The sequence below is a fragment of the Nycticebus coucang genome, chromosome 17 (assembly GCF_027406575.1).
Source record: "Nycticebus coucang isolate mNycCou1 chromosome 17, mNycCou1.pri, whole genome shotgun sequence".
In the NCBI taxonomy this organism is placed as follows: Eukaryota; Metazoa; Chordata; class Mammalia; order Primates; family Lorisidae; genus Nycticebus; species Nycticebus coucang.
This window is the reverse complement of record NC_069796.1, coordinates 81,749,727-81,814,315: the sequence shown is the minus strand read 5'-3', so window position 1 is coordinate 81,814,315 and position 64,589 is coordinate 81,749,727. Positions and strand designations below refer to the sequence as shown.

General features: G+C 48.7%; 1 protein-coding gene and 2 pseudogenes across 5 annotated transcripts; all 3 read right to left on the bottom strand.

The window, feature by feature from the left end:
• Positions 1-6,056: 6,056 nt before the first annotated feature.
• On the bottom strand, positions 6,057-14,914 carry N4BP3 (NEDD4 binding protein 3). 4 transcript variants are annotated; one of them, XM_053566329.1, is made up of 6 exons: positions 13,970-13,981; positions 13,632-13,845; positions 8,479-8,829; positions 7,758-8,282; positions 7,094-7,348; positions 6,057-6,986 (listed from the first exon to the last, which is right to left on the bottom strand). In XM_053566329.1, exons 3-6 carry the CDS (start codon positions 8,797-8,799, stop codon positions 6,459-6,461), a joined length of 1,629 nt encoding a protein of 542 aa, XP_053422304.1. In that variant the 5' UTR covers positions 8,800-8,829; positions 13,632-13,845; positions 13,970-13,981; the 3' UTR covers positions 6,057-6,458. The 4 variants fall into 4 exon arrangements, with proteins under 4 accessions (XP_053422304.1, XP_053422306.1, XP_053422305.1 ...); XM_053566331.1 differs by having other exon boundaries at positions 7,758-8,279; positions 13,632-14,914; XM_053566330.1 differs by having other exon boundaries at positions 8,479-8,826; positions 13,632-14,914.
• Positions 14,915-33,912: 18,998 nt separating this feature from the next.
• LOC128568633 (40S ribosomal protein S6-like) lies at positions 33,913-34,713 on the bottom strand (annotated as a pseudogene). The gene has a single exon (XR_008375185.1). The product of XR_008375185.1 is annotated as a 40S ribosomal protein S6-like (transcript).
• Positions 34,714-35,187: 474 nt separating this feature from the next.
• On the bottom strand, positions 35,188-41,842 carry LOC128568580 (rho-associated protein kinase 1-like; annotated as a pseudogene).
• Between the last annotated feature and the right edge of the window lie 22,747 nt (positions 41,843-64,589).

Below are 64,589 nucleotides of genomic sequence, written 5' to 3'. Positions count from 1 at the left end.
GGAGATAATTGCATTCCTTTTGCTGGAACCTCCCCTAGTTAACTAAAGGAACTTTAGAGAACAGCTTCTCCCTGTCCTTCAGAGGGCATCAGAGGTGAGAAATGGTCAGAAACCTTCAAAGTGCCATATTGTAGGGTGTCATTCTCTGAGCCCCAACACCAATTTCCTAGGATTTGTTTTTTCAGAGGTTTTTTTTTTTTTTTTTTTTTTGAGACAGAGTCTAACTTTGTTGCCCTGGGGTAGAGTGCTATGGCATCACAGCTCACAGCAACCTCAAACTCTTGGATTTAAGCGATTCTCTTGCCTCAGCCTCCCAAGTAGCTGGGACTACAGACGCCTGACACAACGCCCAGGTATTTTTTAGAGATGGGGGTCTTGCTGTTGCTCAGGCTGGCCTCGAACCTGTGAACTCAGGCAATCCACCCACCTTGGCCTCCCAAGTGCTGGGATTATAGGCACGAGCCACGGTGCCCGGCCTAGGATTTGGTTTTTAAAATGATGGGGGTGGTGCAAAATATGACCTATTTTTTCCCATAGTTTTGTCCAGTTGTCCTAGCAGCTCATGTACTCTTTTCTTACTCTCTTGTTTTGAGACCCTTTATTGTATAAGCTCTTCGACAGAGTAGAATCTATTGCTGGTTCTTGACTCTTTCCATGGAGGTGTAGATTTATTTTTATATCACTGTCATACTGTTTTTCTTGCTACCTTGTAATATGTTCTAATATTACATATTAGAGCAAAGGGATTAAACATCACTCGCAAAAAAGGAAAAGAAAAAAACACCACAGGATTGTTAAGATAATGGTTGCCAGGGACTGGGGAGAGGGCTTGACAATAGAGGAGCACAGGGGGCTTTGGAACTATTCTCTATCTTGATTCGTAGAGTTATACAACTCTACATTTGTCAAAATTTTATTTTATTTTTTATTTTATTTTTTTTGTAGAGACAGAGTCTCACCTGATCCCCCTCGGTAGAGTGCCGTGGCGTCACACAGCTCACAGCAACCTCCAAATCCTTGGGCTTAGGCGATTCTCTTGACTCAGCCTCCCAAGTAGCTGGGACTACAGGCGCCAGCCACAACGCCCGGCTATTTTTTTGTTGCAGTTTGGCCGGGGCTGGGTTTGAACCTGCCACCCTCGGCATATGGGGCTGACGCCCTACCCGCTGAGCCACAGGCGCCGCCCCATTTGTCAAAATTTTAAAAACTGTACCCTAAAACGGGTGAATTTTCCCTGTATGTAAATTATACCTTTAAAAATTGGGGCGGGGCAGAACAGGTACACCTAGCATACTGCATAAATCTTTTTTTCTTTGAGACAGAGTCTCACTATGTTGCCCTTGGTAGAGTGCTGTAGCATCACAGCTCACAGCAACCTCAAACTCTTGGGCTTAAGCAATTCTCTTGATCAGCCTCCCAAGTAGCTGACTATAGGTGCCTGCCACAATACCCAGCTATTTTTTGGTTGTAGTTGTTGTTTAGTAGGCCCAGGCCAGGTTCATACCCACCACCCTCAGTGTATGTGGTTGGTACCCTAACCACTGGCTACCGGTGCTGAGCCAGTACATAAATCTTTTTGTTTTTTTGCAGTTTTTTGGCCCGGGCCGGGTTTTAACCCACCACCTCCAGTATATGGGGCCAGCGCCCTACTCCTTGAGCCACAGGTGCCACCCTACTACATAAATCTTTAAACCAAATAAACAAAACCCCAAAAGTAAAAATAGCAGTTCTTGCACAGAGAGGACAAGCCTTCTAGGGTCAAGTGTTCTGAAAATATAAGCTCCTGGCCTCCCAGAGCCAGTCTGGAATGCTGAGCTAGAAGACGGACCATCCCTGCTAGCTCTATTGGGGGAGGGGCAGCAGTGGGAAATGCAGCCTCTGCAGAATGTAGGGACACCAGAGCTCAGCCAGCCACAGCTGCCCTCTCTGCTTCCCTGGCCAAGCCTAGGACCTGCTCAGACCCTGACATCTTTCTCTCACCTTCCAGGCACCTCTGAAAGTCTCCTGCCTCATCTCCCTGTTCTGTCCCTTCTTGTAAATCTTTGATCCAGGCCAGGACCACCTATGTAATTTGCAGGGTCCAGGGCAAAATGAAAATGAGAGGACCTTTGTTCAAAGTCTTAAGAATCTCAGGATGGCGAGAGCCTGGCATGACTGTACAGGTCACACACACAAAAAGCTGGTCTAAGGCTGGGCGCAGTGGCTCATGCCTGTAATCCTCTGGGAGGCTGAGGCAGGTGGATTGCCTGAGCTCACTGGTTCGAGACCAGCTTGAGCAAGAGTGAGTGAGACCCCATCTCTAAAAATAGCTGGGCGTTGCAGTGGGCACCTGTAATCCCAGCTACTCAGGAGGCTGAGGCAACAGGATCACTTGAGCCCATGAGTTTGAGGTTGCTGTGTGCTATGATGCCACAGCCCTCTATCAAGGGTGACAAAGTGAGACTCTGTCTCAAAAATAAATAAATAGGGGCAGCGCCTGTGGTTCAGTGGGTAGGGCACTGGCCCTATATACTGAGAGTGGCAGGTTCAAACCCAGCCCCAAGCAGCTAAAACAGCAATGACAACTGCAACAAAAAAAGAGCCGGGCATTGTGGCGGTTGCCTGTAGTCCCAGCTACTCAGGAGGCTGAGGCAAGAGAATCACTTAAGCCAAAGAATTTGAGGTTGCTGTGAGCTGTGAAGCCACAACACTCTGCCAAGGGTGACAGAGTGAGACTATCTCAAATAAATAAAGTTGGTCCAGCCTTCCCCTCAGCTGCCTCATAGGCTCCTGTACCTAAAGTTTCAGGCTGCCCAGGAACTGCCTTACCTCCCTCACCTTCTTCCAGGCAGAACCCCTTTCTCGGATCTGCCCCACACTTCCTGTGTCTCAGCCCAAGCCCCGGCCCACCTTGGGATGGCTTCATCTCATGCTGCTCCTAGGGAAATCCTTCCAACCTCTGTGAAAGCCATCCTAGCCTTCCTCTCCTCAGGGAAGTTCACCTCACACCCCACCACCTGGGCCAAAGAGCCAGCTCTCCTCTGAACTCCAATGACCCTCAACTTCACCTCCCTTGTGACATATATCACTTTTGGTTTTACTCCAAGAAACATCACACTCTTTTTTGAGCCCCACATGTAGGTCTAAGCCCCCAACTCCTAGGGTGATGGGTTATCTGAATTGTCACTGGGGTCTACTCCCTTTGGAGAAAGGCCCATCTCAGAGAAACTTACTTTTCGGCTCCCAGATAAGCCCCTGTGCCCTCCTTGTGCTCTGCTGATGTGCTCAGCACCACGGAGGCCCCTCTGTCGTCTGCAGGTCTGTATGTCTGAGCTGTCTGGATTCTTCCCTATTCCCTTCATCTTCTGCCTTGCCCTGGTCACTATCTGGTTCACTACCATGGATGTGGGTTATCTCCCTCCCCCACCCACAGATAAGTCCCACAAAGGCAAAAGCCCAAAGGCCTTGGCCACCCTGGCTTCCTCACTGGAGAATTTGAGGAAGGCCCTCAGTATGGTGACTGTGGAACGAATAGCACTTGGCCCTGGGGGGCCTGTGCTTGGCACAGACCTGTCACGACCAGGTGCCCATGAATTGTGAACAAACATTCAGAGTTGGAGCCTCTTACCCCAACCCCTACCAAACCGGTTCTAGCCAAGACAGAGGGTCTGTTACTCTTGACTCCACATCCCCATAGTGCCTTTGGGGGTTATAGCCACAGGATTGGGGATGAGAACAGATTCTCATTCAGTCCAAAGGAGATGATGCAAACCAACAATTATGGCAGCATGGAAAGCTCTGACAGGGCGGGGAGATGGGGGGTGGGGGCGGGTGGGGGAGAGCTGTGGGCACAGTGGGAATGATTTCAGGAAAAGCTTCCCCAAGCAGGCAAGATGTGAGCACCCTGAGGGGCTCTGCCTAGAGGGTTAGGAGGGGTACCCAGGATGGAAGGGGCTACGACTATCAGTGACCCTGGAGGCCAGTGTTGGAATCCTTAAGTGATAAGCAAAGGGGCCCAGAGAATCGCAGGAAGGTATGACACTATCTGAGCAGAGAAAGGAGGTATCAGGCAGAAAAGGTGCCACATTTCAGGACAGAACTGGCTGCTGGGGCCTAGTCTGCTGGAGGAGGGGGCTGAAGGGGATGGCTGAGTGAGTCTGAGGGCAGGAGGGAGGGGCTGCCCTGAAGCAGTAGCCACTACAGTGACACCTGTGATCAGCTGGCCTCAGAGCCACCCAGCCGGCTTGGGGACCAAAGAACTGGTTTGCCCAGCACGGATGAGCTAACAGGGATCCGGTTCCCTCTGAGACGCCCCAGGTTCGGCTCTGGTGCCCTCCCCCTCCATCTGGGCCTGGCTTTGGTTTCTGGCACAGCTGCCAAGTTTTGGTACCGCCCACCCTTTCCTTGCTGGCTGTACTGGCCAGCACAGCTCCCTAATTGCTGGGTGGGGAACTATTCTGCAGAGCTGGTATACTGAGGTGGACCCCAGCCACTTGGGGGCACATGGACATAGTCTGACCAGCACCTAGTTATGGGAAGGGCATGATCCAGACTTCAGGCCAGCACCCAGCTCTGGGGGTCCTCTGGAGCCCCTGGCCTAGAGACCTGACTCTGAAGGGGCCTGTGAAGTGCGAATGGGTACCAAGGCCTGTGCGGGACTGACCTGCTTACCCTGGGTGCTCCCCTTCCCTTGTCAGGCAGAGGACAGCTAGTGTTCTAAACACACCCCTAGGACACACCCACTACCCGCAAGCACATCTCTACACACACCTGCCATAAACAAACCATCCCCACAGCAGACAGCTCACACACACTGCTCTCTGCCCTAAGAAGGTAGGCTCCCTCAGCTCACAACTGGCCATCCACATCCCAGCACAATGGCTCCACTCTATAGCCAGGACCCACTGCTGGGCCTGAGGAGCTGTCAGGCATGGCCCTGGAGGACCAAATGCAGTGAACGGGAGTGACCAGGGTTCTCTGAAGTCAACTCAGAGTTTCCCTCAGCTGCCCTATTAGGAAAGGGACTAGGTGGCAGACAGCTGTGTGTTGACTCCCCCAGGGTAGGAAGCACATCTAACTCAACCTGCACCCCCATGCCCACAAGGTCCCAACACAGCACCTGGCAGACAGTAAATACTCGATGCACAGCAGTTGGTCCAATAACATATCTATAGGGAAGATGAACTTCCCCCCAGAGCAGGGATACACCACTTGCATAGCCATTCTGGGGCTGTGCTGCAAGCCCCCCAATCTTGGAGTGAAGCAAAGGCGTAGACACATAACCAGACCTCTGAGAGGCCAGAGGTGAGTGTGGTTTTTAGAGAAGATGCAACTAGCCTCAGCTGAGGGCAGGGATCAGAAATGACTGATAGTCCTGGAACCTGTTAAGGATAAAGCAGAGTGCTTCCTCCTGGGAGAGAGCTTTCCAGAATACAAATCAATCATATTTCATCTCTGGTTAAAAATATCTCCCAGCCCCACTGCCTATGGGGAAATGTTCCCATTCCCTGTTGTGGTAAAGGCTCCTTACCAAGTGCCCACAAGCTTCCCCACTTCTTCTCTTGCACCTTCCTAGGGCCCCCTACCCCTCTGGAGGGAGGAGCACAGCACAGCCAAACAGAAAGATGGAGGTGGGTTCTGGGAAAGGAGGGCTAGATCTTTTGGATGCTCTGGCCGAGGCTGTCTTAGGCTGGCCCCCAAACCAGTAGGGACCTAGGCACCCAGGGCCCAGACTTCCCACCAAAACATTTCACGTTCTCAAAGCGCCTTGGTTGACTTGCCCTTTTATTTTTCTGGAGCTCCCTGGTATTGTTCCTTCTGAAAAATCCACTGGTGCTAAAGAAAGGAATTTCAGCCCACACAGAAGCTAAGGAACTGTGTGGTGCTGAGGCAAAGAGCAAGATCCCTCCACCCAACACACATGCCCAGCAGATGCCCAGCCAGGTACAGGGAACACTCTGCCACTGACCATGACCATAGGACGAGCCACAGCCTCAGTCAGTCCCCCAACTCCATCCATAATCCACTGGAATCAGGCCAGGGACAGGCTCAACATATTCCCTGGGGCCTCTTGGTAAAAATCATGGTTTTATTCTGAAGGAGGCCAATGTTCCCATCGTAGCCTCCTTCTGTGGAGACAGCCTTAGCCTGGATCTGCAGCCTCCCTCCCTCACGCCTTCATGCCTGCCCTTCTGCACCACCAGGCTCAACTCCCCAGCCTCCTGCCCTGGACCACACCCATACCAGGGAGCAGGGCTGGGTCCTGCCTGGGTGCTCTTCTACCAGGAGAGACTTGCCCTTGCTCTTGTTGCAGGCACCCTGCCCAGCCCACAGCCCCCCTAGATCCCTTCTCTCTGTGGGCCTGCCTGGCCCTGGGCTGGCCTCTGCAGATTCCACCCCAGACCAGTGTCAGGGAGAGCTGAGCCAACTCTCAGGGTGCCTTTTGACAGTGTGTCTGCTGTCAGCTCACTCTGCTGGCCTCAGATCTTAGAGGACTCCAGCCGAGGACTCCAGGGCGTGGGGGGCTCCCTCAGTGCCCGCAGTTCCTGCTCCAGTGCCTGGTTGCGGTGGTACATGTCCATGTAGCCCCCCTGGATCTCCCGCTGGTAGCGCAGCACACGCTCCTTTTCCTCCTGCCAAGTCCTCCGTTCCTGCTCAAAGCGCAGAGCCTGCTCCTGGCCCCGGAGCCGTTCTTGTAGCAGCTCAGCTCGCAGCTGCTCAGCACTATCTCTGGCCTCACTTCCTCCTGCCTGCCCCAGCAGCCCCCTGCTCTTACAGTCATCAGTCTCACAGCTGCCTGGGGCCTCCTCCCGAGGGGCCTGCTCCTGAAGGCTGCGCACAGCCTCACGCAGCTGGGCCAGTTCTGCACTCTGAGCCTGGGCTTGTGCCCGGCAGCCCCGAAGTTGCGTCTTCAGACTGAAGATCTCAGCCAGCTTCTGGGTCAGTTCCGCTTGGGCTTCCCGCAGCTGCTGCTTCAAGAGGCTAATCTCCGCTGTCTTCTGGCACACCTGGAGTGGAGACACAAGCAAACCAGGGTGAGGGGAGCTGGTCGTGGGGTCGGACAGAGGATGGGACCACAGCAACAGAGGTTTCTGAGCCCCCGGTTGTCTCTCACCTCCCATCGTGCTTCCTCCTCTGGTCGTGCACTGGGGTCAGCCTCTGGGAGAGTGCCAGGGGGCCGAGGCTCCAGGGCCAGGCCCTGCTGAGCCTGCAGCTCCTTGCGTAGGCGCCGCTGCTCCTGCTGGGCCATGAACAGCTGCAGCTGGAGGTTGCGCTCGCTACGCTCAGCCTTCTGGGCCACCTCATGCAGCCGCTCCACATACAGGCGCTTCAGCTCAGACAGCCACAGGTGCTGGCGCTCCTCCAGCACCTGCCAAGGGGAAGAGGCACCCAATAGGACCAGCACAGCCACGCCCAGGTGTACATGTGGCCCTGCCCCCACTCCCATAGCTAAGGTCCTGTTTCCCTACACCACAGGGCCAGGACCCAGCACCCAGCCACACAGATGTCCTAACCCAGATGCCCTCCAGAGGTGAAGTGTCCCCAACACAAGGCCCTCCATGGGAGCCTCTGTCTCCCCTTCCCACGCAACTCCCAGGCAAGAACCACAAGGACATGACATCCTCTCCACATGGGATATGGGGGAAAGGAACAGAGACATCTTCAACTTTCTTACTCTCGTGTCCAGAGCCGTGTGGATGAGCTAGTTGGGGCCTCTGTCTTGACTGTACCCCGATGCCAAGGCACAGAATAGGACTCCAGGGCAGGGGCTCGCTCACCTGTGTGAAGGGGTTGGAGCCATCCTCATCGCCGAGGACTCGCTTCAGGTCCTCACAGGTGTCAGGCGGAATGGCCACCATCTCTTCAGTGGTGGGGCAGGAGAACTCGTAGGGGGGTGGTGGCTCTGGCAGGCAGCTCATCATAGCCAGTGGCCCAGCCTCCTTGGGGCTTCTCGAGGCCCGGTCCAGGGAGCCACCAAGGTGGTTAATGTGGCCCAGAGAGGAGCTGAAGGGGCTAGGGCCAGTGCCGGGGCTACGGCCAAAACTACCCCCACTGGAGGAGTCAGACAGGCTGGGCTCGGGCTCTGGGCCACCCTCATCTAGGCTGAGGGCATGCAGCAGTTGTGCCCGGGCCTGGGTGGCCCAGGGCCCTGGGCTCAGGGGCGGGTGGCAGGCCAGTGTGTGCAGGCTGCCATTGCTGCGCCACAGCTTCTGACCCTTATGGGCTGCCAGGCTCTGCATGGACAGGACACCCTTCCCATTGCCTGCTGCAGACTTGAACACTGATGGGCGAATGCGGCACTGCTAGGAAGAAAGGGCAGGTGTGAGGCCCCTGGGGGAATCCTCTCTGAGAACATGGGTGCAGGCCACTGGAGGCAGTGACCAAGCCCTAGCAGGACTTTCACATTTCAGCCCGCCCCATCCCCACCCCCACCCCCATCAGGGTCTCCAAGGGAGGCCCATCTCCCATTGCAGGTAAAGGGCATGGGCAGAGGCACACCTTGTCAAAGCGACCCCGCTCAGGCAGAGAAGTCTTGCTGAAGTCTCCGGCTCGAGGATGTTCCCGGTAGTAGAGGGTGGCATAGTCAGCAGGGTCATTCCGAGGGGCCCGCTTGGTGGTCTTGCCATCCTTCTTGGGGAGGTGCAGGTAGCTGAGGAGTTCACGCTGGCCCAAGCCCTTCCGGAGGAGCCCATCAGGCTGGCGGGTGCTCCGGGACCCAGCAAGTGCTGCACGTAGCTCTTCAGGGGAGAAGTCCTGACGTTCCAACAGGCTGCCCACGCTGCCCATGGCAATGTCAGCAGGGTCGGGGGCTGTGGCCATGAAGTTTCAACAGGGCACAGGCAGCTGCTTCTGGGAATTGGGAGGCTCCATTGGGGGCAGGCAGGCACTTGCTGTCTAGCTCCCCTCGCACCCTACAGCCAGGTGCTTGCTCTCTGTAGCTCCCACACTTGGCCCAGAGGAATCCCAGGACAGGATTCCTAGGCTGCCAAGAGAAAGGGGTATAGGCTCCGAAGCCCCCGTCCCTCTATCACTCTTATTGGTCTGAGTAAGTCTAAGGAAAAGCAGTGGTGCTCCAGCTGGGGGCCTGTGTGTGATTGAGAGGTATGGGGGAGTCCCCTCAGCTACAGGACTAGGCTAGTAAAGGGCTAGTGAAGATGGACTCAGGCTGTCTGACCCTGACTTTGCCTACTCTCCTGCCACGTTCCCCACATTTGGAGGGTGGGGATAATCCATTCAGCCCCTCTTCCTGCAAACAAACAGAGCTCTTCCAGGGAAACATCTGGGGTGGGGTTGTGGTGGGAGTGGAGGTGGGGTGGCAGCTACAGGAGGAGGGACACAAACAGGAAGGGCCAAGGGGAGGAAGGATGGTGTCAACAATGGCCAGTTTCCGGAACAGGTGTTCTAGTCTGGGAAAGGAGGTGGGGAGGGAGGGAGTAGGTGGGCCCCTGCCAGCCCTCATATACACCATTACTTTAAAGCCCACCACCAGGCAGGGTGGGCCCCAAATCCTGACTCTGGCAGAGCCAATTGGTATTTGACCTCAGCAAAGCCACTAACATCAGCAAGCCTTGGCTTTCTCACGGGTACAATGGCAATGATAACACTTATCACTCCAGGATGCTGTAAGGACCGATGACATAACATGACAAAGCTCCCAGTCCAGGCCTGGCCCAATGCCAGGGTTAAGACAGGCTGGCCAAAGCTGAACTCAATCAGACACACAACCACCACCGAAAGACCAGGTTGATGCATCAGCTCCCACCTGGGCTGGGCCCCACTCTGGAAGGTGGGGCTGGCATCCAGTCCCCAGGGATCCCGTGCACAGCCTCATGGTCAGCACAATATAGGCGCTCAGAAAGGTTCTGCTGAGTGAATGAATGTCACGGGTTCTGTCTCCCACCCACAAACATTCTGGAGCAGAAGCCCAACAGACAGATTGCAGCTGTGATCCCTACCGCCTACTCAATATGCTTTAGGGACACCCACTCCCACCCCAAACAATGGTCGTTAGGAGGTTCCATCTTCCTCCACCATTTCCAGGTTTTGTGTTTGTAGAAAACTAAGCTCTCCAGGAAGGGGGAGGAAGAGCAGGTCTTGCTCCACACTGTGGCCCACAGTCTCATCCTGGGCAAAAATAAGCTTTCCAGCCTCCCCTCCCAGCCCTGCCATGGGAGGGGAGTTTGTATACCCCTGTCCCCCAGCCCAATGTGAATAGGCATCACAGGCTACACAGGCTTGGGGGATTCATCCAGGTAGGGAATCACAGGAGCTGGGCCCCTCTGGCTATGCAGCCCTGCACAGCAGTCTCATACTGTGATATCATAACTATCCCTTTTTAAAGATAAGGTCACAGAGCTGGTCAGGAATCCCAGCCCATGGCTGCTCAATGTTACCGGGGCAAGGGGACAGGATGTCATCACCCATAGCCAAAAGAATTGGAATTGAATCATCCTGCCTCTCCACCAGACACCTTCTCACCAAGAAGACCACACTCCAAGAGACCTTGCTCTGTCCAAGAGTGCACTCAACTCCTATCGGTACTTCTGGTGCAGAAGACTGCAGAGACCTGGTCTCCAGCCCACCCTCACACTCTCTCTGCTGGACTCCCCTTCGCCAAGCCTCGGCTTCCACATCTCAGAGATGAGAAAAGCTCTGCCTGCCCTGCCTTCCTCATGGGATTAGCTAGAGCAGTCATTCTCAACCTTCCTAATGCCGCAACCCTTTAATACAGTTCCTGTGGGTTGAGAACCGCTGAGCTAGATCATCAGAGACCATGCCAGCAAAAGGGCTTGTGAACTGTTAAGTGCTGTATGACCAAGGAGGGGACGATATCAGCAGTGGTGCTAAAAAGCACCCACATCATCTCCAACACACACCACCCCACTCCGCCCCCACATTCCCCTTGGCAAATTCTCATTTTCCCATCTCAGGATTCCACCAGGCATCTCAGGTCCAGGGGAGAGTTCCTGAACTAGAGGTGGCATGGGCCACAACAATGTGTTACCTGTCAGTCCCACCCAGCAGCACAGAAACACTGACGATTATGTCCAACAGCAGACACAGTCATGCACAAGGTCACACACACAGCACTGAGCACCTTCCAGGATACACAGACAAAACACAGGAGTTCCCCACCATGAAGACCCAAGGGTCCTCCCCAGTCCCAGGCTAGATGCAGACCTGTGCAAGTGTGCCTGTGGCTAGTGGTGAATGCAGTGTGGCATTGACCATCACAAACAGCTAGGAGGCTTAAGGAAGGGGGAGCCGTCAGCCCCTTCCCTTTGTCTTTCCTGAGGCCCCTTCCTGCTCCCTCTGTCCCTCCCAGTAACTTCTCTGACTGTATTGTCAGCAGAGCCAAGGGAGTTAGCTTTCAGAAGGTTCCTTCCTGCCCAGGTCTGAGTCTGGGGATAGTCCCCTTTATTAAAGGGGTCCCTACCCCTCTTCCCCAACATACACATTCCTTCCCGTTGCTTGGAAGCCCAGGGACTGCTTGTTCAGGCCAGGGCAGCTGTGCAGGGTGGGATGAAGAGAATTTGGGGGAGGGGGAAGCAAGTGCCTTACAGCCTCACTAGTAGGTCAGAGCAAGAAGCCAAGGTCTTCTCTGAGTGCCTGGGCTTCCCTGTCCATAGCTGAAAGCACCATCACCACCCAATTGGCTAGGTCTGGGATGGGCCACATGAGCTACATTCTCCACAGGTTCCAACTGGCCTTAATACGGTCCCTTCACTCCTGCTGTCCCCTCATGCCCACGACTAGCAGCAGACTGAAAACACGGGAGGTCCATCTCTTTTGGACCAACCCTTGGGTCCAGAGGGAGAATAGGTTGCTCTCACCATGAAGCAAAGAAAAAGAGAACATGCAGAGGCATCTCCATTGCTGTTAGTGGGGCTCTACTAGTAGTGTGCCTGCCTCACACAACGCACACACGTGAGTTTTGTTATTCCCCACTTCAGAAGAGGAAACTGAGGTCCAGGAAGCGAAGGTCATGTTCAGCTGGGTGGGAAAACACAGGCTCTCCAAGCTTAGAAGTCTCCTCTGACCCCACTCTGCATCTCCTCTGGAGTGGGATACCCCAGCCCCCACATGGACGGGATTCTCAACTGCCCCAGGCTGGCCCCAGGGGAGGGTCCTGCCACTTGCTGGAGATCAGCTTTGCTGAGGGGTGTGTCTGCAGCTGCCCCTGAGGAATGAGACTGGAATGTCCCAGCTCTAGAAAAAGGGGTAGTGGGCTAGAGGGCCCAGAGGGGGCTGGCATACCTGACTCCCACAGTGACTTGAGGAGTGGTTCTTAGTATCACTATACAGTCATTCACAATCACACAGAATTCTATAGTTTTTTCTCAGCCTTTCCTTTTCATTACCTCATTTCATCTCCACAATAGCTTTATAAGGGGCTAACAGGACAGTTATCCTCAACACATTTACAAACAGGGAAACTGAGGCCTGGACTCCACAATGAGGAGCAATCTCAACTCCCTGGGCATGGTCCTCCCTGCTGCACCAGGCTGTTCCAGCCAAAGGTCACAGGTTCCCCTCCAGGGGCACACATTGCTGTGTATGAATGTCTGCCCAGCCCTTGACACATTTCTCCCAAGGGCATCTGCAACCAGGCTGGCTTGGACTGCAGTCCTCTGAGCCTAGAATCCCTCCTGCCTGTCCCCCAGGTCAGGAAGAAAGAGAGGAAGGGCCCCATGCCAGCTCCAGCTCTAGAGGCGGTGTCAGGAGCAGGCTGGCCGCATGCATTCACAGTCTCGCACATACACACCCACACAACCAGTTGGTAGAGGAGCCCTGCCTGGGAGGGCCCTGGGAGGAGGCTGATCACTGGGCCCAGGACAGCTGGCTGCCTCTGCTCCCAGGCAGATCTGTTCCTATGTGTTTGGGGTGGGGGTAGGTGCCTAGTGGGAGACAAATCCCAGTCCCCTTTCTGGACAACACCAGGGCCCTGATTTCGGCCTGGCCCCAAGCCCCTTGGTTAAAGGCTGTGGCCAAGATCTGGGAATGTCTCCTGTCCTCAGGTCCTCAGCTGCAGTTCAGACTGAGCAGGGGGTTGGGGGAGGAAAGGAGTGGAGTGGGGCGAGAAAGGACAGGCGGGAGGTCTAGTAGGAAGAGGAGGCGGCAGGGCAGATGAGATCGGCATCCCTACAGAATTGCCCCCAGGTAGGCAGAAGTCGGGGCGAGGATTCCCCAGAACTGCGAGAGGTCCGTGAGCTATCTGGGGGACTGGGTAGGGGAGCGTTTCCTCCAGATCCCTCCCCAGGGAGCACTGAGCAGGGGGGCGGAGGCCGAGGTCAGACTGTCGCGCCAAGGACGCCTGCCCCACCCAGCCGTGGCGCTGGAGTCCCGCGCGCTGCTCCTAGGAAAGCGCATCTGCAGGGGTTGCGGGGAGGAAGGTAACCTGCGGACTGCCACACTAGCGGAGAGTCGGGGTCAGTTCCCGATCCGTCGCCTTGGTGCCTCGGTGTCCAGGAGCAGGAGCACCTGGGCGCACACCGCACCATGCCACCCCCGCCCATTTCTCACTCAGACCTGAGCCTAGGTCAGCAGGGGCTGTGGCTTGGCCAAGGACGCCGGAAAGACAGACCTCAGCAACCTTCTCCATCTCCCAAGTCCAGTCCCCGACCCCTGGACCCCAGCGGCGCCCCACTTACCATGCTGGCGTTGCGCTTGCCGGCCTGCGGAGCCGCACCCCTCGCGCGCTGCAGTTCCCTCGTGCGGATTTGAACCCTCCTTCGAGACGCCAACTCCGGCCGAGACTGCGAGCCGGATCGGAGCTGCCGTGCGGCAGGCGCCGGGAAAACGCGGGCGGGCGGGCGCCGGAGCCGGATTAGCGAGGGAGAGACGCACTCGGTGGCGCTCGCTCGCCTGCCCCAGAGGCGGAGGGAAAACCCGGCCTGACTCACTGGCGCGCGGCGAGCCCAGAGCCCGGCCCCGGCCCCCGGATGTAGGGGGCGGGGCCGGGGGTGCGGCCCGGGGCGCCCCCACCCACCGGCAAGTCAACCTGAGCTCCTCCAGAGCGCGGGGCGCGCCGCCAAGTCCGGACTCGAGGTCCCTGAGCCCGAGCCCCCTGCTGGTTGCGCCCAGCCGGGCGGCCAACCTGTGCGCGCCGGCTCAGACCCGGGGGTCTGCAGCCCAGAGCGCGGCCGAACCTCCAGAGGGCTGACAGATCACCGCCGCCGCCGCCTCCTTTGCTTCCTCTTCCTCCTCCTCCTCCTCCGACCTCGCCCGCCTCTGTTTCCAGAATTGAACAGCGTCCAAAGGGGCTTGTTGGGTTCATCTGCCCCACCCCACCCCCCGATCGTCGCTGCCTCCTCTCAGGTACGCATTATTTCCCTTTTGAGACTGAGCCAAAGTAGTGAGAAGTGAAGAGTTTACCTGAAGTCTCTGGCTAGTTAGCAGCGGAATTGGGCGCTAAGGTTGTTTTTTTGTTTGTGTTTTTTGCCAAAGGAGCCTTCTAGGGATTCAGGTGCCTTCAGGGGCCAGAAAAATAATGTAAATGAACCAAACAGAAAAGTTGGAAACTGAGAGAGGAGACAGAGAGACACCTAAAGGTATTCACATTCAAAAAATTAAAGCATCCTTTCTTCCTTGAAAAGTTAAACGTAGAGTTACCATATGACCCAGCAGTTCTATTCCTCGGTATATACCCAAAAGGATTTAAAACAAGTATCAAACAAGCAAACAAATGTTCGTAGGAGTACTGGTCACAGCAGTCAACCAACCAAATGGTGCAGACAGCCCAAACTAACAATGAATGGATAAACAAAATGTGGTCTGTCCGCACAGTGAAATATTATTCAGCCATAAAAGGGGTGAAATGTTGACACATAGTACAAGTAAGAACCTCCAAAACATGCCAAATAAATCAGACACAACGGCCACATGTTATAATTCCACTTGTAGGAAATAAATAAATTCATATAGACAGAAAGCAGATTAGTGCTGGAGACTGTGGGGAGGGAGAAATGAGGAGTAATTGCTTAATGGATGTGGGATTTCCTTTTGGGATGGGGAAAATGTTTTGGAACCAGGTAAAGGTGGTGGTTGTACACCGTTGTGAATGTACCAAATACCATTAAATTGTATGCTTTAAAATAACTAATTTTGTCATGCAATTTTTTTTGAGACAGTTTCAGTATGTCACCCTCAGTAGAGTGCCACGGTATCACAGCTCACAGCAGGGTGACAAAATGAGACTCTATCTCTAAAAAAAAAAAAAGTATCTTGATGGTGGATGGTGGAGACACTTTCCAGGTGTGTTTTTGATTCTGCCCTCAAGAGATCATTTTGGCCAGGGTCTGAGGTTATTGTTCATTCAGGAACACCAAGCCCGTGAAACAGGTTCTAGTGAATGTAAAAACAAACAAACAAAAATAAAAAAAAAAAAAATCACAGCTCACAGCAATCTCAAACTCTTGGGCTTAAGCGATTCTCTTGCCTCAGCCTCCCAAGTAGCTGGGACTACAGGTGCCCGCCACAATGCCTGGCTATTTCTTTTTCTTTCTTTCTTTCTTTCTTTTTTTTTATTGCAGTTGTCATTGTTGCTTAAGCTAGCCGGGTTTGAAGCCACCAGCCTCTGTGTATGTGGCTGGCACCGTAACCACTGTGCTACAGGCACCAAGCCATGTTATGCAAATTTTACCTCAAAAAAATCATGCCACTTGTGGACCAGGGGCCACCAGTTTGCAACCCTTTGTCTTTTGTGCTATCCTTACCAATTTCCTAACAACCCAAGTGGCAGACTTCAGAGGATGTGTCTATAAAAACTCATTAATAGTTACCCCACGTCTCAGCCCCTTAGGAGCCCTGAGTCTAGTTGGGATACCCACTGAGATAGCATTTGACCATTTTGGAGACCTAAGGAAGGGCCTCACTGGAGAAGTAGCTTTTGAGATGGTCCTTGAAACATTTCCACAGAGGCCAGTGCTGCCTGGGGAGCAGTTGCAGGGCTTGAGAAGGCAACACACATCCAGATGAAGATCAGCTTACTATGGGGTGGCAAAGGGCAGTGAGGGAGTAGGTGTGAAGGTGGCACATGAGAGAAAACCATTTCAAGAGAAATAAGCACTGGGGCCCGCTGAGGTGTCAAGAGAGGGGAGCTTGAATGCCCAGCTAGGTGTGGAGGCCTCTGAAGTGGTGCAGGCTGGGTGGCCAGGTTGCAGGAGTCTCCTGAAAGAAACGAGGCCAAGGAGGGCAAGGACAGCAGGGAGAGGAAGAGATGGAGATGTTCATGGGATGGCTTGTGAGAAGAAGGTACTCGTAAGAATTGACTTGCAAGAAATTGCAGGAAAAGACAAAGGAGTGGGTGGTAGCTAAATTCTGATGCAAACTCAGATTCAGGGGCCACAGCCCTAGTTCCTTCCACTTCCTGGGAGGGTTGCTGTGACTGAACCAAACACCTAGAAGGTGGCTGAGGCTGGGCAGTGTGGCTCACGCCTATAATCCTAGCACTCTGGGAGGCTGACAGGAGGATTGCTTGAGCTCCGGAGTTCTAGACCAGCTTGAGCAAGAGTAAGACTGTCTCTACTAAAAATAGAAATAATTAGCTGGGTGTGGCAATGGGGGCCTGTAGTCCCAGCTACTTGGGAGACAGAGGCAAGAGGATCACCTGAACCCAGGAGTTCGAGGTTGCTATGAGCTAGGCTGAGGCTATGGCACTCTAGCAAGGATCCTCTCAAAGAAAAAAAAAAAAAAAGAAAAGAGAGAGAGAAAGTGGCTGTGGCACTCAGGGGGCTCGGGCAGGGTGAGAACAGCCTGGCTCCATCCTAGCAATAATGTGAAGTATAAGTTTAGTCTTCATCCCACTTTCCTGGCACACAAACTCCTAAAATCCTTTATAATCTCCATAGCAGTGTCTTTTGTATGTTAATTAGTTGATTGGTAGCTGGCAGCCACAAGGCAGCTTCAGGATAGGGACTGGTCACCCAAAAGACCAATGCTAGTGTAGAAGGTTAGGACTTCCAGCCCCACTCCCCAGTCTCACCAAGGGCAGGGGCTAAAAGTTAAGTTGATGGCCAGTGGCCAGTGGCTTAATCCGTCATGCCCATGTCATGAAGCCCTCATAAAAACCCAGAAGGGCAGGGTTTGGAGAGCCTCTGCACAGCTGGACATGTGGATGTTCCTGGAGGTGCCAGCTTCCAGGGAGGGCTTGGAAGCTCTGCCCATCTACCAAATCTCACCCTATGGATCTCTTCACCCATATTCTTTGGAATATCCTTCATAAAAAATCCGTGAGCATAAGTGAGTGTTTCCCTTAGTTCTAGGAGCTGCTCTAGCAAAGTAATCAAACTGGAGGAGCAGGGCTTGGGAACTCCAATTTCATTTTTTTTTTTTTAGAGACAGAGTCTCACTTTGTCACCCTCAGTAGAGTGCCATGGCATTACAGCTCACAGCAACCTCCAGCTCTTTTTTTTTTTTTTAAGGCAGAGCCTCAAGCTGAGGCTCTGGGTAGAGTGCTGTGGCATTACAACTCACAGCAACCTCCAACTCCTGGACTCAAGCGATTCTCCTGCCTCCACCTCCAAAGTAGCTGGGACTACAGACGCCTGCCACAACGCCCAGCTATTTTTTGGTTGCAACTGTTATTGTTGTTTGGCGGGCCCGGGCTGGATTTGAACCTGCCAGCTCAGGTGTATGTGGCTGGCGCCTTAGCCACTTGAGCCACAGGCGCCGAGCCAACCTCCAGCTCTTGGTCTTAGGTTATTCTCTTGCTTCAGCCTCCCTAGTAGCTGGGACTACAGGCACCTACCACAATGCCCAGCTATTTTTTTGTTGCAGTTTGGCTGGGGCGAGTTTGAACCCACTACCCTTGGTATATGGGGCCGGTGCCCTACTCACTGAGCCACAGGCATCGCCCAGGAACTCCATTTCAGAAGCACAGGTGAAATACTCTGGGGCTTGTAATGGTCATCAGAAGTGGGGGCCCTCACCCTGTGAAATCTGACACCATATCTGTGTAGATAATTGGAATTGAAAGAGAGGACACTCAGCTGGTGTGTAAGGAAAACTCCCCACACGCAAGGTCACAGAAGTCTTCCATGTTGATCGTGGGGTAAGAGCAGTGTTTTTTCCACTCAATCCTTCTAACAGAAATGTCATTCAGCAAAACAAAACCCAGGTGCCCAGCCCCTTTGGCCTTGGGCAGGCTGCCTGTCTCCCTGGGGCACTGCCCTGGCAGATACCCTTCCTGTTTGGCTTCTCTGAGCCCTTTGAGGTTGCTCTGGTTGCCTGGATGGGGAGTGGCAAGGCTCGGGGGACCAGCTGCCCCAGGGAGGGCGGCTTCAGCCCTAATCCAGAGAGTGCCACCTCCTGCCTTCCTCTGCTCATTGTCTTGCATGAACCATGGAGCTGTACACTGGACCCTTGGGTGCCCTTGGTGCAGCCTCCTCTGATGGAGTAACAGGTACAGACACAGCTCAGAGCTGGTTCCTGGCGAGGTGGGCTTGGAAGCTAGGTCTCTTGCTGCCTAGTCCAGTGCTCAGTCTGTCAGCTGCACTCCTTGACCCTGCCCTTGCATCCGCCTCCCTGAGGCTGTTGATAGAAGAAGATGGGCTGGACAGAGGCTGCGAGTCAGAAGCTAGGAGGAGGCCAGGCCTCTTTCTTCCTTCCCCATGTTTGCCAGGACAGCATGAGAGAGGCCAGACTCCTGGGGCATTGGGTGGGGTTAGGGGCATTAGGAGGGTGCATGACTTGTATTCAGTGAACTTTATGCGCATGGCTGGGCTTGCAGGGGCAGACACCACTGCCTGGGGCTGCTTGCCCCCGGACTTGACATTCTTGTGGAGTTGGCATGAGAGCCACACCACCCAGATGCCAAGGGGTGAGGCACTTAGGGCACCAGGCCAGGGGAAGTGAAACCAAGCTCCCTGGATGCACCTACTTCCTGAATTGGCTGACTTTGGACAATTTAATTTCTCTCTCCTGACCTCAGTTTCCTCATCTCTAAAAGGGGAGGATTAAATAATCTAGCATCTATAAAGTAAAGCACACGGCACAGTGCCTGGCAAGTGGTAGGCGTCTGTAAATATTAATTGGCCCTTCTTTTCCTGGTGGGGAAAGTTTATCAGAAGGACAGAATTCTTGCTGAGGAACCTGCTTCAGGTGGCTGGGGAGAGCTTGTGCTGCCTGCACCAGCTCCTCCATCATTGTTGCAGGTGTATCTCTCTGGTCTGTGGTGCCTGTGAGTGGCCCAGACTGTAAAATCCTGCAGCCACCCACTTGAATAGGAAGTTCCCCCACCTCTTGGGCCATCACCTCTCGCCTCATGACCTTTCTTCCTGACTATATAACAGCCTGCCTGGACTCCCTACTGCTCAGCTGCCCCCACTCTGCCCTAGAGGGAGCCTTGAAGCCTACAAACTGGCCCCATAGTCCTCTGCCTGAGAGGTTGAGTCCCAGCTTCAAGATTGGTCCTGTGACTCCTTCGGGCTCAGGCACTGTAGTTTCTTCCCTGCACCTTTGCTCCTATGTCCTCGTCTGTAAGTGGCTGGTCGTTGGCTGGTCGTCCATTAAGAGCACCCAGCGCTCTCAGGACCTTCCTTCCACCCTCAAGGCAAAATTAATCACCCCGTCCACTGTCACTGCTGCTCCAGGCTTTTTCCATTTCCTCACTGTGGTGGCACTTGTCTAGGGCATTGTTGTCTGTGGGTCACCTGTCTGTCACCCCCAGGAGACAGTAAGACCTGAGTATACAGGTAGTGGCCAACCCATGTCCAGACTCTCCCCACTGTGCCTCTTCCAGAGCCTAGCAGTTGGCTATACTCAATCCAAGCTCAAAAAGCAGTTCTATGGCCATTATCTAATTAATTAAGGAAAGAGGGAATGAAGAAAGATGGAAGTTGGTCCAGCTCTAAGTCCATTCAGTAACTTCCTGGTGACCTTTCTGAGCCTGGAATCCTTTTTTCTTTTCTTGAGACAAAGTCTCACCCTACACTAGAGTGCTATGGTGTCAGCCTTGCTCCTGGCAACCTCAAATTCCTGGGCTCAAGCAATCCTCCTGCTTCAGCCTGTCTAGTAGCTGGGACTACAGGTGCCAGCTATAACCCCTGGCTGTTTTTTTCTATTTTTCTCTCTCTTGCTCAGGCTGATCTTGAACTCCTGAACTCAAAGGATCCTCCCACCTCAGCTTCCCAGACTGCTAGGATTACAGGCATGAGCCACCATGCCTGGCTTTCAAGCCTTGGATTCTTCATTTGTGAAATGGAAAGATCCCTTGGGCATGTCTAGGGACTTGACAGCTGAGTGTCCCCCAGGGCCCTTTACTCCTTGTCCTCTCTCGTCTGGAGCTGGGCATTCATAGATAGGCAGTATCTGAGGATTTCAGACCTTGCAAAGAGCAGGCCAACAGGTAACTACCCTAGCTCCAGCCAATTCCTCCAAGATTTTTCTAACCTGTGTCTCAGAAGGGACATTATGGGTACAGTTGGAGCTGTAGGACCCTGCACCAACCTGGCATCCCCTGACCTCATAACTGGGGTGAAAGTGGACTCAGGACCTGGATTGCCCTCCCTGAATCAGCAGAGCTTGGGGGAGCCCTTGTTTACCCCTTCCGCCCCTCTCTTCTCTGTTCTGTCTCCTGGGGTGACCAAGGCAGCCCCAGGCAGGCGGTGGGGGTGGAACCATAAAGCAGCCAGGACTTGCTCAGGCCCCAGAAGTCTGAACAGCCCCAGTGGCCCAATCATGGGTCACTAGAAACCTGGACCAGCCACATAGCCAAGTCTAGGCCGAGCCACTCCAGTTGGTAACAGGATACTTGGCTGTAGACTTCCTGGGCTCTAATCCCTTAGTTGTAGTGATTAATGGCAGGGTGGCAGAAGGGACAAGCCTGGGGAAGTCACTGCAAACTATAGGGATGAGATAAAAAGAGCTCGCTCAAAAGACTGGTTGCACGACAATGTGAGTGTGCTTAAAACTACTGAACTGTACACCTAAAAATGGTGGAGGTAGTAAGTTTTGGATTTGTATATTACCACAATTGAAAATGTTTTAAAGACAGGCTGGGTGTGGTGGCTCATGCTTGTAATCCTAGCACTCTGGGAGGCTGAGGTGGGAGAATCACTTGAGCTCAGTAGATCCAGACCATCCTGAGCAAGAGCCAGACCCTGTCTCTACTAAAAATAGAAAAATTAGCCAGACATGGAGGCATGAGCCTGTATTCCCAACTACTTGGGAGGCTGAGGCAGGAGGATCACTTGCATCCAGGAGTTTGAGGTTGCTGTGAGCTAGGCTTGACACCACAGCACTCTAGCCTGGGCAATAAAGTAATTCTATCTCGAAAAGAAATGAAGTGAAGTAAAGTGAAGTGAAATGATGATGAAATGAAATGAAATCAAAAAATAAAACAATAAAATATAAAATAATTTACAAAGAGAAAGAAATTCTGTAAAATAAAGTGAGCCCATGGTGGTCCCTGTAGCTCAGTGGGTCGGGTGCCAGCCACATACACTGAGGCTGGTGGGTTTGAACCCAGACTGCGCCTGCTAAAACAATGACAACTGCAACAAAAAACATAGCTGGGCATTGTGGCGGGCACCTATACTCCCAGCTACTTGGGAGGCTGAGGCAAGAGAATCACTTAAGCCTAAGAGTTTGAGGTTGCTATGAGCTGTGATGCCACGGCACTCTACCGAGGGCAACATAGTGAGATTCTGTCTCAAAAAAAAATGTGAGCCTGGCTTGTCATATTCCAGAGATATTCAAAAGGCACTGATAATGGGGATATTCATTTTATTAAACAAAGGAATATTTCAAATGTACAAAAAGATAGAATTTTAAAAAGCTTCCCATGTACCCATCATGTGCCTTTATTTTTTGTTTGTTTTTTTTGTTTGTTTTTAATTTTTAATTTTTTTTTATTTTTTGTTTTTAGTTTTTAAAATATTTATTTATTTATGGGTGGCGCCTGTGGCTCAGTGGGTAGGTGGCCAGCCCCATATACCAAGGGTGGTGGGTTCAAACCCAGCCTTGGCCAAACTGCAACAAAAAATAGCCGGGTGTTGTGGCGGGCGCCTGTAGTCCCGGCTACTTGGGAGGCTGAAGCAAGAGAATCGCCTAAGCCCAAGAACTGGAGGTTGTTGTGAGCTGTGTGACGCCACAGCACTCTACCTAGGATGATAAAGTGAGACTCTGTCTCTATAAAAAGAAAAATTAGGGTGGCGTCTGTGGCTCAAAGGGGTAGGGCACTGGCCCCATGTGCCGGAGGTGGCAGGTTCAAACCCAGCCAAAAACTGCAAAAACAAAAACAAAAACAGGAAAAGAAAAAGAAAAAAAAATATATATATATATTTATTTATAGACATAGTCTCTTGCCCCAGGTTAGAGTGCCATGGTGTCATCATAGCTCACAGCAACCTGAAATTCCTGGGTTTAAGCAATCCTCTCTCAGTCTCCTGAGTAGCTGGGACTGCAGGTGCTCACCACAATGTCTGGGTAATTTTTCTATTTTTAGTAAAGACAGCGTTTTGCTCAGTCTGGTCTTGAACTCCTAAGCACAATCAATTCTTCTACCTTAGCCTCCAGAGTGTTAGGATTATAGGCATGAGCCGTGTTGCCTGGCCCATTGCCTGTCATTAATAGTTACCCCTGGAGGCAGCGCCTGTAGCTCAGTTGGCAGTGTGCCAGCCACATACACCTAGGGTGGCGGGTTCGAACCAGTCCTGGGCCTGCTAAACAACAATGACAATTGCAACCAAAAAAATATTTGGGCATTGTGGCAGGTACCTGTAGTCCCAGCTACTTGGGAGGCTGAGGCAAGAGAATCACTTAAGCCCACGAGTTTGAGGTTGCTGTGAGCTGTGAGGCCATGACACTCTACCCAGGGTGACAGCTTGAGACTCTGTCTAAAAAAAAAAAGAAAAAAAAAGTTACCCACTGGAGACTGGTTTTATTCACCTCCACATAAACCCTCCCCCTCCAGGGTTATTTTAAAGCAAATTCCAGACATTGAGATATTTCATTCATAGATATTTCAGTATAGCATATATTTAAAATTGTATTAACTATACATTTATCTTGCAGGGGATGGTTTCACAGATCCTATTGGCTGCAACAAGGCTGACTGCTCAAGACTGGACAGGGTCCGCTTGGGGCTTCCCTATGCAGGCAGTGTCTCTTCTGTGCCCTCCACCAGCGCCTGGAGGCCACCTTCCCACTGGTACTCCTTGCCTTGCCCCTCCAAGGAAGGCCAGGAGAAGTGACCCTTGAGGTTACTTAGGAACTCCTGCCTGTTTGGAAAAGATGGCTGTGATACAGCTGATGATCTTAGCACCCAAAGGGGACACTTCCCACTGGCATATGGGAGTGACAGGCTTGGTCTTGGGGTCTCAGCCACCTGGCTACCCATTCCCACCCTCCCTTAGGTGACTATCCAGTGGCTTTCTCACCTCCCCTTCCATCTCTCCGTGTCCAGCCAGTCAGCCAAACCAGGGCCATAGCCTCTCTACCCTGGGCCCTGGCTCCATGAAGTACCGGAAGACTTCCAACTATCAGACCCGTCTTCGCAGTATTCTCTGCCAAGACAGGGGTTTCCCTGGGCTGCTGCTCCACTTCCTTGGCCCAGTGGGTAGATAGATGTGCCTGACATAGCCTGCCTACCTGGCTTCCATCCCAAACCCGCAGCCAGGCCACATGACAGTCACTGCCTGTACCCAAACATTCATTCATCCCCACCCTTTACACCAGATACCCTCATTTCCACTGTCACGCTCTCCTCACCCCCTGCAACCTTCAGGGTGGTAGCTCCACCTCCTCCTTCAAGAATCAGGCCACACACGGATTCTCATGCAGTCCTCGTGGTCCTTGAAGCCTGCGTTTGTCATGCTAGGACCAATGGGAGGCTGGGCACAGGACCGTGTGCACAGTATAGAAAGGTCTAGGAACATCCCGGAGCAGCCTTCTGCCCTGCACCAGCTACCAGCCCCTGAGCAGGAGCTTACCAAGCTAATGGGGACAAAAAGGCACCAGAGGGGACAGAGACATTATCCCTGGATTAGTCACCCATAACTGGTGACCAATTCATGCAGACTTAGTGAATACCTTGCTGTGTGGGTCCTCTGGGGAGCAGATACTGAGATGGAGTTAGGAGGGCAAGGGAGGTGGGTGGGATTGGACAGAGGGCACCATCAGCAGAGCTCTGGGTCCAACTGCCTGTCAGAAGAGAACCTTGTTGGACAGAATAGTCCTAATCCTACTGTCTTGTTCAGCCACTGGCCACCAGAGAGGACGGTGACCTTGTTCTGAAAGCTGCTGAGGGAACCTTGAAGGTATTACTAACAGATGGGCACTGTCCTGTAAGTCCTTTGTTTTTTTTCTTTTTTTAAGAGACAGTCTCACTTTGTTGCCCTCCATAGAGTGCTGTGGCGTCACAGCAACCTCCAGCTCTTGGGCTTAGGTGATTCTCTTGCCTCAGCCTCCCAAGTAGCTGGGGACTATAGGCATCCACCACAACGCATGGCTATTTTTTTTGGTTGCAGTTTGGCTGGAGCCGGGTTTGAACCTGCCACCCTCAGTATATGGGACTGGCGCCCTACTCACTCAGGTACCTCCCTGTTTTTTTCTTTTTTGAGACAGAATCTCACTCTGTTGTCCAGGCTAGAATGTGGTGGCATCATCCTAGCTCATAGTAACCTCAGACTCCTGGGTTCAAGTGATTCTCTTGCCTCAACCTCCTAAGTAGCTGGGACTGCAAGCACCTGCCACAACTTTCAAGGACCCTGGCAAGAATGAGTCCCTTTTTTTGTTTAGTTTTGAGACAGACTCTCACTATATTGCCCTTGGTAATGCCATGGCATCACAGCTCATAGCAACCTCCAATTCTTGGGCTTAAGTGATTCTCTTGTCTCAGCCTCCCAAGTAGCTGGGATACAGCCTACCACAATGCCCGGCTATTTTTTGTTGCCGTTGTCATTGTTGTTTAGCTGGCCTGGGCCAGGTTCGAACCACCTTTAGTGTATGTGGCTGGCACCATAACCACTGCGTTATGGGTGCTAAGCCGAATGAGTCCTTTTTTGAAGGGTCATGTAACCTTGCCCCAACCAGTCATGCTGGGCCAGGCTGTATGTCAGGTGCCTTGGGCTGCAGAGGTAAAACCTTTAGCATGGGTCCTCTTTGGCCCCTCCTTAAGTGGAGCATAAAATGTCACCCTGTGCAAGAAAAGGGACCAGAAAATATGCCAGGAATGTTAACAATGTCTCTGGGTGGATTTTTTGTTTTAAATTTTATGTAGACATAGCTTTAGTGAAAAGTTGCCCTTCACTCGGCCTCATCCAGTGTTAACATCTTACGTAATGATAGCACAATGATCAAAACAAAGAAATTAACATTAGTACAAGACTGTAAATTCCAGGCTTTATTTGGATTTGACCAGTTTTTCCACTAAGGTCCATTTTCTGGCCCAGGATGCAACCGGGCATCCCACATTGCATTTGGTTCTCACGGCTCTTCAGTCTTCTTGTCTTTCATAACTCACTTTTTTTTTTTTTTTTTTGAGACAGTCTCACTATGTCACTTTTGGTAGAGTGCTGTGGTGTCCCAGCTCAAACTCTTGGGCTTGAGCAATTCTCTTGCTTCAGCCTCTCTAGTAGCTGGGACTACAAGCGCCCATCACAACTCGTGACTCATTTTTTGAGGAGTACTGGTCGGGTAGTTTGTAGGGCACCCCTCAGCTGAGAGGCCATGCAGTAAGGGGAAGGACACTGCAGCCATGTACCCTTCATGCATATCTGGGCTACATAGTACAAATGGATTTCATATGCTCTTAGGTATCATATTTTCTTCTGGTCCCATTTCTTACATAGGGTGAACACATGATTTCATATCACTATACTTAAATATCATGACAGGCCTCGCTCTCCTTTCACCAATTAAGGAAAATTAATGTCTAAAGGAGATCGAAGATCACACTGATAAGGGCCAGGAGTAAATGTGAATGTAGGTCCCCTGATGCCAAATTCCAGAATCTCACAACACCCAGCTCTTCGGGGTTAATTTCATCCACTTGTTTGTGCGTGCATGCCTTCATTAGGACTGGTGATGGGCACCTCAGTCCTTTGGTTAAGGTGGTGTCTGCCAGGTTTCTCCACTATAAAATTGCTACTTTCTTCTTTTATTTATTTATTTTTTTGAGACAGAGCCTCAAGCTGTGGCCCTGGTTAGAGTGCAGTAGCACCACAGCTCACAGCAACTTCCAACTCCTGGGCTTAAGCAATTCTCTTGCCTCAGCCTCCCAAGTAACTGGGACTACAGGTGTCTGCCACAACGCCTGGCTAGTTTTCTTTTTGTTTGTTTGTTTGTTTTTAGAGACGGAGTCTCATTTTGTCACCCTCAGTAGAGTGCCCTGGCGTCACAGTTCACAGCAACCTCCAGCTCTTGGGCTTAGGTAATTCTCTTGCCTCAGTCTCCCGAGTAGCTGGGACTACAGGCACCCGCCACAACGCCCGGCTATTTTTGTTGTTGTTATTGCAGTTTGGCTGGGGCTGGGTTTGAACCCACCACCCTCAGTATATGGGGCTGGCGCCCTACTCACTGAGCCACAGGCACCGCCCGCCTGGCTATTTTTTGGTTGTAGTTGTCATTGTTGTTTGGCAGGCCCGGGCTGCCAGCTCTGGTGTATGTGGCTGGTGCCTTAGCCACTTGAGCTACAGACACTGAGCCTACTTTATTCTTTTAAATTAATAAATACCTTGGTGAGGGAAGAGGAGAGATGCTTTGAGACTATTATCTTTTCTCAGCTCAAACTTTTACCCAGTCCACTCTTTGGCATCCATTGGTGCAACAGTTATTATTCTGCTGTTGTGATGGTGACTTTTCTATTTCTGTCATTCCTTTTTGTTTGGGGTTTTTTTTTTTTTTTGCAGTTTTTGGCTGGGGCTGGGCTTGAACCCGCCACCTCCAGCATATGGGGCCTGCGTCCTACTCCTTTGAGCCATAGGCACCGCCCCTTTCTCTCATTCCTTTTACATTTAATATAGTAATTAGAATTCTGTGTAGAAAGGCTGTCCCTTTTTCCTCATTTATTTCGTTATTTAGTCATTTGCTTTTATTAGTGTGGACTCGTGTATTTCTTCTATGGGTCATAATCCAATATGAACATTATTTTAAAATTTCACAAATAATAAAGTACATTCTTCGTGGTATACAGTTCTGATGGTTTCCACAAATGAAGAGAATTGTGTATCCATCACTCTAGTCCCAATAAAGAGCTCTGGGTGATTTTTATTTAATTAATTAACTTATTTATTTATTGGAGACAGAGTCTCACTTTGTCATCCTCAGTAGAGTGCTATGATGTCACAGTTCGCAGCAACCTCCAACTCCTGGGCTCAAATGATTCTCCTGCCTCAGCCTCCCAAGTAGCTGGGACTACAGGTGCCTGCCACAACACCTGGCTATTTTTTGGTTGCAGCTGTTGTTGTTTGGTGGGCCCGGGCTGGATTTGAACCCACCAGCTCAGGTGTATGTGTCTGGTGCCTTAGCCGCTTGAGGCGCCAAACCTATAAATTTTTATTTGAGGACTGGGCATTGCACTTTGGGAGGCTGTGGTGGGTGGATTGCCTGAGCCTACAGGTTCGAGACCAGCCTGAGCAAGAGCGAGACCCTGTCTCTAAAAATAGCCAGGCGTTGTGGTGGGTACCTATAGTCCCAGCTACACGGGAGGCTGAGAGAAGAGAATCACTTGAACCCAGGAGTTTGAGGTTGCTGTGAGCTGTGATGCCACAGCATTCTATTGAGGGTGATAAAGTAAGATTCTCTCAAAAAAAAAATTTTTTTTAATTTGTTTATTTATTGATAGAGTCTCACTCTCTTGCCCAGGCTAGAGCCATGGCATCAGCCTAGCTCATAGCAACCTCAAACTCCCAGGCTGAAGTGATCCTCTTGCCTTAGCCTCCTGAGTAGCTGGGACAACAGGCATGCATCACCATGCCCAGCTAGTTTTTCTATTTTTAGTAGAGATGGGATCTCATTCTTGCTCAGGCTGGTCTTGAACTCCTGAACTGAAGGAATCATTGTGCCCCAGCCTCCCAGAGTACATGAGCCACCGTGTCCAGCCCCAACTTTTTTCTTTAATGAACATGTACTATTTTTGTTTCCTAAAACCTAATTTTTGTGTTAACTTCTGCATTAGAATATATTTGTACTGTTTACAATGGAAAAGGTGCTGAAGGGCATATGGTGAAATGTCATTCCCCAGTCCCTTGTTCCTCTCTCTGGAGGAACAAATGTTACTGGTTTCTTCTGTGTCCTTCCTGAGATATTTTTCATGGTTGTAGCAAACAGATATATCTGCTCTCCACTCACTTACCTTGTAGACAGAGAGAAGTATACCATAGGCCGGGTTTGTGTACCTTTTTTTTTTTCAGTTTTTGGCCGGGGCTGGGTTTGAACCCACCACCTCTGGCATACAGGGCCGGTGCCCTACTCCTTTGAGCCACAGGCGCCATCCTCTGTACCTTTTTTTTTTTTTTTTTGAGACAGAGCCTCAAGCTGTTGCCCTGGGTAGAGTGCCATGGCGTCACAGCTCACAGCAATCTCCAACTCTTGGGCTTAAGCAATTCTCTTGCCTCAGTCTCCCAAGTAGCTGGGACTACAGGTGCCCACCACAATGCCCGGCTATTTTTTTATTGTTGTAGTTGTCATTGTTGGTTAGCTGGCCCAGGCCGGGCTCAAACCCACCGGTCTTAGTGCATGTGGCTGGCGTAACCACTGTGCTACTGGCATCAAGCCTGTTTTGGGTTTTTTTTTTTTTTTTTGAGACAGAGTCTCACTATGTCACCCTCGGTAGAGTGCTATGGCATCACAGCTGACAGCAACCTCAAAGTCCTGGGCTTAAATGATTCTTTTGCCTCAGCCTAGCAAGTAGTTGGGACTACAGGCACTTGCCACAACACCTGGCTATTTTTTTGGTTGCAGCTGTCATTGTTGTTTGGTGGGCCAGGCCTGGATTCCCACCCACCAGCTCAGGTGTATGTGGCTGGCGCCTTAGCCACTTGAGCCACAGGCGCCAAGCCAAAAGTGTCCTTTTTCTAAGGGCTGCTACATTGTATCCCAGTATGTGGACACACAATAATTTACCTATTCCCCTACTGATAGAATTACACTTTAATAAATATTGCTACAGGGTGGCGCCTGTGGCTCAGTGAGTAGGGCGCCGGCCCCATGTACCGAGGGTGGCGGGTTCAAACCCAGCCCCGGCTGAACTGCAACCAAAAAATAGCTGGGCGTTGTGGCGGGCGCCTGTAATCCCAGCTGCTGGGGAGGCTGAGGCAGAAGAATCGTGGAAGCCCAAGAGCTAGGGGTTGCTGTGAGTCCTGTGACATCATGGCACTCTACTGAAGGCGGTAAAGTGAGACTCTGTCTCTACAAAAAAAAAAAAATAAATAAATAAATATTGCTGCAAAGAAAACTTTGTACATATGCCATTTCACACATGAGGATCTAACTGAGTTAGAAGCTATGTGGATTTATAATTTGGGTAGCAATTGCTATCAAACCTCCACAAAGGTGACCCAAATTTACATTCCTAGCAGCCATGGGTGACAACAGTTTAAGTGGGAGTTTGTTCTGAAGACTGACTACAGGGGAGTGTTCAGTGTGTGGTAACTCCTTGAGCCATACACTTACGTATAAGTGTGTTTTGGGCACTTTTCTGTGTGTATGTTGTACTTCCATAAAAAGTTTTTTAAAACTCAATAAAAATTCAAGTTAAAACAACATCAAAATCATGCCCTTTAGTTGGGGTGGGGAGGAGAAGCACGGGGAGAAAGGCTGGTTACCCTCCAGTCCACTCTGGGCCGTCCCTTAGGCCTGAAGCTCCCACAAGGCTGAGTATCTGATGATCGGAGCAGGAGCCTAGGGCAGAGAGGCCCTCACTGGTGACAGCCCTCCTGTGGCATTGCTTCCTCCTGTTCGTGGTCCTACCTCCTTATGTGTTGACAAGCATCATGTAGCAACATACCACTTTGACAAGCCCTTGTGAAGGGCACCCTGCCACAGCAAGACAATGTGCTTGGAGAGATCAGTGGTTCTGCTGCATATGGACCTATTAAGTCCACCTGCTGTCCTGCCAGAGAACCAAGAGAGACCATCTGTGGAAACGTGGGCCCGAGGTTCAGCCTGTTCCATCTCTGGTTCTGTCCCCATGCTGCCTCTGAAATTGCACAGGTCTGGCCCACTCCTCAACATGGGCAACAACAGCTCTTTCCAGTTATAGCTTATGTTTCCTACCCTGTCCTTCTGGAAACTTGATCAGGGGTCACATGTAGCTGGACAACTTTGCAAGACTTCCTTGCATCCGATGGGAAGATTCCTCAGGTTTGAGATCCTGAAAGAACGCACAGGTAAATGTTAGAACCAAAGGGATGGAGCATGAATATGGAGTGGGACAGAGTGAGAAGCTCAGGAGCTCTTTAGGTTTGTTTGCTCTGCGTGCAGATCCCAGCTGTGAAATTTATATGTCGCTTATGAACCTCAGCCTCAGTTTACTCACCTCTGAATGGAGATGGTAAGTTTTAACTCATAAGGTGATGAGGTGTCGGTGAAATGGGTATGCATAGTGCCGGAACTCAGCCTGGTATGGGATGGTGGTTATTGGGGGTGATGAAATGGTGGGAAGGTGAGAAAAGAGGTCAACACACTTATACATGCTGGTTCAGTTAAATGAGAATCCCTTCTGTGTTCTGGGTAGACCCAGATAGATGTCTTCCAACTATAAAAGGCTCAGAAAATAAGGATCAGAATAAGATAGTGAGGGGCCTAGACATGTCCAGCGAGAAAAGGGGAAAGGGATTCACTGCTGCTTAGGCAGCCAGAGTGTGGGTTGGAGGTAAGACACCTTTGCCTCCGGTGTCCAGAGAGCAGCCACAGAGGAGCAAGGAGTAGTTTTGCTCTTCATTCCTTACTGCATCCATGATCTTCCATCTCTGGTGATTTTCCTTCACTCTATTTATTTCTTGAGACAGAGTCACACTCAGTCTCCTTGGGTACAGCGCCATGGCATCATCATAGCTCACAGCAACCTTAAACTTTTGGACTCAAGTGATCCACTTGCCTCAGTCTTCTGAGTAGCTGGGACTATAGTTGTCCGCCACCATGCCCAGCTAGTTTTTCTATTTTAGTAAAGACTGGGTCTCTCTGGTGCTTAGATTGGTCTGGAACTCCTGAGCTCAAGCAATCTACCTGCCTTGGCCAGAGTGCACATTCAGGCATGAGCCACCTCACCCAGCCCCTTCACTCTGTCTTTAGAATTTCCTTTACAGTGTAAGGGTCTGCTGATGGCATACTCTCTCAATTTTGGTTTGAAAAATGTCTTTTGCTTTTCATCCTGAAAGATATGTTCTCTGAGTATAGAATTCCTGAATGGCAGTAATTTTTGTTTAATGCATTGAAGCTTTTTGTTCAGCTGTCGGCTGGTCCCTGTTTTTTGCTAAGGAGTCAGATGAAGTCTAATTTTGTGAATCAGTCAGATTCATTATATTATGGTTCTCAACAAACATCCCCTAAATCACTTTGGCTTGAAGCAAGAAAGGTTTATTTTTAGCTCACTTTCCACCTCCTGTGTGGGTCAGTTGCAGCTCCTACTGGGGACATGAGTCCCTTGGCAAAAGAAAAGAGCAACAGCAAAATCATGTGACAATTCTTTTTTTTTTTTTTTGAGACAGAGCCTCAAGCTGTCGCCCTGGTTAGAGTGCTATGGCATCATAGCTCACAGCAACCTCAGACTCCTGGGCTCAAGCGAGTCTCCTGTCTCTGCCTCCCAAGTAGCTGGGACTACAGGCGCCCGCCACAACGCCCGGCTATTTTTAGTTGTAGCCATCGTTGTTTGGCGGGCCCGGGCTGGATTCGAACCTGCCAGCTCAGGTGTATGTGGCTGGCTCCTTAGCCGCTTGAGCCACAGGCACTGAGCCCATGTGACAATTCTTAAAGCTTTTTCTGAGAAGCAGCAGACATTACTTACCCATGAAATGCTTTGGCTAAAGCCTGATGTCAGCGGGGTGGGAAAGAACCAACCTCTCACAGGCATTGGCAACAAATGATTATAAATAATAAAGCAGCTGACAGCACTGTGGCTCCCTTGAAGAGCTCTATATCACTTAGGGTCCACTCAAGGAAAGATGAACTATGCTAGCTTTTTCAAATAGAGGGGATATAATTCACAAGGTGGATTGTTCGGATAGATTTGGGAAGCTGAAAGTGCCAAAGAGGATGCTGAAGTAACCTAGATAATAGTAATTACCTTAGTAATTACAGGAAGTGACTACCAACCCTAGGCTAGAGGATAAAAGGCAAGAGAGTTAACAGGGCCTAGGATCTTGGAAAAGAACCCCCAGCTGGGGTTCCACCACCAGGGCGGTCCCCCTCAACCTCTTAGGTTATTCATTATGGCTGGCACTGGAGTGTTGAAAGGAGCTGGAGACTCCTGAAGTGAAGCTAACCGAAAGGGGGACAGGAAAAAATCCCATCCTCCTGCAATAAAGAGCAGTGGCTTAGAACTTAGACAAGAGGCAAATAACCAGCATTATCATCGTTGTTTTCCTTTGGCTGCTTTTATGAGTTTTCTCTTTGTTTTTGATTTTCCGCATTTTCACCATGATGGGTCAAGATACAGATTTCTTTTTATTCGTTCTTCTTGACACTTTTTTTTTTTTTGAGGCAGAGTCTCAAGCTGTCGCCCTAGGTTGAGTGCTATGGTGTCATAGCTCACAGCAACCTCCAACTCTTGGGCTCAAGTGACCCTCTTGCTTCAGTTTTTCTATTTTTTAGCAGAGATGAGGTCTCGCTTTTGCTCAGGCTCATCTTGAAGTCATGAGCTCAAGCTATCCACCCACCTCGGCCTCCCAGAGTGCTAGGATTACAGGCATGAGCCACTGTGCCTGGCCTAATCATTTGAGTCTTAAATCTATAGATTGATATCTTCCATCTATTCTGGAAAATTCTCAATTGTAAATTAAAATATATTCCCTGGTCTAGTCTCTCTTTCTCCTCTTCGGAGATTGCAACTAAACATATGTAAGATCTTCCCATTGTAACTTCCATATCTGTAACCTTTTCTTCTGCATTTCCCGTCCTTTTGTTTCTCTGTACTTTCTGAATCATTTCTTTTCTTTTTTTGGAAACAGGGCCTCACTGTGTCACCCTGGCTAGAGTGCTGTGGTGTTATAATAGCTCACACCAGGTTGGCGCAGTAGCTCATGCCTGTAATCCCAGCACTCTGGGAGGCCAAGGCAGGTGGATTGCCTGAGCTCACAGGTTCGAGACCAGCCTGAGCCAGAGCGAGACCCCCTGTCTCCAAAAATAATAGCCAGGTTTTGAGGCGGGCGCCTGTAGTCCCAGCTACTTGGGAAGCTGAGGCAAGAGAATCACTTAAGCCCAAGAGTTTGAGGTTGCTGTGAGCTATGACGCTAGGGCACTCTACCGAGGGCGACAAAATGAGACTATGTCTCAAAAAAAAAAAAAAAACAGATCACACCAACCTCAGACTCCTGGCCTCAAGACATTCTCTTGCCTCAGCCTCGCAAGTAGCAAGGACTATAGGCATGCATCACCATGCCTGGCTAATATATTTTTTTCTTTCTGGATCATTTCTTCCAGTTTTCCAGTTCTCTGGTACATTTTTCAGCCATGTCAAATCTGCTGTTAAACCTATCCATTGAGTTTATAATTTTGGTTTGAAATTTTTTTTTTTTTGAGACAAAGCCTCAAGCTGTCACCCTGGGTAGAGTGATGTGGCATCACAGCTCACAGCAACCTCAACTCCTGAGCTCAAGTGATTCTCTGCCTCCACCTCCTAAGTGGCTGGGACTACAGGTGCCCGCCACAACACTCAACTATTTTTTTTTTTTTAGTTGCAGCCATCGTTGTTGTTTAGCGGGCCCTGGCTGGATTTGAACCCACCAGCTCAGGTGTGTTGAGCTGCTTAAGCCACAGGCGCTGAGCCTTGAATTTTTTTTTTTTTTTTGAGATATGATCCCATTTATTCATTACTCAAAAAATCTTATTTTTGACTGGATTCAGACTTAGAAGTGTAAGCTCTCAGAGAGGACAGCCTGCATCTCTTGGCAATCTGTTCCTGGCACTTTTCTTTGGCCTCCTTCATTCTCTTGGCCAAAAGTTTAGCATATTTGGCAGCCTCTTTCTTATTTTTCTTAGTGCACTGTTTCTTCAGAGCAATATGTCGGCATTTATGTTGCAAGACACGTGGAGTTACAAGACTCTGAATCTTGGGTGCTTTGGTCCTAGGTTTCTTCTCTTCTTAGTTTCTTACAACATATTGGCGAACATCATCTTCTTTAGACAGATTGAAAAGTTTGCAGATTCTGCTTGCTTGTTTGGGCCCCAGATGCTGAGGTACTGTAGTATCAGTCAGTCCAGGGACATCCTCTTCTCCTTTTTTTTTTTTTTTACAATACCCAAGTTGAGAACGCTCAGATTGGCATCCACAATGCAACCCTGAACAGAAATGTACTTCCTTTCTCCAGTTCTCCTTGGACTATAAAAGCAATGCTCCTTACTCAGTAGCAGGCAGACCCGGCCATCGGTCAAGATATCCCACTTCATGGGGAAATCTTGTTTGTCATTTCCAACACTGATTCAGACCACATAACCTTTCCGTTCTTCACCCAGTGTGTCAGTAGCAACTTTTGTGGCCATATAATTCTCATAGAAAATATGAAGTTTGCATTCATCGTCCATTTCAATGAATTTCCAGAAGCCAGTAGCTGGAAAGGAGATGTTCAGCTTCATCCTGAAGTATCTGAATACCTCTGAGGTGCCATGGAATAGAGCTAGTTTGAATTTTGAGTCACAGAATTTCTACTTATTCCTTTTTGACATATACTATATAATTTATGGAGTTTCTAGTTCCCTAGAAAAAATTGAAATGTGAAATTTTCAATTTTGGCATTTAACCTTACATAGCAGATATAACTTACAGTCTGGAGTTCCTTTGGCTTTATTTCTGTTGACTGTTACTTCTGATGGTTTTAGCTGAAGGAATCTTTTCTTCCTCATCTGTCTGGTTGTTTTTGTATGTTAATTACTGTGTTTCTGAAATTATCTGTGGAAATAATTTGAAGTGGGGTGATTTTCTCATTTGCCAAAGGGAATTTTCTATTGTTTCTGCCAGGTGCCTAGAGGGATAAGCAGACTGAGATCATCTTAGATCATACTTAGGGCATAATGTTTTCTGAGGCCCCTAGATGACTCAAAGCTGAACTATCATTCTGGTATGAACTGGTTGACTTTCAGTTCATCTTTCCTTCTGAAGTGCAGGCTTGGGGGCTGAGCCCAGTGTGGGAGGGGTTTATCCATCCTGGGTAGGCCCTGGACTCTGATTTTTGTCTCCAGCTATGCAAAGCCACCAAAAGTGAGCTTGGTTTCTCAGCTGTGTTCCAATTTGCAAAAGCTTCCAGGGCAACCGCAGTCTAGTATCTGGGTCATCTCCTTAAAATCATGTCCATGCTGGGCGGCACCTGTGGCTCAACGGAGTAAGGCGCCAGCCCCATATGCTGGAGGTGGTGGGTTCAAACCCAGCCCTGGCCAAAAAAAAAAAAAAAAAAAATCATGTCCATGCTTAAACCTCACCACAGCAATTCCTCATTATTTTGTTAGCTCTTGATGTTTTTAAGAGAGAGACAGAGAGAGTGTGTGTGTGTGTGTGTGTGTGTACCTGCAATAAAAAAAAAACCCTCAGTGTTGTACCAAGTAAAAACACAGTAACAGCAATTCTAACCCTGAAGCCTGTGATATTTGTGTCAGAGAAATAGCCTGACTGCTCTGCATGGTTAAAGAAGCCTGCTTTTTCAGGTAGCTTTCCACATGATTCCATAAGCACTAAGTTGCCTGGTTCACTGCTAGTTTTTCCAGATGTAGTTTTGACCACATTCTGGAAAGACCGATTTACAGTGGATCTTGGAGAAAGAGTTCAAGGGGAGGCACGAACAAAACCAGATGGTGGATTCTTAGGGATTTTCTTTACTAAATGAGTTAGCCATTTTTTTTTTTTTTTGGTTCATCCAAGAACATGCTTACAGCAGCATATCTCTTGCTGATGTTATGACATAACTTACTTTACATGAAGAAATTAAGTCTTCTTTTTTATCTAAGTGATCTCCGTGGCACTTAACATGGCATCTTTGATACTCTAGGGCTAGAGGTGGCTTAAAAACATGCCAGAGAGCTTTGGCACAGGCCTCCAATTGGAAGTAAAGTAATAGAGGGTAGGAATGAACTCATGGCCTTTGTAATTTTGGAAATTAGTTTTCTCTGCTTGTTGTACTGGTTCCATCTCTACATCTTTTCTACACTTACTTTCATCTGCATATAGTATCTGGAATATTTTACAAATTTCTTCAGTTTCAGGTCTATACACATCTCCTTGGGTTACAGGTCGAACATGAGACAATTTATCTATGTCCAATATCATAGATGGATGGGATTGTTCCTTATCTTGTTCATCATTGTAGAACAAATTTTTTTTTGCTGCTAACTACAACATACTGTTTTTCCAGCCATATCATTTGATATTTCCTCTATTTGGTCAGGAAAACCAACCTTCAATTCTTGATTCTGGAAGGTTTCCATCAGTTTCATCAGCACTAGGAAAACTAGCAACACTTGTAGAATCTGGAAGGTCCAGAAGTTGAGCTCGTAATTGCTCGCTATCAGTCCCTTGGCTAGCCAACTGCATCTGAAGCTCATTACTATGTGTACATTCTTTCACCAATTGGGCTTGCCTATCATTTGGTTCCTTCTGATATTCCACTACCATCTGGTTGAATTTTTCTCTTTCTTTGTTGAGTTCCAGTTGTAGCTTTCGACTTTCCTTTTTATCTTTCTCAAATCTTGTGTATTAGCTTTCTTTCTATCAATTTGAAAATCTTTTTGGTTCATTATTTCTTCCAGCTTATTAACAACCTGGGTTTTAAGGGTTTGTTCAGTATTGATATTCTTTTCAAAGGCAGCTTTAAGATTACTGATCTCTTCCTCCTTCTTCAACTTATACTCTTCCTCTGCCCTCTTCATTTTCTCAGTTAGCTTTTCATTTTCTCTTCTTTCTTTCTTTATTTTTTGTGAGACAGAGTCTCAAGCTGTTGCCCTGGGTAGAGTGCCATGGTGTCACAGCTCACAGCAACCTCAAACTCTTGGGCTTAGCGATTCTCTTGCCTCATCCTCCCAAGTAGCTGGGACTACAAGTACCCACCACAATGCCCAGCTATTATTTTGCTGCAGTTGTCGTTGTTTTGGCTGGTGTGGGTCAGGTTTGAACCTGCCACACTCAGTGCACATGGCTGGCGCCATAACCACTGTGCTACGGGAGCTGAGCTTCATTTTCTTTTCTTAATAATTCAATATCTTTGGTTAGCATGCTGTTCGTTTCTTCAAGCCAATTAACAGTGTGGTCTTTATCTGTAATCTCTTGCCTATTTCTTAAAGCAGTTTTCTTGCTCTCTTGGGTCAATTCAAAATACTGCTCTTCTAGAAGCTCTTGAGCCAACTGCTCAGACTTGGCTTTTGTTTCTGCCAGATCCAACTGAGTTGCAAGAGTTTCTTTTTCATTTTGCAGTTCCTGTATTTTATTTTATTTTATTTTTGAGACAGAGTCTCACTATGTCGCCCTCAGTAAAGTGCCGTGGTGTCACAGCTCACAGCAACCTCAAACTCTTCGGCTTAAGCAATTCTCTTGCCTCAGTCTCCCAAGTAGCTGGGACTACAGGTGCCTGCCACAATGCTCGGCTATTTTTTGGTTGTAGTTGGCCCGGGCTGGATTCAAAATTGCCAGTTCCAGTGTACGTGGCTGGCACCCTAGCCACTGAACTATAGGCGCTAAGCCAGTTCCTGTATTTTCTTTAAGTTTTCTCTGTTTTTTTCTTCGATTTCTTCTTTAAGTTCTTTTACCTGGGTTTTATAAAGTGTTGAGAAATACTGCTGTGCTTCAAGCTGATCCTGTAGTTCTCACATTTGTCTTTCTTTTCCTCTATATTGTTTTTAAGCTGAGCTAACTCAAATTCTAACAACCTCTTTGCTTCCAATAAAGTATTTATTTCCTGTTTCATCTCCTTTTCTAAAACCTTTAAACTGTCTGCCTCAAATGCTTGAGTCTTCAACTCATTTTATAACAACAGTTGCTTATTTGATTCCTGCTCCAGTTGCAGGGTTAGATTCTTAACTCCATCCTCCATCCTTTATTTTCAGTTATATGCTATAGCTTCTGCTGAGATTGTTTCAGATCAACATCTAACATGGAATATTGTTTCTCAATCTGAACAAACCTATCTTCAGCCTTCTCTCCAGCTTCTCTCTCCTTCCACTTTTCTTCCATCTCACACATTGCAACAGACTTTCCCTTTTCAATAGATTGATGTTTGTCAGTTAAAAAAGATTTGGTTACTTTGTGTTCATTTACCTCTTGTTCTAACCCCTATTGTAATGATTTAAGTTTATAGTTTAAATCTATCTCTAAATTATTCTTTTGTTTTCTTTCTTTTTCTTTTTTTTTGAGACAGAGCCTCAAGCTGTCGCCCTGGGTGGAGTGCTGTGGCATCACAGCTCACAGCAACCTCCAACTCCTGGGCTCAAGCATTTCTCCTGCCTCTGCCTCCCAAGTAGCTGGGATTACAGGCACCCGCCACAATACCGGCTATTTTTTTGGTTGCAGCTGTCATTGTTGTTTGGCAGGCCTGGGCTGGATTTGAACCCGCCAGCTCAGGTGAATGTGGCTGGCGCCTTAGCCGCTTGAGCCACAGGCACTGAGCCTCTAAATTATTCTTTTCCTTTTCTGAATGATTAAGCATGTCTTGCATATCTTTTCTTTCTCTCTCCACTCTTTCAAGATTATGTTTGAGATGCTTCACCTCCTCTTGCAAAGATGTAATTTGAACTTGAAGGTCTCCAATCGTCTCAGAATCATGACCCCTGTCTTTTTGTTCAGCTTCTAATACAGCTTGTAGCTGGTAATAATCCTTGTCCATTTGTGATTTTGAATTCTCTAAAATTCTATTTCTGTCTTGCAATTCTCTGTTCAGGGACTCTAGATGAATAATTGACTTGCTCTTCTCTGTGTGATTTTTCCTTAATCTTACTACTGTGTCTTGTTGGGACTTATAGTAAGTTGTGTCTGATTCTGTTCTATGTAAGTCATTGGCTTCTTCTAGCTGTTTTCGTAATTGTGCCAGGCTGTGAATTCGGACTTACTTTCTTTAAGTCTTCCAATTGATCCTTTAAAGTAGAAACTTCATTTTCTACATTTCTTCTCTTTTCATTTTCCTGCTCAGCTTTTCTTTCTTTTTCATTTTTTTGTAGAGACAGAGTCTCACGTACCACCCTTGGGTAGAGTGCCGTGGCGTCACACGGCTCACAGCAACCTCTAACTCTTGGGCTTACGCTATTCTCTTGCCTCAGCCTCCCAAGCAGCTGGGACTACAGGCGCCCGCCACAATGCCTGGCTATTTTTTTGTTGCAGTTTGGCCAGGGCTGGGTTTGAACCGGCCACCCTCAGCATATGGGGCCAGCGCCCTACTCACTGAGCCTCAGGCGCCACCCTCAGCTTTTCTTTTGTATTCATTAAATCTATGTTGTAGCAACATTTTTTTCCATCTCTATTTGGGACACTATAGATTCTGGATTTCTTCTTTGACTTCCCTCTTCATCCAATTCTTTCATTATCTTGTCTACTTTTATGCTTGATGTTCTGCACTTCTGCTCCATTTCGGTTTTTTTTTTTTTTTTTTGAGACAGAGTCTCACTATGTCACCCTCTGTAGAGTGCAGTGGTGTCACGGCTCACAGCAACCTCAAACTCTTGGGCTTAAGCGATTCTCTTGCCTCACCCTCCCAAGTAGCTGGGACTATAGGTGCCCACCACAACACCTAGCTATTTTTTGTTGCAGTTGTCTTTGTTGTTTAGCTGGCCCTGGCCAATTTCAAATATGCCAGCCTTGGTGTATGTGGCTGGCACCGTAGCCACTGTGGTACTGGCACCAAGCCTTCATTTCATCTTTTAATTGCATTTCATTATGCAATGATGTTCTTCCAGCTTATAGATTGTTTTTGCAAACTTTCCTATAAGCTTTTATCCATGTTGGAGCTAGTTCTGTTATAATTAGGGTTTGCTGAAGATAAATATCTATGATTGCTATAATATGTAAATCCTACAAAAGGAATGATTGCCAACAAAATCTTTAGAAATAGAGAATGTTTCTTTATCTCCTTTATCTTCTTCTAACTCATCAAAATTACTGTTATCAATATCACTACTTAAATCAGGTACAACTGGTGCTACAGTGTCTCAAAGTGTTTCCCAAACCCACTGAGCATTTTTGAAGAACAGATGTTGATTTCTTCTACACCATTTCACCCTAATTTCACTTCTCTGTCAGTAAGGAAGGCACGAATAAGATTTTTTTTCTTCTTCTGATATGTTATTGTCACCAGAGAAGGTAAGTGATTTTTTTCTTTTTTTTTTTGAGACAGAGCCTCAAGCTGTCACCCTGGGTAGAGTGCTGTGGCATCACAGCTCACAGCAACCTCCAACTCCTGGACTCAAGCGATTCTCCTGCCTCCACCTCCCAAGTAGCTAGGACTACAGGCACCCACCACAATGCCCGGCTATTTTTTGGTTGCAGCATCATTGTTGTTTGGTGGCTGGGCTAGATTTGAACCCGCCAGCTCAGGTGTGTGTGGCTGGCTCCTTAGCCGCTTGAGCCACAGGCACCAAGCCAGTGAATTTTTATGGTTTATCATCTTACTGTAAGTCCCAACCAGAGAATCTGCATAAAAAGGTGTATCACCTACAAGCATTTCATATAAAAATACCCCCCAAAGACCACCAGTCACATTCTCATCCATAATAACCATCACCACCTTGGAATTTTAATACTTCTGGAGAAATATAATCAAGTGTTCCAACTGCTGTATCCATTGTACCATACCTTCCTTATTCATCTTTTTTTTTTGTTTGAGACAGAGTCTTACTATGTCACCCTTGGTAGAGCGTGTGGCATCACAGCTCACAGCACTCTTGGGCTTAAGTAATTCTCTTGCCTCAGCCTCCCAAATAGCTGGGACTATAGACGCCCATCACAACACCCTGCTTTTTTGTTGCAGTTGTCAGTGTTGTTTGGTAGGTTGGGCTGGTTTGAACCCGCCAGCGCCAGTGTATGTGGCTGGAGCTACAGGTGCCAAGCCTTCCTTATTCATCTTCATACAAGTACTAAAATCTGCTGACTTCAAATATCCAGATTTATCCAGCAGCATGTTATCAGGCTTCAAATCTCTATGGAATTGCATCCAATGCAAAAACTACTGCAGTATAGAAACGTGTCCATTTTTCAGGTACATCATAGTTGTTCACTAAGTTTACAAGATCTTCACCAGGCATGTATTCCATCACCACGTAGAGGTAACAATCATCTTGGAATGCATAGAAAAGCTGAACAACCCAGGAACTATTAGCAAAAGTCATGATGTCTCTTTCTTCCCAGAAAAAAACAGAATCAGATCTCTTAATCATTTCAAATTTGCTGAGAAGCTTCATAGCATATACCTTCCTGGTGGATTTATGCCTTACCAATTGAACTTCTCCAAATGCACCTCTACCAATCACCTTCAGTACTTCATAATCTTCAACTTTCATTCATAAATCTCTTAATTTTATTTATTGTGTCTTTATATTTGCTTAAAAAGTTGTCAATATTTTTGTTTTTTCTTAAGGCAGGAAAATCCAAATCATATACCAAAGCATCCAATCCATCCTGATCAGGCCCCCAACGAATTTTTTCTTCACCAGCAAACCGAATTCACTTCCCACCTGGCATCTCGCAGCAGGTTAGTGATTTTTTTTCAAATCGGGTCTCAAAACCGTCCCCAGCCGACATGTTGCTGCTAGAGTGACAATACCCTTGTACCAGCACCAGCCGGGAAAGCAATTTCAACCAACTTCCTCCGCGGTGGGTTCGGAGCCGCGGGACTGAGGAGCCGGAACTTCAGGGTCACGAGGTGCTCCCAGCTCCCCTTCTCCCTGTCACTGAGGGGACCTCGGCTTTCCGGACCCCCGGCTGGGGGCAACAGCGACCCACAGCGGCTCGGATGCCCAAAGTCGCTTCCCACCTGGCAGCCCTTCCCGACAGCCGACAGCGCCATGGCTGCTAGCCTGGTCGCTCCCGAGAGTGCTTCAGCCCAGCGGGCCCCCGCCGCCGTCCCGACGTGGGCAGGAGAGGGCAGAGAAAGAGAAGCAGGATGGAGACTCCTCCGGGCACCAGGGGATGGCGAAGGGCGGAGGAGGAGCCGAGCCAGCTGCAGCCGCCGGCCGGGCCGCCCCGCTCGGAGGCGCTGTAGGCGGTCCAGCCCCGCATCCCGGCTCTAATTGGCCCGGCCCGACGCACCGATCCGTCTTGGCCAAAAGCTGGTCCCCGCGAGGAAGCCTCACTCTCTCATTTTGTCCCGTCGCTGCTGGGGTTGCTGCTACGGTGTCCGTGCCCGATGGAGAGTTAGGAGAGCACAGGCTGAAGAGCAGGCAGTGAGGAAGACGACAGTCGGGTCCCGGCGGCTGCTGATGGGGAGCTTCAGGGAGGGGCTGCGTCCTGGCCGCTTAGGCTGGTCTTGAACCTGTGAGCTCAGGCAATCCACCCGCCTCGGCCTCCCAGAGTGCTGGGATTACAGGCGGGAGCCGCTGCGCCGGCCATTAGAAATATTTTAATTAGAATTTTTCCCTAGCACTCTGGGAGTCCAAGATGGGCAGATTGCTGAACTCAAGAATTCGAGACCAGCCTGAGCAAGAGCGGGTCCAAGTCTCTACTAAACATAGAAAAAAAAAAAAAATTAGCGCCTGTAGCCCCAGCTCCTCAGGTAGCTGAGACAAGGGAATCTCTTGAGCCCAATAGATTGAGGTTGGCTGTGAGCTATGATGACACCACAGCACTCTACCTAGAGTGACACAGTGAGATTCTGTCACACAAAACAAGACAAAACAAAAACTCAGCAATTGATTGAAACATATCACATATATAAAACTGTGTGAGTTCTACTCTGATAGAAAAAGAGAGGGCGATAACCAGAAAAGGCACCAAATCTTTTTTGAAAAATTGGCAAGTACAGGGAAGGAATTAAGCATTTATTCTATTTATCCACTGTGACTTATACAATACAGTAATCAAATAACCTTACCTGATGAGGGAAATATTTTCCTTACAAAAGAATTATAGAACTTGGTTCGGCACCTTTAGCTCAATGAGTAGGGTGCTGGCCACATACACCAAAGCTGGCAGGTTCGAGTCTGCCCTGGGCCTGCCAAACAACAATGACAACTGCAACCAAAAAATAGCTGGGTGTTGTGGTGGGCACCTGTAGTCCCAGCCACTCAGGAGGCTGAGGCAAGAGAATCACTTGAGTCCAAGAGTTTGAGGTTTCTGTGAGCTATGATGCCATAGCACTCAACCCCAAGGCAACTGAGTGAGACTCTGTCTCCAAAACATCCAAACAAACAAATAAACAACAACAAAAACAAAAACATAAGAAAATACAAATTTTTAAAGATGAGAACTTTAAATAAATAAATACTTAAAATTTAAAATGTAAAAGGGCAATCAGTGTAACTGGCTTATTGTACCCTCAATGAATCCCCAACAATAAAAAAAAAAAAAAAGAAAAAAAATGTAAAAGGGAGACTTCTTTCACCTGAAAAGGAATGTGTAAATGTATATAGGCCTGGCATTCACATCTGTAATCCCAGAACTTAAGGAGGCTGAGGCAGGAGGATCACTTGAGGCCGGAAGTTCAAAACCAGACTGGGCAACGTAACAAGACCTCATCTTTACAAAAAATAATTTTTATTTATTTATTTATTGCAGTTTTTGGCTGGGGCTGGGTTTGAACCCACCACCTCCAGCATATGGGGCCGGCGGCCTACTCCTTTGAGCCACAGGCGCCGCCCTACAAAAAATAATTTTACACACTAGCCAGGTATGGTGGCTTATGCCTATAGTCTTAGCCACTTAAGAGGCTAAGGTGGGAGGATTTCTAGAGCGCAGGAGTTGGAGGCTGCAGTGAGCTATGATTGATTGCACCACTGCACTCCAGCCTAGGTGACAAAGTGAAATTCTGTTTCTAAAATACACACATACATACAACTAAAAGAAGCCATGGAGAAAGTCAAGAAAATGAATGAGCCGGGCATGGTGTCTCATGCCTGTAATCCTGGCCCTCTGGGAAGCCAAGGCAGGATGATCACTTGAATTCAGGAGTTCAAGACTAGCCTGAACAAAAGCAAAACCCTCTCTCTACTAAAAATAGAAAAACTAGGTGGGCATTGTCCAGGCTACTCAGGAAGCTGAAAGCAGGAGGATCACTTGAACCCAGGAGTTTGAGGTTGCTATGAGCTAGGCTGAGGCCGTTGACACTCTAGCCTGGGAAACAGAGCGAGACTCTGTCTAGAAAAAAAAAAAAAAAGAACAAAGAAAAGGTCTTAATGAAACAGAAATATCAACAAAGAGAAAACCAGAAAGAAATAGTGGAGCCAAAAAGTACAATAACTGTAATGAAAAACTCCTAGAGAGATTCAAAGGAGATTTGAGTAGGCAGAAGAACTGGCATTCTTGAAGAATGCACAGTGGAAACTATTGAATCTGAGGAACAGAGGGGAAAAGATTGAAGAAAGGTGAACAGAGCCTAAGGGCCCTGTGAGACAACATCAAGTAGAGCAACCTCTGCAGGTTTTGGTGGTCCAGAAGAAGCAGGTTTTGGTGGTCCCAGAAGAAGCAGACTGGTGGTCAGTGTTTTCCCAGCATGATCTGGAGGAGGCCTTGCCTTTCTGACCTTGGCTTTGCCACAACCATCTCTGCGAGAAAAGCCCAGAGAGATTAATACCCCTGGGAGAGGCACTCGGGCTGGGAGCTGGAGAGCTCCAGATTCAAGCTCCAGCTCTGAAAATAATCACAGGTCCTTGGGAAACGGACATTCCTCACGTTGGAAAGACAAAGAATACCACAGCCATATCAGGTAGCATGCGGGTTTTTTTTTTTTTTTTTTCCTGTTTTTTGAAAAAGAATCTCACTCTGTTGCTCTGGATAAAGTGCTGTGGAGCCATAGCTCACAGCAACCTCAAACTCCTGGACTTAAACAATCCTCTTGCCTCAGCCTTCTGAGTAGCTGGTACTATAGGTGCTTAGCCAGTTTTTCTATTTTTAGTAGAGACAGTGTCTCGCTCTTGCTCCAACTTCTGAGTTCAAGCAGTCCACCCGCCTTGGCCTCCCTGAGTGCTAGGATGGTGGGGACTTGCTGGCAACATTACTTATATGTGCAAAGGAAATGTGACAAAGTGAATCTTCTTCATACATCATATGGTGAGGGGTGAGTACCAAAACTTTAATTAGCACCTCATTCTCTTCTGAGTTCCTTTCAAAGTATTAACTAACCTGCAAAAGGAGATTTTCCCTAGGTTCAGTTGCTCCCTGCACAGAAAGCCAATTACTGAGACAATGGAGATTGTCAAGGAAGAAAGGAAATTTACTGTGGAGGACATCAACCAGGAGGTAGGAGGCCTGCCTCAAATCTGCCTCTTGACCAGCTGAGCGGTTTCGCTAGAGGTCAAATGAATAATGCATAAAGTGAGTGAGCATCATTACATGTTGGGATGGAACGTGGGACACGCAAGTGTAGTGAGAAATTGAAATGGCACACGCATCCAAGGATCAAAACACGGCAGCTAGAGCCCCCCCCACCCCCAGTGCAGATTTTAGTAGTATAACGTGCTGGGGGGCAGTACTGGTCATCTTTTCTGTCTTGTGCACATGCGGGTGGTGGGAGTAGTGCTCAGATGCTCCTTGGGCAAGTTGTGGAATGCCACTGACCTTGACGTCTCTGAGCAATGGGGTAATAAAGCCTTGTGACTACCTCATTACTACAGGAAGCGTCCACCACTTCTGAAAAACAACTCAAAGGTGAGGGAATCAGTGAAACAGAAAATTACAAAGTCCTGGGCAGCAAATCTTACTGGCCTGGGAAGTTGAAACCTAGAGAACCGCAAAAAGGCATTTTTGTTCAAGGAGCCGGCTACAAAAGTTCAACTCTGAAAACAGAAATGGTATAAATAGTCTCTTTTGAAGGACAGCGTCTTTCAGATGAGTGTTCTATCATTCAGATGGAAGTGACATTGGACCTCCCCCCTGTGTCCCTGTCTGAAATGGTACCTGGGTACATGAATATGTGTGTGTGTGTGAGGGGTGGGGGGGGTGGTACTTAGGCGACCTGTGTGAGGAGAGAAGGGCCAGGGACCCACTGAGGTACACACTGTCCTCTGCAGTGGACGGTCTGGTTTGGTCTGGCCTTGGACAAATGACTGCCATGGGGTGACTGGTCCCATCTGGCCTCTGGGTCACTGCTGGAGTCTCTGGTCCTCCCCGTTTGCCTGTGACCATGAAGGCCATGCATCTTGTGGCCCGGGTGTCTTCACCCTGGCCTCTGCTGGTCTCTCAGCAACTCCGTGTCCTCCCCGGGGCCTGTGGGCACTTCTGGATGCCTGCGTGCCTCACCCAGGCCACAGGCCGCAGACAGCCCTGCCTCAGGCCCATGTGCCTGCTGCTTCCTTCCGCACTTGCTGCTGCCGCTCCTGCACCACGTTGCAAACTCTTCTACGTATGTATCTGTAGATCTTGGGGTCTCAGGGCTCCCCTGAATTTCTCTGAATCCATCAGGCCTCCCCCTGCTGACTGTGCTTTTACCCTGTAAAGGACGCCACCCCTGGACACGCACCCCAGACTTCCCTGCTCTCTGCCTCTGCCTCACTCCTCCCCTCACCGGTGGGGACAGAAGGGGACAGGAGGAAGAGCCGCCCCGGACCTCCCTCTGTCACATTGCCTTCTTCCTAGGAGCCTTAGTGGGGCCTCTCTACAGCATGGAAGAGACTTTGTGGTCTAGCCAAATGGTCTTCAAGCGTTGTGCTCCCTGTGGGAGTGCACAGAGGCAGCTCACCGTGTATCTCCACCCTCCACATTTCTCTGGACACAGGGGGGATTTTACTCCCTGCCCTCTTGTGGCTGGGTGGGCTTTGTGACCAGCCTGGCACGTGTAGCTTCCGGTAAATGTGTCTTGAAATTTTTGGTATTCCCAGAGAACGGCTAGCACCACGGGAAGGTTTGCACCATTCCCCTCTGCCGTTCCTGCCGCTCTGCGGCTTGTCTCCACTCCTGCCAGGTCCCGGGAAGGGTGCCGAGAACAGGACAGGAGCTCCTCGCTAAGGGGTGGTATTTCCCTCCTGTGCTCTCTTTGCTTTGTTGCTGGGGAATGTCCTCAAGAGGGACGCCTTTCTAGACAAAAGGGGAGGTAGAAATGGCAAAGCAGTTAACTCCATAAAAACCGCTGTCATGGCTTGGCACTCGGAGCACAGCGCCAAGCCACCTACACTGAGGCTGGCAGGTTCGAATCCCGCCTGGGCCAGCTAAACAACAATGACAACTGCAACAAAAAATAGACAGGCGCTATGGCCGGTGCCTGTAGTCCCAGCTATTGGGAGGCTGAGGCAGGAGAATCCCTTAAGCCTGGGAATTTGATGTTATGGTGAGCTGTGATGCCACAGCACTATACTGAGGGCGACACAGTGAGACTCTGTCTCAAAAAAAAAAAAAAAAAAAACTGCTGTCGTCCCCAGCTCCTGCTCCCACATCTCTGCCCTCAGAACTCCCCACAGGTCAGAGCTCCTGACTCGCCCTGTAAGGAGCGTGTGCAAGAGAGGAAAGCAGCAGAAGCACTGTGGAACCCCGCAGTGGCCATCGAAGGAAGGACAGTCCCACATGGATCGTCCTGGGGTGGGAGGCATGTGGGAAGGGAGCCTGTCACCTCAGACGCAGTTCCAGGCCCATCAATTTAAGGCAAGAAGACATAGAGGGCCAGGCACGGTGGCTCACACCTGTAATCCTAGCACTGGGGGAGGCTGAGGAGGGAGGATCCCTTGAGCTCAGGAGTTGTGAGCATCCTGAGGAAAAGGAAGACCCCATCTGGACTAAAAATAGAAAAATCACCTGGGCATTGTGGTGGGCACTTATAGTCCCGCCTACTCAGGAGGCTGAGGCAGGAAGATTACTTGAACCCAGGAGTTTGAGATTGCTGTGAGCTAGGCTGATGCCACTGCATTCTAGCCTTGGGCAAAAGAGTGAGACTCTGTCTAAAAAAAAAAAGACATACAGAAGTTGAGATTCTGGAAAATGTTTCCCTTAAACTACCCACATAACTTGAATATAAACCTAACATCTAGTAACACTGGGATATTTCTGGCACTATCTAAATTTTCAATATACATCTTTTATAAGATTTTTTCAAATTGTATGTATTAGTCAATAAAGCATCAAAGTCTATTTTCTTTGCCTCACCCCCCCACTGAGAGACTTTGTGTACCTTAGGAGTTTGTGTTCCCTCAGTTTAAAGATCTCTGAGCTTGTCCTCAGACCTGAGAACCAAAGAAATTAACCTGGGTGGCTGCTGTGGCTCAGTGAGTAGGGCGCCGGCCCCATATACCAAGGGTGGTAGGTTCAAACTCGGCTCTGGCCAAACTGCAACAACAACAACAAAAATGGGCGCCTGTAGTCCCAGCTACTTGGGAGGCTGAGGCAAGAGAATTGCCTAAGCCCGTAAGTTGGAGGTTTCTGTGAGCTGTGATGGCACAGCACTATACCAAGGGCATTAAAGTGAGATTCTATCTCTTAAAAAAAAGAAAGAAAGAAATTCACACGATCCTTTTCCCTGTCAACCTTGCTGGCTCTCGGCTCTTGTCCCAAGTGAAAGCTTTTAGTTCCAGCTGTAGCACCAAGGCAAAATTGTCTTTGCCAGGAGGTCACATATAAAGGAATGCAACAGAAAATAAATTCACAACAATACAATTGAAAACTCTTGTCCCCATTGCACCTATAAAGCACAATGACTACCGAGTGGTGAGCACCAAGACAAGGGCAGTGAAATAGCCACATTTCACAAGCAAGAACCTCAGCCAGGCAGGGCTTTGAGGCTCAAATGCCACTGCAGAAATTTAGCAAGTTGGTGCTGGGTTCCGGCTCCTGCGCCAGCAAGGTGAGGCTCTGAACTAAAGTCTGCAGGCTGCCCAGATATGAAACGTGTGCTGGACCTGTCTCTCACTGCTCAGGGATGGACGCCACTGTGGGTTCAGGCTCTGTGAGGTGGAGATGGAGGGTCCATGGCTGATGGGTAGGGAGGCTGCCAGTCATCCGTCCTAGGTGGTCACCAAGCCCCCCAATTCCAGACGGGAAGCTGAGAGCTTTGAAGAAATCAGAGAGCTGAGGACCAGGCTGGGCAGATTCTACCCTGGCCCTGCCTGACCTGCCTGGAAGTCCCTGGAGAGTGGACCTCTATTTGTAAACCCACGAAGATTGGCCGGCAGGGGAAGAACACAAGATTTGGAGTCAAGCAGACCTGGGGACCCTGCCCTGAGTCACTAAGGGATCTAGGCCAGTCACGGAACCATTCCGCCTTCCCGAGTCCTCAGAGTGTAGCTCAGACCTCCCAGGCCCGGTTATCACAGCCATGAACCGGGGCGCCCCTGAAGAGCCCGACCCTGCACATCCTGCCACCTCTGATCTGTCCTCCCGTTGGCTCCCACACGCCTCTCCCTCGGCATCATAACCCAGCTCACACTGGGACTGCCTGCCCGTCCCACTTGTGGTTTCATCCTCACCACCATCCTGAGAGCTCCCTTTCATTATCTCCACCCGATGGACGTAGTGAACTCTCCCTGGTTAATGTCCGTGGACTATTGAAAGGGCAACGCCAGGACTCGTTCTCTCTGACAGCCCACAACTGTGAATCATAGAAAATACACGACTGTACGAATGTAGACATCTCTTCCAATAAAACTGGTGGCGGGGGGAGAGAGGAAGGGTACAACTTTTGGTGTTAGAAAACTTGCAATTTGTAATAAACGTACTGGCAAGACAGTTCCACTGCTTGTCAAGAGTTCTCCTGCAGGAGGCGCTGTGCACTCAGCGAAGCACAGCGCCCTCGGCCGCGGGCGGGGCTGCGAGGCGGGGCTGCTTCCATTGCCGGACTGGGCCCAAAAGCGGAGGGGTTCTTTGGTGTCGGTCTACTCTTTGAGGTGCTGGCTTTGCTCAGCGGTTCCAGCCAGCTCACGCAAATAACACTCTTCTTTAAAATTATGAAAATATACGTATCGTGCAATACACAGACAGTTGTTTCAAAACACGCCACCAGACCGCTTCTACGACAAACCTACCAAGCAAGGGTCGGGGATAAAGCTCCTTTTAATGGTGTAAAGCTGGAGTGGTGGTTTCAAAGTTATTTAAATGAGTGTAGTTTTGTTATTAATTTGACATATAATTAAGTTCATTTTCTCGTTATTTTATTCTGTTACAGGTTTTCTTTTCCTTTTTTTTTAGTTTATGTTTATGTTTGTATGGTTTGGTTTGGTTTTGAGATAGTGTCTCACTCTCTTGCTCCCGGCCAGAGTGCTGCGGCATCGGCCTGGCTCACAGTGGTCTCAAACTCCTGGGTCAAGCAATCCTCTTGCCTCAGCCTCCCAAGTAGGTGGGACTACAGGCACCTTCTACAATGCCGAGCTTTTCTTTCTTTCTTTCTTTCCTTCCCTTCCTTGTTTTCTCTTTCTTTTTTTTTTTTTTTCCTCTCGCAGGTTTTGGCTGGGGCTGGGTTTGAACCCACCACCTCTGGTATATGGGGCCAGCGCTCTACTCCTCTGAGCCACAGGCACCGCCCTCTCTCTCTTTCTTTCTTACAGAGTCTTACTTTGTTGCCCTCAATAGTGTGCTGTGGCATCATAACTCACAGAAACCTCAAATTCTTAAGCTGAAGTGATTCTGTTGCCTCAGCCTCCCAAGTAGCTGGGACTACAGGCGTGCAGTACAAAGCCCGGCACAACGCTGAGGTCTCTCTCTGGCTCAGGCTTGTCTCGAACCCATAAGCTGAGGCAATCCACCCACCTTGGCCTCCCAGAGTGCTAGCATTACAGGTGTGAGCCAAATTAGGATGTGCCAGGCCTAATTTTTCTATTTTTAATAGAGATGGTATCTTGCTCTTGCTAGGCTGGTCTTGAACTCCTGAGCTTAAGGGACCCTCCTACCTTGGCCTCCCAGAGTGCTAGGATTACAGTTGTGAGCCACTGAACCAGCCCTAAGTTTGTTTGTTGGTTTATTTATTTATATGAGACAGAGTCTTATTCTGTTGCCCCAGGCTGAGTGCTGTGATAAAATAGCTCACAGAAACCTCTGATTCTTGAGTTCAGGCAATTCTCTTGCTTTAGTCTCCCAAGTAGCTGGGAATATAGGTACCTACCACGATGCCCGGCTAGTTTTGCTATTTTTCGTAGAAAAGGGTTCTCACTCTTGCTCAGTCTGGTCTCAAACTCCTCAGTTCAGGCCATCCACCTGCCTTGGAGACCCAGAGTGCAGGATTACAGGCATGAGCTACTGTGCCCAGCTTCCTAAGTTTATGTTTAGAGAACATAAAACATGTTCATAATTCAAAAGTCAAAACCATATCAAAAGGTGAACTAGAATATTTCACCCTTTCCCATCATAGAAGAACATGTCCAGGAGCTCCTATGTCCACTGCTCCTGCCTCTAACCTGTCCCTCTTGGATAAGGGAGCTCAGGCCATCCGGGTTCTGTTCCCCAGAGGCAGCAGGGACCCTAGAGGTCACCCAACATGCCTCTCCCTCCGAGAAGACAGAAGCCAGGATATCAGACTTCTGACCACAGAAGCGGAACCCACTGTGTGCACCACTGCACGCAGGATGCTAAGGCCGCTCCAACTATAACATGGGGTGGGGATGCTCAGTTTTATCCAGCCGCTGGCGGGTGACTGTTTTCATCTAACTCCTCCTACCCACTCTGGGAGATACTTTAACGAGAGAGACATGAAGAGAGGAAAATGTTAAAAGTACTGACTGGTCTAACTCAAAACCTTTGTTTGTTTGTTTTTACACAGCATAACAAAAAATGTATTCTCTTGCCCCTGCCACTTGTCAGTTTCACCCTAAATTCCTACATCAGCAGCAGAAGCAGCAGCAGCAGTCCCTCAAAACTTCCAGACCAGCAGCGTGGGCGCCATTTTTAGCTCTTCCTTCTCCTTAGCTCTGGGGTCCCATCTGTGGGCACAGAAACAGTAAAGGGCACCCAGTTTGGCTGCCCACGCAATACTTGGAGTTCCCCTATATGGTTGTGGTGAAGCTGCTGCCCAGGCTCAACCTAAACATGGCCCCACCTCTCCATGCCAGGGAGCTCACCACTTCTTGGCATTACCTGTTATGTCTTGAAACAGTTATGATGTCCAAAAGTCTGCTCAGGTTGAGATGAGATCTGCCTCTCTGCTGCCTCCCTTCTCTGCCTCCCATCCTCCAGGCATTTCCACTTGTCTGGGTTATTTTCAGGGGTGAGAGGGTACACAGAACAGACCTGCCCTTCTCTCCATCTTAGTCCTTTAAATGTGAAGGCTCTGATCAGGCCCCCCCTGAGCGTAAACATCCTCCATTGCTCCATTTGTCTTCGTATAATGTGGTTTCAAGTCACTGGCTGGTCTGCCCCCTTCTCCAAACACAATGCAGTTTATCTAAATCAGGTGTTACATACTCCAATGCCTACGGGGGCTACATAAATGACATCTGTGAGTGAGGTGGGTGGACCCACAACAGGGAATGGTGGGGACTGTGGCCAAGAGGAGTTTCAGGCAATCGCAGAAGTGAGGCCCCACCATTGCCAAAGCTTCTCATTTTTCAGCAGAAACAGGAAAGTAGGATTTGGATTTGAAATGTCCTGAGTTTTTAAGTTGGTAACTATTTATTTATTTATTTATTTATTTTTGATACACAGTCTCACTATGTCACTCTCGGTAGAGCGCCATGGCATCAGAGTACACTGCAACCTCAAACTTTTGAGCTTAAGCGATTCTCTTGCCTCAGCCTCCTAAGTAGCTGAGACTACAGGTGACCACCACAACACCCGCTATTTTTCTGTTGCAGTTGTCATTGTTGCTTAGTTGGCCGGGGCTGGGTTCGAACCCACCAGCCTCAGTGTATGTGGCTGGTGCTGTAACCACTGTGCTACGGGCGCCGAGCCTAAGTTGGCAACTTTATAAAAACCAACACTACATGAATCAAGACTGTGCAAAAACCTATGGGCACCAGGATGCAACCTCCAATTTACAGGCATCTTAAAATACCTAAAGCTGATATGACACTCGGATGTGGTGGCTGACCTGTCCCATCAATCCTCCCTTGGGAAAACCTAATCCAGGGGTGTGCAAACGGTGGGGCTCAGCCACAAGCTGATTTTGTGAGAACTTTTTTTGCTTATCTGTGGTGTCAGATATCACAAAAAGTATGCAGAGACCTCTTTGTGTGTGTGTGTGTGTGTGTGTGTGTGTGTTTGTGTATTTACTGTGTGGCCCAAGACAACTCTTATTCTTCCAATGTGCAGCAGAAAAGAAAAAAGTTTGGACATCCCTAGATTAGGTTTTCCCAAAGTCCTAATCCCTCCTACCTGATGTCCACAATTTCACGCCCTGTCTCTCACCAGGCCCAGGCCTGCAGTGACCTGACCAGCCAGCCCTCCTCCTCACTGTGGCCCCATGCACCTCATCACCAAGCCCCACCCTAGAGACCTACTGTGACCAGACCTCAACCTTCCTGGACAGCAGGTGGGGCAGGGCCCTGGTTAACACAGCCCCTCTGATAGGAGTGGGGCCCCTCATTTCTTGCCCACTCCTCCATGCTTTTGCTCAAGCCGAGCCTCCCTCTCGGGTGCCTTTCTCTTACCTCCTCCCTGAGGCCTTCCCTGGCAGCATCAGCTGGCAGTGCCATCTCCCTTTGTACTCAGCCAGGACTATGTCTGTAAAACAGGGAGAAGGACAGACCAGTTCACAGAGTGACTGAGGGATAAATTAGGTGACTTGTGCCAAGTGTGTGAAGCAGAACCTGGTACACAGGAAGTGTTCATGAACACCGTACTGGGTTTATGTTTCAATTTTTACTTTTTTGTAGAGATGGGGGCTGGCCATGTTACCCAGTTGCTCTCCAACTTCTGGCCTCAAGTGATCCTCCTGTCCCGGCCTCCCAAAGTGCTGGGATTACAGGTGTGAGCCACCATGCCCAACCTTTTCTTTCACGTTTCTTTTTTTTTTTTTTTCTTTGAGACAGAGTCTCACTCTTTCACTCATGGTAGAATGCCATGTCATCATAGTTCACAGCAACCTCAAACTCTCAGGCTTAAGCAATCCTCTTGTCTCAGGCCCCCAAGTATTGGGATTGGAGGCATGTGCCACTGGCCAGGCTAGGTTTTTCTTTTTCTTTCCTTTTTTTTTTTTTTTTTTTGAAACAGTCTCACTGTGTCACTCTTGGTAGAGTGTTGTGGCGTCACAGGTCACAGCAACCTCAGACTCTTGGGCTTAAGTGATTCTCCAGCCTCACATTCTCAAGTAGCTGGGACTACAGGTGCCTGCCCCAACGCCCAGTTATTTTTTTTGTCGTTGTTGCAGCTGTCATTGTTATTTAGCAGGCTTGGGGCCAGGCTCGAACCTGCCAGCCTCGGTGTATGTGACCAGTGCCCAAACCACTGAGCTACAGGCCCTGCCCTAGTTTTTTCTGTGTTTACTAGACATGGGGTCTCACTCTTAGGCTGCTCTCGAACTCCTAAACTCAAGCAATATATCTGCCTTGGCCACCCAGAGTGCTAGGATTGCAGGTGTGAGCCACTGTGGCCGGCTTCTCTCTTTCACATTTCTAATCACATCTTTCCAACTAAGTGATGAGGCAGAAAAGACCCTGGATGTGTGATAGATCAGGTGTTCCTGCCCAAATAAACTTGCCCCGCCCAGACAGGGTCAAGTTCATGGCCCACCCAGAGAGGGTCAGACCCATGTGCCCCCCAGGAAATAGGAATGCCACCAATCCTGACTGCCCTAACCCTTTAAATCCCTGTCTGTGATAGGCCACATGTGGATTTTTCCCTGGTTAGGAATCTCACCCCACCTGTACTCTAGCTGGAATAAAGGCCACTTTAACTGGATGAATTGGATCTCCATTTTCCTTTCGACTCGCATCTCAGAATGATTTTATGCTTGGGTCCAGAACCTTTCAATGTGGAGACTGGCAGCCTGGATCTGAATTCCACTTTTTCCATGTTTAACCCTGGGGAAGTCACATAATCTCTCTTGACCTCAGTTTTTATGTCTGTAAAATGGAGCTAGTGATTTCCTCTTCTCAGGGCAGTGATAAGGACCAGATGAGGCAATGTCTGTAAAAGTTAAAGCAAACTTCGGAGAAACAGTTAGGTAATTGCCCCAGAGAAAACCCCTCCCCCAGAAAAGCCCCTCCTGCTTTCTACAGACTGAGATTAGCTGTCTCACACTTAAAGTTACGGCTACCTGATGAAAATTTCAAACTGAAAATTTCAAACTTACGGCCTGTCCCTAATGCCTCTTCCGGCCAGAGCAGTAACTCCTTATTGGCTATTCTATCCTCCCATCACCATTCTAAGACGTCCCCTAACCGAACCTATATAACTCTCTCACACACACGCGTGCTCTCTCTCCCCTCTCTTTCTCCCCTCTCTCTTTCCCCATCTCCCCCCTTTCCTCTCTTTCTCTCTCTCTCTCTCTCTCTCATTTCTCCCCCACCCCTTCTTTTCTCTCCTCCTTCATGGAGCTCTGCAGCATCCCTCCCTCGCCAATAAAAACCTTTCTTACAAGCCTTGGTGGTCTGTGAGATCTTTGCCGGTCGAGTGCCCCCCCTTTCAGAAACACTTTACAATGAGTTTCTGGAGGAGAAAATTCTGACCAGCACTGTGTTGCTGGAGTCAAGGGCCACGTGGCCTTGCCTTTGATCAGAAATAGAATGTTCATTTATGGAACATTCCCCAGATAATTCTGGAGCAGCTACCCTGTGTCAGATGTCATGCAGTTATTGGAGAGATGAAGCCCTAGTCCTAGAAGTAATGGTGGTAAAGGACATTAGTAAAGTAACCTCTAACCTCTTCTGTGGCCCTCCCTGTCCTTGACTTGTCCCTGGGCGCTGCCCATGCAGGTGGGCCCTTCTCACCCTCACCTGGGATTCCCAGACTCCGCCCACCCCAGTCTTCCTCAGTGTCCCCTGCAGGATCTGCCTTCCTGCAACACATTTCTTTCATTCGCTCATCCATGCCTTTGCAATTATTTACTCAGTTACTGCCAGGTGTTTTGGAAATAAAACAGACCAAAATCCCTGCCCCCATGGGTTTTACATTTAGTAAAATAAAACAGACTTTATTAGGCCTCTTTGCTTTAAAAATTCTAGTGTTTTCCAGGTCAAGGATCTTTTTTCTTTTTTTTTTTTTTTTGTAGAGACAGAGTTTCACTTTATTGCCCTTGGTAGAGTGCTGTGGCGTCACACAGCTCACAGCAACCTCCAACTCCTGGGCTTAGGCGATTCTCCTGCCTCAGCCTCCCGAGTAGCTGGGACTACAGGCGCCTGCCACAACACCCGGCTATTTTTTTTTTGTTGTTGTTGCAGTTTGGCCGGGGCTGGGTTTGAACCCGCCACCCTGGGTATATGGGGCCGGTGCCCTGCTCACTGAGCCACAGGCGCCGCCCCAGGTCAAGGATCTTGAGCATATCCTCCAGGACAGTTCCTTGTCAGGCTTCAGCCCCTCTCAGACCCCTCCTCTCTCTCCCAGAGGGAGGGCTCCCTGGGCTCTAGGTGTGACATGCCCCTCAGATGCAAGGGGCTTGCCGAGCTTGTCTTCTTAGCCTGGAAACTCCTCTTCCAAGTTAGAGACAGCTAAATGTTTTCTACATAAAGCAGCCTGCTCCCAGCCCAGCCCTGCAGCAGGTCAGAGGCCTCTCATCCCCAGGAGCTCTGCCGACAGACATTCAACACTCACCTGGGGGCTCATGATAAATAAACACTATTTGATTGACCAAACTTTAGTCATACTCTTGAGCCTTCTCCTAAGCCCACCTGTGCACTTCTCTGTAAAATTCTGTTTTAGTAGGAATACTCCCCTCTTGATATCTGATTGGGTCCCTCATCTTCTCCCTCTTCCATCCCTGACTTCTGGTCACCCTGTCCTGTCTTCAACAGGAATCCTGATGGGTGGGTTTAGCCACAATTTCTCTCGCCCTTGATGATTCCTCTTAGTCATTTTCTATCCACCAGTCTCCTCCACCCTGCTCCTTGGCTATAAATTTCCATTTGCCTATGCTGTATTCTCTCACCCCCTGCAAAATTCTTGATGGTCCAGAATAGAGTGCCTTACCCCACTTTAACAAATATCACTGACTCACATTTTCATTTTGTTCCTTTCTCTCTTTCTTTCTTTTTTCTTTTTTTTGTTTTGACAGAGCCTCAAGCTGCATGGCTGGAGAAGAGAAGCAGGGAGCATTTGCCAGCAGGGAGTAAGACAGAGGGTCTCCTGGGGGATAAATGGATTGGATGTAACCAGAGGAAGGAGGACCACCTGTTGGACGGAGGAGTCAGTGGGGCAGAGAGAGGGAGCCCAGAAGCATGGGTCACACTACGGAGTCCAGTGTTTCCCAGGCCAGGAGAGGAAAGTAAGAAGAGGAAAGGAACAGGGAAAGAAAGTGGCTGAGAGGAGCTGTCCTGTGAGTGGGAAAGGCCTCAATTGTCAAGCTAAGGAATCTGACCCCCAGTGGTCAGGTGCCAAAAGCTCAGACAAGACAAGGGCAGCAAAGGAGATGAATGAGGCCCAGGTCACCTTACCTAGGAGAAGTGGAGATTATGACCTTTCTAAAAAGGAGAGGCATTCTTTTTGTTTCTTTTTTTCTTTTTTTTTTTTTTAAGACAGTCATTCTGTCACCTTGGGTAGAGTGCTTTGTTGACGTACTCATAGCCACCTCAAAATTTTTGGCTCATGTGATCCTCTTATCTCAGCCTCCCAAGTAGCTCGACCTACAGGTGGCCACCACAACATTGGGCTAGTTTTTCTATTTTTCGTAGAGACAAGGTCTTGCTCTTGCTCAGGCTGGTCTTGAACTCCTGAACTCAGGTGATCCATCTGCCTCTGCCTCCCAGAGTGCTAGAATTACAGGTGTGTGTGCCATTTCACCCAGCCTAAGGAGAGGCATTCTTAGATTTTAATGATGAGGTCATGAGAGAAATTGGGCTTGGGCAGTCAGCCATAGCTCCACATTTCTTCAAAAGAGAAGCTATAAATCCAGTCTTTATAGCCAGAATCCTCAATGAAATACACCACTAAACATGCTTTAAGGTCTTTGGTTGTGAGAGGTCAAAGACCGAAAATAAAAGATTATTCTGAAAGGTGAAACGAAAAGAAACGGAGTTCAGGATCTGTGTGGGGAACATCGGCCTTTAATCCACCCGGGTGCAGGTGAGCTGAGCTCAAGAAGGAAGTCGGCACGTGGGTTAAGGTGGATGGGGATTTTAAAGGGTCAGAAGGGTAGGGGTTGGCACACTCCCTTTTCTCTGGGTGGCACAGTCTATGCATTCATTTCTTCCTGGGCGGGTCTCTCCATTTGACTCTATCAGTTTGCACTTCTGCATGCGGGGTTTAGGGGCAAGGCCAGAGATGTGCCTGGGCCTGATGATAACTGGTGACTGGTGTGGAAACAACAAGGAGTGAGCCCTGGGAGCAGCCAGAGCATCATCCGGTGGGGCTCAGCTGTTCAGACGGGCCTGAGACACCAGTGGGCAGGGCTCGGAGGGGGTAAAGTTGCCAGACAAATTACAGGACCCCTAGTTAAATTTGAATTTCAGATAAACGACAAGTTTTTTAAGTATTAAAAATGATATAAACATAATTGGTGGTTTATCTCAAGTTGCAATTTACCTGGTGTCTTCTGTTTTTATTTGCTAAATCTAGTGACCCTAGAGAGGGATCATACGTGGAGCTGAGAGCACTTGACAAGGATGTGAACACGTGGGTGGTGGGGCTCACAGTCCCTCAGTCTGTCAGTCCCTGTCTCCTGGGGACACCTGGGCAGGGCAGCCGGGACCCAAAAAGCCTCTGAGCAGCATGAAAAAGCCTGTTTTATCCATAAGCTTCCATCCTGCTTCCTCCCCCAGTCCAGGCTCTACAGGGTGACCCTCAGGCTGGGCTCAAGGACAATAAGGAGACCCGGAGAGCCTGGAGATGCGAGGAATCCTGTCCTTTTCTGGGCTGTCCTCACCAGCACAGCTCAACAGGCGCTGCTCCTGTCTTCTCCATCCGCTGTGCTCAGCTTGCTGCATCTCCTGGACCACGCAGTGCAGGATCTTGCAGCTGCTGGATCCTGGCCCCACCCACAGGAACCTGGCTCAGGCAGCATGGGGTCGATGGGTGGTCAGAGTGCGGGTAGGTGCCTAGTTTCCTCCTCCCTTCTGCCAGCTCCTTCCCAGAGTCCCCCTTTACCTGCCTTCCTATCTAGGAGTCCCTTCCACTGTGACTTTGAACCCTGTCCTCCATTCTCCAGATGATATCCTCCTTGTCCAGGGCCTCCGTGACCATCGATACACTGAGGACTAAAGTCGGACATTTTTTACCCTGTCTAGTCTGACTTGCTGTGTGCATCCTCTCAAGCCAACAACCCCACCTCCATCTCCCTTCCTTCCTTCTTTCTTCTTTCTTGTTCACAAAAATTGCAGGAAATTTTCTCTTGGATTCCCTAAGAAATGCATACAATCACCCAAAACCACAACATAAAACTGACCACTGGTGAACCTGCTCTCAGCAAATTTTACAATTGACTTGAAAATAACAGACTATCTTGAGATAACTTCAATCTGCAAAACCTGATCTTAGTACCAGAGAAGGTTCTGTTTATATCTCTTGCCCACTTATGGATGGGATTGTTTGTTCTTTTTTTAATAGACTAATTTTAGTTCTCTGTGGATTCTGGTTATCAACCCTTTGTTAGATTCATAACATGCAAATATCTTTTCCCATTCTAAAAGTTGGTGCAACATATGCAAATCCATAATTGTAATTCACCACATAAATAGCAGCAAAACCAAAAACTATGCAATCTTCTCAAAAGAGGCGGAAAAAGCATTTGACAATAGTCAGCGTCTTTTCTGACAAGAATGTACAAAAATAAGCATGGATGGGACATTTCTTAAACTCATAGAGACCATCTACAGCCAATATCAGACTAAATATAGTAAAACTTTATTCATCTTTTCCACTTAGAACTGGAATAAGACAAGGTTGTTCACTTTTGCCACTGATATTCAACATAGTGCTGGAAGTTCTAGCGAGTGCAATCAGCCAAGAGAAGATCAAAGGTATTCAAATGGAGTCAAACTCTCCTTTTTGCTGACGACATGATCTTATACTTAGAAAACTCCAGGCTCGCCGCCTATGGCTCAAGTGGCTAAGGTGCTAACCACATACACCTGAGCTGGCAGGTTCGAATCCAGCCAGGCCTGGCAAACGACAATGATGGCTGCAACCAAAAAATAGCCCGGCACTGTGTCAGGCGCCTGTAGTCCCAGCTACTTGGGAGGCGGAGGCAGGAGAATCGCTTGAGCTCAGGAGTTGGAGGTTGCTGTGAGCTGTGACATTACAGCACTCTACCCAGGGTGACAGCTTGAGGCTCTGTCTCAAAAAAAAAAGAAAATTCCAGAGACTCAACCATAATGCTCCTGGAGGTGATTAAGAAACAGATACAAAATCAACGTCCATGAACCTGTAGCCTTCATATACTCCAATAAAAGTCAAGCTGACAATTAACTAAAAAACGCAATACTCTTCATAGTAGCTTCAAATGAAAATGAAATATTGCAAGCTCTTCAGTAAAAGAAAGATGTCTGCCCCCCTCCAAAGAGACTGGAAATGCATATTTTTAAATCGATGTACTGCACACATTCCATTACCAAATAAAGACAGTCAGCAGCCTAGGAAACTAGTTAGGGATTATTAGTAACTTTCTAGTGACCAACAGAAATTAAGTTGCAGCATCTGGGCCTTAGGTCAATCTCAGTATCTTCAGATTGATTTTTTTCTTTAATACAGTTGGGCATGGTAATACTTTGTCACCTGCCTGAACCCTTTCAAAGACTCATCAAACCAGAAGACAGACGTTCATGTAATTAATGAAACACAATTTTTCTTATTAAAGAAACACATTTTTCTTTACAAAAGGAACAAATTATGCTTAATTATTCACCCATTTCCTAGGTCTGCCTCTCGGCCATTTTTTTCCAGCAGCTTCTGCTTTCTGCAACCTGAAAAAGGAAGTCATTATAGTTTTCTATCTTACATTATTTATAAGTTCCACACCAAGGGACACAGTTCAAGTAAGAATATTCTGGTTTACAGATGAGGGATCTAGATCATCATTATTATTATTATTATTTTGAGACAGAGTCTCCCTCGATTGCCCCAGCTAGAGTGCCGTGATGTCAGCCTAGCTTACAGCAACCTCAAACTCTTGAGTTCAAGCCATCCTACTGCCACGGCCTCCCGAGTACCTGGAACTACAAGTGCCTGCCACCATGCCCAGCTAAATTTTTTTTTGTATTTTTAGTAAAGACAGTGTCTCACTCTTTTTTTTTTTTTTTTTGAGACAGAGTCTTACTTTGTCACCCTTGCTAGAGTGCTGTGGCGTCACAGCTTACAGCAACCTCCAGCTCTTGGGCTTAGACCATTCTCTTGCCTCAGCCTCCCAAGTAGCTGGGACTACAGGTGCCCGCCACAACGCCCAGCTATTTTTTGGTTACAATTTGTCCGGGGCTGGGTTTGAACCCGACACTCTTGGTATATGGGGCCGGCACCCTACTCGCTGAGCCACAGGCGCCACCCTCGAGACAGGGTCTCACTCTTGCTCAGGCTGGTCTTGAACTAATGAACTCAAGGGAGCCACGCACTTAGGCTTCCCAGAGTGCTAGGATTATATGTGAGCCTTTCTCTTCTAAGGCTCATTTTCTTCTGTATTTTTGAGCTGCTGCTTCTTCCCTATTTTTCTTTCACTGCATGCACCCCCTCTCCCTAAAAGACTCTCCTAGAATGATCTCATTTGAAATGCATAAAGATGCCATTTTGCTTTTATTTATATCCATAATTACATAAATTAATATTTTAGAAAATTAGTGCTATTTGAGTGATCCAGATTTTCTTTCCATTTCACAACCCAAGTCAGAAAATTTAATGTTGATATATTGCTTTTTCAGTTTACAAAACACTTCTAACCTATATTGGTAGTCAAAAGCAAATTTAGATATAAAGACAAATATGTACATAAGCATTCTAATTCAAAATAAAAAGTATTTCCCGTTTTTGTCAAAAACAGTCACCTGCCAATCAGTTCACCTAAAGCAGAAAGGAAACGAGAGCTGCAGAAATGTCAGTGCTTGTTCAATAATTCCACATTCAACACAGACCTGACATGAATATATTTCCAATTACCTTGGGAGTTTGTTTCATTGTTTTACTTCACAGATTTTTCTGGCATCAAAGCTGTTTTTCCTTTTCAATCAAATTTTAACATTGTCTATATAGTAATTAGCTTTTTCCTCTGTTTTGTCACCCCTACTCCAAAGCTTAAACACAACCAAATCATACCTGAACCCCCCATATATACTGTCTATGAAAACATGCGTTTATGTTTTTCAGTTCAAAACCGTCAGATTCCTGACCACAGCCTAGAAGACCCTCCAAGTCCAGGGTAGCTAGCACTAAACACAGCCCCAGGACAAGGTTTGCAAAGGGGCGGGGCGAACCAAGATGGAAAAATGGGCAGTAACTAAGGGGCGGAGCCAGTATCTGACTGGCAGTTGAGAAACCAATGAGAGAAGGAAGGGCAGCTCTAGGGGAGAAAAACAGGCGGTAGCTGAGCGACGGAGTCTGATTGGCAGTCGAGAGACCAATAAGACAAGGAAGGGCAGCCGGATCTGGGCGCCAGCGGCGGTTGAACTTCAGTTGGAATTCTAGCCGGATCTCTTTTCAGGCATGTTTTTTGGCTCAGCTGGGCAGTGCTTTTCATACCTTCTCTTCTCTAGAGACTTCTAAGACACTTTGGTGAGCACTGCAACCCACATTTACTTTACAGATGCGCCAACTGAGGCTTAGAGACGCCGACCTAAGCGAGGGCGCAGCCGGGATCCTAGTCTGGGCGGTGGGACCCCAGAGCCCATCCTGTTAGGGCTACAGAAATGTTTCAGAGGTGGCCACTTGTTGGAAACTGTGACGGCATCAGGCCTCTGAACAAGAAGAAATGGAAAGGAAAAATGGGAGACACAAGGTCCATCTGGTAACTCTGACATTAACCATGACGAGCTGGACAGTGGAGGGATGTGGCTTTAGGAGGGTTCAAAAGGCCTGAGGCTCGCTGTGGGAGCGAGTATGCGGCTGTGCCCTCACAGCTTTCTCATAGTGGGACTGTCTGGGGGTCCTGACTGGGCCGTGTGGCTTGTTGACCTAGGAGGCAGAAACTCCCAGGGACTCAGTTCCCTTGGGCTCTGTTATCCTCTGAGGAGAACCACAATGTCCATTTTACAAACGGGTAAAAGAAGACATTTAAATAAATAAATAAGCACACCAACCATCCTTGCTGGTAGTACACTGAGCCTGCCTAAGTTAATTTACTGTGCTTTTCTCTTTACTGCCCCTGTTAACTAAGACCATGGGTGTATGTGCCAGTAGTCTAAGTTTGTAGTGGATAGGAATCAATGTTTCACAGTCCTGTGGACAAGCAGCCCTCACCCCTACAGCTCCAGGGAAAGGATGTGATCCAAAGGACAGGCTGAGATCCTGAAATTTGGCACCCAATAGTGCATGATCCCATCGCTTTTGATTCTCCTGTTAAGTTTTATTATACATACTTTACATGTGATGTAATAAAGGTCCTAGGAGTTAACACAAATCGCCCAAGGAAATGCTGCTAGCAGAGAGCAAAGTCTGTGTCTGGAGGCAAATTTACACCTTCTGATTCTTTTTTTTTTTTTTTTTGTAGTTTTTGGCCAGGGCTGGGTTTGAACCCACCACCTCCGGTACATGGGGCTGGCGCCCTACTCCTTCGAGCCACAGGCGCTGCCCACCTTCTGATTCTTAAACATTAATCTTTGCATGTTTGCGCCATCCACAATGAAATACCCCTAAGAAAATAACCACCTCCAGCAGAAAAGAAACATCCCCCTCTTTGTTCCTTACAGAAATATTTGGCATCATGGGTGCCTCAGCCTCCTCTGGAAAGGCCCTGAAGTGTAGCACCCCAACACCACCCCAGAACAGCTTTGCAGGGGTGCTACAGGCAGCTGGTAAGGTAAGGACATCTCAGATGCCTTTCTGGTCCAAGGTAGAAACACTTCCATCCACATAGCTGGTTGGGCACCAACTCAGCAAAATTTCCTGTGAGCAGAACATGACTTGGTGGTCCAATTCATCCACCACTCCAGATCTGGTTCCCATGTCCCTAGTGTGACTCATAACCTGTCCACTCCTGCAACCCCTGGTCCAGTGTCACTTCTCTCTCTACACTCACTCCTCCTCTTTCTCTACCAGAGATTTCCATTCTCTTTATTGTTTCCATCCTCTGAACTTCCTTTCTTCGTGAGTATCCCTTTCTCCTCTAGGCTTCCACAAACACCAAGCTTCTCAAGTTGATAGAAGCTAAAATCTTGATGAATCAGCTGCCATGTAAGCAATGGGAGAAAGTGGCAGACATAAT

Excerpts from the sequence above, each read along its gene's own strand:
- N4BP3 (XM_053566330.1), bottom strand. The coding sequence starts at position 8,799 with ATGGCCACAGCCCCCGACCCTGCTGACATTGCCATGGGCAGCGTGGGC. Across the intron at positions 7,349-7,757 it reads GCTCCAACCCCTTCACACAG|GTGCTGGAGGAGCGCCAGCA; the intron begins GTGAGCGAGCCC and ends TCCCCTTGGCAG. Across the intron at positions 6,987-7,093 it reads AGGAGGAAGCACGATGGGAG|GTGTGCCAGAAGACAGCGGA; the intron begins GTGAGAGACAAC and ends TCTCCACTCCAG.